Raw genomic sequence first — 72,089 nt, 5'->3', positions numbered from 1 at the left:
CATGTGTTGTAGTTATTGTGGTTTGTTTATATATTACGTGTTTTGTTTACCCCCTTTTGTGTCAGAATGGCCTGATCAGCCACTATACAGTATAAGTTTTCCCCATGTCTCAGTTTAGTAGGTCCTTCCCTAACTAGCATCCAGACTGGGAAATCTGCATGCAGACAGGATCTTTTAGATGAAGTTCATCAGATGATTTTCAGGATAACTCAACAGAAGCTAATATTACAGTTCACTTGGGTTCCAGCACACACAGGTATTGAGGGCAATGAGAAGGCAGACGAGTTGGCAAAAGAAGCACTTAAAGTGCATACAGGACTGAACAGCGGCTTACACACAATAGGGAAACAGGAATGACAGGGAGACAGGAATGCTTATTGTACGGAGTGCCCATATTGTACGGAAACAGAAACCGTGAAGCATGTACTTCTGACACGTAGGCAGTACTCTGAAGAGAGAGAAATACTTAAGAGGGTAACAAAGAACTCTGTTACTTTGAGCAACCTGTTGAGTCTACCTGGAACACATGCAGTCTACAACCAAAGCAGTGATAGAGTTTCTAAAAGAAACACAACTAGCAAGAAGACTTTAGCCCAATAAAATTTTTTTTTTTTTTGTCTCTGGAGGTTGAGCTGAGGTTGAAGCTGGAGGAGCTGAACACGCAGCGCCAGCTGAAGCTTGGGCTCTGATCTCCTTTTTTACATTTTTTTATTTATTAATAAATTAATTAATTTATTTTTTATGATGTCCCAATGTGATTACACCTCAATCCAGTAGATGGCGGTAATGCACAAAGATTGCAAGCTGCCAATAAAATTCACTGAAGAAGAAGTTTAGTCAGGGGGCCAATGTTTCGTAAAAATTTGAAGCTTCCCCGGGCGCCGCCATTGATTAGCGGACCCCCACCTACTGTTAGCATTCCATTGACTCCCATTCATTTTGGCGTCACTTTGACAGCGAATAACTTTACATCTGAGGCGTTTAAAGACTCCATTTGTCCATTATTTATTTCTAAAGAAACATGAACATTTATAAAAGGCTCCATTACCTTGTATCTTACGTTATGGACCCGTAGAAGCCGTTTTTGTAAAAATAGGCTAATGATTGCGTCATAACCACGCGACTCTCTGTCGCACAGTAGAGAGATTATCGTATGGACAGGAGGAGAAGCTCGCGGGCAATCGGGGGGACGTGGAGGCAAAATGACAAAATAATTAATCAGAATTTTTAGCAAAAGTTTCTCCTGCTCCAGCTCATGGACACCTCCTACTCGCACTCTCCGTCTCTGCAAGTTTCGGAAGGGAATGATTCAGATTTCTCTTGGCACAGCTACTAGAAGACAGACGGGTTGCTCACGTCACATCTACGTCGTCAAGCTCAGTTTGAGTCTGCGCAGTACGCTCAGCCATCAGGAAGTGAGAGCTTCTAATTTGCTTCACTTTTCTCCGTTGAAACCTATGGGGTCGCTGTGTCCAGTTTATATACTGTCTATGAGTTTAGTAGGTCTGTTTTGTTTGTCCAGGTTTGGGTTGTTCAGCCTATGTTAAGGTTATGTTACCTGAGTTAAGTTCTGTTTAGTTGACCTCTTTTATGGGCCCAGAACTTTCTGTTATTCTATAAATTAGTGTTTTTTGTTTTTGTAAATAAAAACCTATATTTTCTTGAAAACCTATTTTATGACTCATGCCTGCCAGCTTGGTCTCTCACATGGTTTTAGACACTTCAGAATTTGAATTCACCTGATTATTTTTGATTAGCACATTTGAACATTGTTTTTTATAACTTGCATAACAGAATCCTGTCCTTGGGGCTAAAGAACAAAGTGTACTCACCATATGAAACCTATTCAGTCAGAATAATAGTTTTGGTTGTTTGCCATATTTAAATGTAGGCCTAATCGATCACCACCTGAAGTCGTGGTTGGCAAGGGAAAGTGGTGACTTCCAGGTACTTGTCAGAACTTATTCCGTAATAATTCCTCGGATGCATCATGATGTTGGCTAACAGGTTCACCGTGTAACTGCTCACAGCTATAAAACTTGAAAAACAAATAGGCTAGATTGCATCCAGATTAGCCTATTTTAAAATGCAAACATTTGAACACACACAGTTGTATTTGGGAAAGTGACGAGGATAAAACGGGAATAAGAAAAAATCTTCTTACATTAAAAATTTAACAAAATCCTTTTAAAAATAGAATATAAAAGAAAATTAGTAAAACAGAAATGGCCTTAGAAGTGTTTATCTTTTGTGAGATTGTGAAAACAATCCTTACAAAGTAATACATAAGCCACCTGAGTAAGCCATCTTGCCTTCCCAGAATCATTTGTTTTCATTCCATTGGGTGAATCTAATGTTTGTGTTAAAACGGTAACGTTCAGTCCATAAAAGTCTGAAAGCTCATTTAAATCAAGCGAAACATGTCAAAATGAAACTGCCAATAAATGTCTAGAGCATGTCTGGATTTGTCTGTATGCGAAACTCATAGCTTCATATTCTTTTAGTGGTTGCTTGCTACAAAAGCTCTTAAGACTATAACAATAAAGAACAAAAAAACCTAAAGCAATGGACATTATTTTAACCTTAAAGGGACACTCCACCCATTTGCATTAAGCTTTGCATTGTTAGAAACCCAGTCATACTATTGAATGGTCGTGCAACACTCTCTCATTTTCCCCTGAGATGGGAGAAATCTGTTATTTACCTTACACTTCCTCCTACAATGACGCAAAAATCGTCATTTTGCGTCATTGTAGGAGGAAGTGTAAGAGGGGGGGATTTCTGTTGAGACTACAGACACTCGTTCCTCATCTTTCCCAGGGGGCGGGACCCGCTCACGCTACAGACCTATCACAGATCAGTGGGTGGGACTTTACTCTCTGAAACTGAAAGCAATATCCTCCATCTTGTTTGAAGCAAAGCTAACAGGCGCTGTGGAGACAGATGTAAAGTTATGACAATAGCGGAGGAGAGTGCTCAATATGATATAGAAGAAGAGGATTTCGGAAGCTTGAATCAAGCTTGATGCTTGAATCAGGTGTTTGTGGCTACCTTTACAAGCCGCATTATAGCGAAGAGCAGCCGAGGCAGAAGACCTGCCTGCCGCGGACGAGGAGCCCGGACTGGCTCGAGTTAGGGCGGACTGGTGGCGCCGGTGATCTCACTATGCAACTACGAACCGCTACGAACACAGAGATAGAGTCCGTCTGCGGCAAAGAATTTCAACGATGACCATTTCTCCTGGACGAAATCTCTGAATCAGACGAGGACACGGACGTTTGTGTTGTGAACTATCCTAGTTTCGCACCGCATATGTTCTGACTGAACATCCAGGTACCATGCAATAATTCACCTTTTCGAAAGAAATACAAACGAGGAGTAATGCACTAATGAGTTCGCCAACTAACTAGACATTTTGTGTGAAATGAATTTCAAGCTCTGGTGGTAGCTTGCCTTGTAGACGGAAGAGTGATTTCTCTTATAGGCAGATATGCGCTTTCTGGATTAGTGGGAGTGGCTTGCGGAGCTGTGCAATGTGGTGCATTGTGGGAGTTGTTGTCTTTCATACAAATGCGTCCTGAAGTTATTTTTTGTCTTTCCTCGGTCACGAAGGCACCAAATTCAAAATTAATTTTACATTTCGACTACATATATGACCCACTTTAAATAAAAAACAATGTTCAAATGGGTGGAATGCCCCTTTAACTCATCTATAAAGAATTTTAAAATAGGGCCTATGCTCTTCATACTTGAAGGGAAAATAGCAAAGAAAATAAATGAACACTTTTGGCCTGAAATGTTATGCAACTGAAAGCGAATGACCCTTGTAGCAGCAACACTGTGCTGTTACTCAGGAGTTCTCCTGTAACTGTTTTAAGCCCTTCCCAGTCTTGTCTCCCACTCTATTTCACTTCAGCACACGCTCATATATATAGATAGTAAGAGACAAAGCACTCAGTTCTCCTGTCTCCTCCAGCATGTTCACACGGCTGCTCTTTCTGACTGGGGCTTTGCTGCTGCCCCTGAACTGGGGTAAGTAAAAAACGGACCCCCCTTAACCTGTCACAGACATTCATGCGTATTATAAGATGCCATTGTGTCTATACATTTCTTCTGCAAAGTAAAATGTGTCTTTCCAGCTCTTCAACTTTATTTGTTTTTATTTGCCTTAAGCCAACTTGGGTTTATTTAGCAGAAAAGTAAGCCACCGAAGAAATGTCAGAATGCTTTTATGTTGTTTTACTCTTTCTCTTGGCAATTTGAGGAACAAAATGTGACAGGGTGATCTGAAAACATGTGGTTAGCCAAGAACACATTATTTATGTCAGTCATGACTGAGAAATGTTCTGTTTTCACATTGCAGGAACTAAAACTTACACTAGTCTATCCTTTGAAAGTTTGATCAAAAGTAACAGTAAATACTTTTACATTATAAAAAATGTATATAATAAATGCTGTTGCTATTTAAAGGAATAGTTCACATCAAAATGAAAATTCTGTCATCATTTACTCACCCTCAAGTTGTTTCAAACCTGTATGAATTTATTTCTTCTGCTGAACACAAAAGAAGATATTTTGAAGAATGTCAGCAACCAAACAGTTGATGGACCCCATTGACTTCCATAGTAGGAAAAAAAAAGTCAATGGGGTCCATCAACTGTTTGGTTATTCTTCAAAATATCATCACATTTCCCACAAACAAATTAAGCAGCACTGTTTACAATGATTACAAAAAGAAGAAATGTTTCTTGAGCACCAAATGATTTCTGAAGGATCATGTGATACTGAAGACTGGAGTAATGATGCTGAAAATTCAGCTTTTCCATCACAGGAATAAATTACATTTAAAATATATCAAGATAGAAATCAGTCATTTTAAATGTTAATAATATTTCACAATATTACAGTTTTTACTGTATTTTTGATCAAATAAATGCAGCCTTGGTGAGCAGAAGAGGCTTTTTAAAAAACCTTACTGAAATCTTACTTACCCAAAACTTTTGAACATTGCTGCTTAAACAATAAATTAAATATTTTTATTTATAAGAGCAATTATATGCTACAGTTGCCACTGATGTGATAAAAAAATGTACCGTGGATTTAGTTTGCGTTGATGCCCATCAGAGGGCATCACAAAAAAGCCAGCATTGGGCCTTATCTGTAGTGGGGGGGGCATGACTGGCATGGTTCACATAGATGGCATTTGCTGGGAATTTCCACCGCAATATTGCGGACATTATCTTCATCCGAAAGAATTTGAGAAGGCTTAAACCCTGTTTAACATCCAGAATAGCACTGAAGCCAATATGCCAACAGCATTCAAGAGAGCCTAAATAAACACACACACACACACACACACACACACACACACACACACACACACACACACACACACACACACACACGTCTATATTACTAACAGGGGACTATCGCTCTACACTGGCCAAGAGGGGACTAGTGTTTCTGGTCATTTTGAAGAAACAAAAATTACATACAACATTTTCTTTTAAGGACTTTTTTCATAATATAACTTTAAAAATGCATTTTTTTATTTTTAAAAAACATGCCAAGTGGGGATATATATATGAAGAGTTCAGATGCAAAAGCCTCTAAGTGCCATCTGAAAATGGTCATTTTTATCAAGCTCGTATATTTAAGTTCAGTAATTTCACTTAAATGACAATTAATAGGTAATTTTCATTGCCATTTAAGTGAAATTATTGAACTTAAATACACACACACACACAGTTCCATTGCAGGCTATGGGAGTCAAGGTTTTTTTCGTAAACGAAAAATGAAACTAAGACTAAAACTATTGGTCAAAAAACATTTGCGTAAACTGAAATAAAATAGAAATTTCAACAAAAATTAAAAACTAAAACTAAACGAAACTAACGACACTTACTGAAAAACTAACTGAAATAAAATAATAATTAGAAAAATTAAATAATCGTATTCGTAATTAAGAAGCTCTCATCCTAGCCTACCGGACAATCACTTTTTTCCATTACACTGCGTTACTTTATTTTTCAATGTATGACCGTTGCGCTCGAGTCTCGCGTCTTTTGCATCGTTTCGCGCATGACACAACGTTCTAAAAACACGGCACAATCAAGTTAAAATAAGTTAAACTTTTAAAAGGCATGTCTCGAGACCTTGCACTTTTTCCCCATTCCACTGCCCACGTCTTTTTCAGTTTTTCCAAGCAAAACCGCTTTCTGTGTGAACCCTATGGTGTGAACCAGCCCTAAGAAGTAGAAATAGCCAATTAAATATTTCTATCATGACTAGACTTTATGCAAATACAGCTGTACATTAATTCCAGGTAAGATAACCATCTCCTGTGAAACTAAACCACACATATTAGATTAGATACCACACTGAGCAGAAAACGGAAAAAACAAATAGCATGTCTAGCCCAGAATTAGACGTAGGCTACATTGATGGGAGTCCCCTGTTGGATAGGTAGACATCGGTCAGAGAGTCCCCTTTTGGCCAGTGTAGAGCGATAGTGCTCTGTTAGTAATATAGACATGTATGTGTGTGTGTGCAATGGCACATAACAATGGCAAGTAAATTGTTAGAGACTGCATAACCAAGCATAGAAAGTATATGAAGAGAGAGCGTTAAATAAGAAAAATAATATTATAAATGATTTTCATTAATGATATGCTTTTGAACTGTTGCATATATACGTATATGTTTGGGCATGTTTGAAAATACTTGAAAGTTCAGTAACACTTTATAATAACTGCACGCTATTAATGATTAGTTAAGCATTAATAAACAGTTAATTAAAGCATAGACATTAATAAGCAGTTTATAGATAAAGCTATAAATGCTTTATTCTTGTATAAATACTTTATTTAGAAGCATATCTTTAATGTTTAATAATTGTGTAAACAAGAATAAAGCATTTATAGCTGTATTTATAAACTGCTTATTAATGTCTATTAATGCTTTATAAATGAATGAACTGTTTACTAATGCTTAACTAATGCTTAATAGTGTGGAGTTATTATAAAGTGTTACTGAAAGTTCCTCAACTAAGCAGCCAGTTAAACAGCAGCTCTACAGTCTCAGAGCCTCTCTAGGACAGCAAGCCATTCAAACAATAGAGAAGTGTGAACGACGTGTGTTAATGGGCCATTGCAGTTCCTGCTCCAGCCTACAGGAGCGCTGCTGAGTAAGGACTTAAACACACACACGCAGGTCCCCACTTGGTCAAAAATGTATAAAATTCACAAGAGCGTATATCACAACTATATCATTGTTTATCCATTATTCTAAACCTGAAAGACTTTCTGAAAGAAGTTTTGTAAATAAATGTGAATGGTGAATTTGGAGCGACATGAGGGTGAGTAAATGATGACAGAATTCTTTCTAACTATTCCTTTAAATGATGTTATAAAGGCAGACAGTTCTTTTAAGTAAATTGCATAACCATGATTTAACCAAGAAAACATGAAGAAACATATCCACACTGGGTTCATCTTACACTCAACAAACTATAGCCCAAGGTAGTGTGTCTCATTAACAAAAGAAAGCGAGGGAGGGAGGCAAGGACAGGGTTTTAGGGGGGAAAAAATCGTTGTTTAATCTTCTTTAAGGTTAGAGCACATCTATATCGTGTTTCTGCCTGTTGTAAAATGTAGGCAAAAATGAGCCTGCCAAATCAATAGATAGTTTGCCAAGGCCAGTCTCATTTGTTTTTGACAGATGTTATGAAGAGGTCTATTCTGTAAAGGCCAGTTCCATTAATGTTGCAATAACAAAACCCATTCAAGTTTGGTGGCATTTGTCCTTCCAGGAATAATGTGGTCTTTTTAAAAATGAAATTACATACAGATTGTTCGATAGCAAAGAATGGCTATAACTTGAAATTAGGGCTGTCGTTTTAATGCTTTTATTAGTAACGTTTTATTATAATTTAACGCACCTGCCCCAGGCCTACGTAGTTCAGCTTCTGAAAAAAATCATGACTGTTTATGTGTAATATATTTTAAGTTGAATAAAATAAAATATTTATTTCTAAAGCTACTTTTTGTAATGTATATTTGATGCTTTTCTCATTTAACACAATAATGACTTTAACATAATATAATTTCTCAGCCAAATTGGATATTCGATTAATTCGATTAATTACTCAGCACCTCATGCAATTAAAACTTTTAATCGCTTGACAGCCCTACTTAAAATGCATAAAGAAATAAAAATGTTCTTTTTGATTGAATCATTGTGCATGGTTGAGAGTGATGGAATCCGACAAAAATGGACTTGCAATGGCATGCTTAAGAGATAAATAAAATGGAAAATCATCAATAAATGAAAGAAAGAATGTTGAAATTAGAAGGACACAAGTGTTCATTAGAAAAGTCCATACAAATAGAAAGGTTCATTTGAACTTCATCTAAGGCCAAAACAGGACTAAAACATCTTTCTTCTGGCTGTTTTGTCATCTGACTCTCATTTTCTCAGTGAACACATCATACTTAGGAATGAATAATTGCACCACTGGAACACAAGCCCAGACAAATCATACATTTCCCATTCTTGGCTGCTGAAGTGAAAGATGATATGAAGTTAAAGATGATATTATCAACACAATGAATAATAGTTACTCAACACTCAACTAGTTTTAATTAAGAAAGTTACAATGGCAATAACATCATTCAAATTCAAATATGTTTTTATTATTTTAATTACATGGTTCTCTATGAAAATCTTCACTTAAAGCTGAATTAAGATTTGTAAGAGAGTATAAAATAATATAATATATAAATATAATATTTTGTCAAATCCTCTCAGGTACTGCATTTAGCAGTGAAGACGATGAAGACGTGACACCAACACCAGACTACGACTATAATAACTCTACCTTCGACTACTATATGTACAGTAAGTTACCATTATATTCCTGACTACTGGTCAGTGCATTCAGCCAACAGCAGTCCTGAGGTCATTTTCAGTACGATCTGAGAATGAGAGTCCACGGTGTGATTCGAGATACAAAGTAACGTTACGGGATGAAAAACAACGTTGCCATGGAAGACGGCAAATATTATGAAATAGGCTATCTGACCACTCAATGCCACAATTTTGACCAATCAGAATCGAGCATTCCAGAGGTATGTGTAATAAAAATGATGGATAATGCTGTTAACCAATATTTAGACGCTGTTTTAGCGAACTCACATTTGGTCTGGCTCGATTCTGGCATGCAACACTTCGTTTTCATGGTCCAGTTGTACAACTCGTACAATTCCCAATGGATAAAATTTCTTTTTTTCCTAGAAAATGTGTAATGTTATCAAAGGTTGCAAAAAATCTCAAAATATGTGTATTGCTGTAAATGTAATGTAATGTTTTTTATGGCTTGTTTCCATTTCAGATGTCACCGAACTTATTAATTATGATTTATATGAAATTCTATCCGATACTCGAAATCAAGGGAATACGGTAAAGTGGCATACACTCTCTTTTTTTATAAACATGTATTTATTGAATTTTAACAGTTTACAAGAATACATGTTGATACATTTAACAAAGCATATAACAGTCAAACTATAAAAGAATCCACTCCCCCCACCCCAAACGAATGGCATACACTCTCTATTAATGTTCTCCAGGCATCACATTTCTAAAAGCCTAATTAACCACCACCTTCTTTTTTGGTACTTGTGACAATTGAAATGAATAGGACTAATTTGGCTATTGCTGTCACTGCATAAAGTGAAGGAATGAATAATTAAACAGACACATAAAAGGAAGGATGACAGAAAAGATGAGGTAGAAACTTTAGAAATCTCTTGAACAAGCAACTGCTTGATGGCTTTGTTTTACCAAGAATGCTGCAGGCCAAATAGGAAATCAAAGAGCAAACTGTCTTGACTGGGAGAAAATATTCTCACTGACTCCTTAATGAACTCTTGCTCTTTTTTAGGATTCAGTGTCAGTGTATAGACACTACGGAATATTAGTAGGATTGATGGTGCTGCAGATCTGCTAGCAAACATGAAAATGACAGTTGACAACGGACCAAAAAAAAAAAAGTGAGTTGAAAAAGCCAATCACAAGGTCACTGTAAAAGTAATTCACTTCATTGGCCATTATTCATCTCTCCTTTATGACGTTTTACAAAACATTCAAAGCCTTGAGTAAGAAATGCATTGTTCATGCACAAAGTCTATATTTAGTCAAAGCTGGGATTTAGGAAATCTCTATTGATTTCACTGTTCTTCACTGTTAGTATCAATAACATGTTTTGTTTTATATTTCAAAGATATTATGCAGCTGATGTTATCTAAGAGGAAGGACCGGAACATCCTTTCATTGTCTGCACACTGCGGCATCAGTACTGACTTTTTTAAAAGTCTGGAGCTTTGAAAAGAAAAAAAAGAAAAAAATCCTTATACTAAACATATCTGTGTGGTTCAAACTTTTATATCTAACTTGAGATTGATCACATTGCATTGCATACTGTTTTGTTTTACATGATTTATTGGGTCTGTTCATTATCTGAGGAGCTTTTCTAACAAATGTAACCTTTATTCTCACACTTTTGCAAAAAATGTTGAAATAAATCATTTGTAATATGTGCTGGTTTGATTTACATGTCTGCAACTTCCAGCTCTAAGTGTGAACTTTATTTATATATTTGACAAATTCTTCATGAGGTACTAAAATAACAATTTAAGAACACAAATATGCAGGCTAAAATCACTGAGAACTGGATAAGAGACAGATGTTGTTATTATTTACATTTAATCATTTAGCAGACCATTTTATTCAAAGCGACTTACAAATGAGAACAATAGAATTAATCAAACCAACAATAGGGCAATAATATGGAAGTGCTGTGACAGCCAGCTAGTCTAGCTCAGTACACGTCAAGGTTATTTTCGTAAATGAAAACTGAAACTAAGACTAAAATTATTGGTCAAAAACATTTTTGTAAACTGAAATAAAATAGAAATTTCAACATAAATGAAAAACTAAAACTAAACGAAACTAACAACAGTTACAGAAAAACTTAAAGCAGAGTGTCTGACTACCGTCTCATCTGTATAAAAGGTCAGAGGTAAGACATTTAGCTTTGTTTAATCATTTAAAAAAAATCACAAATATACACATCTCACATTATTATTATTGTTGTTGTTGATGTTAAATACATTACTTTAATTACATTAAATACAGTACTCTTCTTGCTGGATCTGCTGCTTTTGACGCAGTTAACCACCAGATCCTCCTGTCAACCCTTATGACAATGGGCGTCTACAACGGTTCAAGTCTTGCCTCTCAGGTAGGTCCGTCTCAACCTTTCAAAGAATGAAACTGATTGTGGTCTCGTGCCAACCCAACACTTCATCACAGTTCCTCCACTCAGCTAGGTCCGTCAACCATAACTCCTTCCACGAGAGCCAGGAACCTTGAGGTTTGTGATTGATGATCAGTTAAACTTCAGACATTTCTAGACTTGCCTGGTCCTGCAGATTTGCCTTATACAACATTAGGAAGATCTGGCCCTTCCTATCAGAGCATGCTACACAACTCCTTGTCTAAGCTCTTGTTCTGGACTTTTGTAATGCCCTCTTGGCAGGCCTTCCAGCATGTACGGTCAAACCTCTGCAACTGACCCAGAATGCAGCGAGAGTGGTCTTTAACAAGTCGAAGAGAGTGCACGTCACACCAATCTTCATCAATTTGCACTGGTTGCCAATAGCTGCTCACATCAAATTCAAAGCAGTGATGTTATACCAAGGTTATTATAGGTTTGCATTTTTTAATTTTTATTTTAATATCATTTTCAAATTTCCTATAAATTTCAGTTTAGTTTTAATTAGTTTCAGTTTTGTTAGTTTTAGTTTAGTTTTTATTTTGTGAACACATTTCTATTTAGTTTTTATAAATTTAGTTTCAGTTTTAGTAATTATAGTTTGGCAGAGTTAACAGAACACTTCCAGTTAAGGACATTTAATTTCAGCAAAGTTTAATGTATGCAGTTTACAGTTAACTCTTGTGAAAACCTATTTTTTTTGAGGATGAACAAAGAACCAAACAAATGCAACTAAAACGTAAAAATTATTAATTCACACTCATTCATATTAGTGTATAAGAAAAAAAAAAGATATGATTATTATTATGATTATTCTTTAAGGTTATTTCTATGATTAATACTTTCAAACATTATTCTTGTATTGATCCATTTATGCTTTTTGTCTATTTCATCTTTTAAAATCACATACTCAAATTCATATTCAAATGTTCTATTCAGACCAGACATTTAGTATACTTCTACGTCTATTTCTGGGCTAGACATGACTTTTTTTTTTTTTTTTCCTGCTCCGTGGGATCTTGTCTGATATAAGGCTGTAGGCCTACGGCTGTAGGCTGTACTTGTTTAGTTTCACATGAGATGGTTATCTTACTTGGAATTAAGGTAGGCCTACAGCTGTTGTTGCTTAAAGTTTAGACATGATGGAAATACTTATTTGGCCATTTCTGCTTCTTAGGGCTGGTTCACACAGAAAGCGGTTTTGCTTTGAAAAAACTTATTTTAACTTGTGTGTGCCGCGTTTTTAGAACGTCGTGTCATGCACGAAACGATGCAGAAGACGCGAGACTCGAGCACAACGGTCATACAGCAGCTACATTGAAAAATAAAGTAGCGCAGTGGAATGGAAAAAAGTGATTTTCTCTTACTGATATTTCATACCCGTTGAGTTTATATTTTTAAATGAATTTGACTAATAAAAATGATTGCTTGTGTGTTGGTGCTTTATTCCAGTCTTTAAAATAGTTTAATGAATGAATGGTAGCGATGCCTTTAACGATGTTAAATATATGTAGCATGCACACAGGTAGAGAATGACAGTGAATTTCTTTGATTCATATAGGCTATTAGTTAAGCATTTTGGGCATAAACATGTAAATAGTAAAAAGATTGACATTGAAAAATGACACAAAATTATTAAAATATTTAATAAAAAAAATAAAAAATAATAAAAAATAAAAATCGTGGTTCGTAGTGATGCTATTCACAGAGCCCGTCTACGGAGAGCCTGCCCACTCCCTATTAAGTCCTATTGTACCGAATTTTGGTTGTAGTTCCACCAGAGTTCCACTGGGGGCGATCGCCCATGAGTGCAAAATGAATGGGAGTCTATGGGGCTAGACGGCTAAATTTGTCTCTTTCATCCGATTGCCGTTGAGAAATCTCAGGTTTGATTCTAGGTTTTGCCAGTTCAACATGGGTTATAGGTCGAAAGTTGAATGAACGAGTAAGTTACTTATGTCCTTTCGATTTCTTACAAGTTGAGTTGTTGTTGCTGCCCATAACACGCTAGCATTCTGCTAATGAATGCTGATTGGTCAGTGAAGGACTGATTACGACCAGAGATACCGCTTGATGGCATCGTGGCATCCGAAGCGGGACCAGAAACAAACAAAACAAAAACTCTTCTAGCACGTGTATTTACCTGTGTCAGCTGTGTTGTCGATACCTCGAGTGAAAAGAAAGTGCAGAGGGCGAAAGCACCAGAGTGAGTGAAGGATTGCCGTTAAGCAGTATCTCTGGTCGTACGATGTGTATGACGTCATTGACACTTTAAAATACTTTTTAAAGCAAATAAGTGACTCTAAAAAACCTAACACCCCGCAATGTGTAATTCCTTTGCATCTCCTTTTGAATACAACATTCAAATTACTAGACAAAAAATTATATCCTGAGAAAAGTGGATTTTGATGTGTGCGCCATAGACCTCCATTCATTCTGCACTCGTCCTGTGAGCGCCCTCATATGGAGCCAGAGTGGAACTGCAACCAGTTCAGAAGCCGGAAGTTTACTGAGAGTGAAACTTCTCCCCTTATTACGCCCTGTCCCAAATGGAACCCTAAGCACTCGCGGTCTTCCTCTGAGTCCGCACTTTCGTGACGTAATGCCGCTTTGACTGTCGGGAAGAAGTATGCTGCGGAGTCCGCATCAGCGCGGGCTCGGCAAAAGTGCGCATCAAGGGCGCAAATCGACCACACGGGGGCGCTCGCGAGCACCCTTCTTAAATCTAAAAATGAGAAATGGGACACACTGCGGTCTCACGGACTTAACGGACACGCGCACGCGGCAGCCATTGTAAGTCCACAAGACCGAAAGTGCACATGAAGTGTGCCATTTGGGACAGGGCCAAAAATTCTCTGCTATTCATCTGTTCTCACACACTTCAGCGTCGCGGTCACTAGTTTAGACGAACACTGACACCCTGTGGTGAAATAATGGCGTATTTTTAACAGCAGCAGCATTCTCAGATCGGCTTGGGTTGGGTTAAAACCAGGGTTCGAATTATGATTTCATCTTTGTTGGGGTCTCTTTTTAAAAAAAAGAAAAAAAGTAGCCTATGAGCAGGCGGTAGCTTAATAATGTAATATAAAAATATAAAAATTTGTAAATATAATACAAATTTAATAAAAAAGCGTTGGTAACACAATTCAATTTAAATAGTACATTTGGTTTAATTTGTCGTTTAATGAGGTCTAATATATAATATAATAATAATAATATATAATATATAATAATATATAGGCTATGGTCCAGTGGTAGAACATTTGCTAAACGCGTCAGCGGTTCTGGGTTCGAATCCGCACTCATATAAGTTTTTTTTTTTTTTCATCAAATCCGATTATGTTTATAAGTGGTTCTATATCAGGCAGAGACACGTTTGTGTGCATTTTGTTTTGTAATTTTACTGGAACGAATAGAGAGTCTCCATGGTTAAAACTTCATGTTCCGATGAGTTTAGAAAATTCTACACACAGTAAACATAAGAATATCCCTTCTCCTGTCAATAAAAAATCTAATTTTTTGAAAATCTTATTGTGGACACTCATTTTAAGGTGGCGTTTGTTCAACTCATTGACCACAGTAGGCCTACATTGAAAGTAGCCTAAACATAACCGGAAATAAGTGAGATGTACTATTTCCAAACGGAAGTGCGTCACGAAGCTCAGTGCAAGTGGTCCACTGAAAGGTGTTTTGTGTATGCAAAAAAAAATGAGAAAGAAAGAAAAAATGTTGCCCAAAACATTCGATAAATCAAAATCAAACCAGATCTTTTGCTTTTTCCTGTAGCATGATTTGTTTCATATTTCTTTAAAAATTGAAATGTTGCCGAAGCACCCAAAATAGCTTGTAATTGTGACAGCTTACCCCATATAATGTAACACAATGGGACATGTTGTAGCCTACCAAATGATCAACGTGTATTTAATGAACTGTTTTTCTTTCTTCTGGACAAAATGGTAGAAATGTAAATAGATTTTTATTGTTAAAAAATACCTTATATGTTTGTGCCTATATATATAAAGAGTATAAATAAAATATTAATTGGAGTAGGCTACAGTGTCACAAAAATTATATTATAATGTAACAAATACATATTGTACAAGAAAGAAAGAAAGAAAAAGATCGCTCTCGGATGCCCCCTGAGGCGCGTGAAACCTCTCCATTCACAACGCACGCGAGCTCGTAGATGAGAGATGCGTGATTGATCTCATATGTTCATTGGACTACATTCTCTCGAGACCACATGAGACCTCACGAGTAGCGATGATACTTACAGAACGCCCACCTATACCCCAATTTTGTCTTGGAGCACGCAGACGTGAGGTGTTCGCGGGATAAGGATGAAATCACCGTCAGCATCGGTGTTAAAGAGCTGGTTTTGTTCTCTGGATGCAGTTGATGTTTGAGGCGCTCGTGGACCGCACACTGACTGCTATAAGGAACGGGGATGCTTCTTTCCCGTAAGAGCTGTTATTATCAGTTTTTATCTGTGATTTAAGATGCCGAGGTTCCAGTTTTTAAACAGTACTAGTATGCCAAATCACAATTATGAATGGAGCTACGAATACTACGACGACGAAGAGCCCGTGTCTTTTGAAGGACTCAAAGCACATCGATGTAAGATTCTCTGCAGCATTAAGTCCATTATAGCTTGATGTGTTAGATCCTGTTTTTGTCATCTTTTTGTTAACTATGAAACAAGGATCAAATGTATTCTTTGATATAAAAATGCCATTTTAAATGCGTATTGAATAAAATAAAAGTTTACCCAGCATACAGTAAGACATGAAAATAATGCAAATCTTATATAATCAACCATACCTTTTTATATATACAATTATATGCAGTATATATATGAGTAGCATTGTCATCTCTAAGTGCACCATTTAGCATCCTTGTTTGTTTAAAAAGATGAAAACAGGAATATATCTATCTATCTATCTATCTATCTATACATATATATATATACATACATACATATATATATATATAATTACATAATTTTGTTTATTATTATAGTTATAATTTATTATTCAATTATTTGTAGTAACATTTTTATTAATGTCCATTTAAAAACATAATTAAGGGTAATATAAGTAGGCTAGATACATTTGAATGAAACATTTTAGCATTTCAGTTGCATTTTCACATCACTCAGCTTTGTTTCTTCCTCCAGATTCCATTGTGATCGGCTTCTGGGTGGGTCTTGCAGTTTTTGTCATTTTTATGTTTTTTGTTCTGACTCTTCTGACCAAAACAGGAGCCCCACACCCCGAGTAAGTATTTTTAGACAGTAAACTGTGAAATACTAGCTTTGTGAATCAGCTGTGGCAAGGACAGAACAGAACAAAACAAAAAGGCAGTGTAAATTCCCAATGGAATCCTCTCTCTCACATCTGCACCACAAGCACGACGTCCTAGGGCGAGTCAGCGTTTCAGCACAGTTTTTCTGTTTCCCACTGCCTGCGCTCCGGCCACCTAGCTGCCTCATTATCCTTTGCTTCAGAGAGCTGCGTGTGTGTGAATGTGTGTGTTTGCGGCAGCCTCACTCTCATTAGCTCTCTGCTAGGTCAGTGTCTCTGATGTTGCACTCATTTAGACCAACAAACACTCTTTTCAGAAAACTTGAATTAAACCAAAAACGGTCTGCAACCTCGGCCAATTAGCATGAAGTCTTTATCCTATACTCAAACATTCATCCATTTTATTTCATGCCGTTTTAATCCAATCTATTCTTCTAGTGGTGCATTCTAATGTTTATTAATGTGAACAAATGCACTCATATTATGCATGCACATACACAAACAATAATTATCTATGTCAGTGTTCTGGTAGCTACCCAGAATTCATTTAAAAGCAAATTAATGTCCACTAAAGCCCTCTTTTTACACTCAAATATATTGGCCAAATAATTTTAAGGGCATTTATTGCTTATTGCATGTAATTACACTCAGTTATAATAGTAAAGCACTATTAGTCCCCATCCTCTGGTCTAATGGAGCAGTGAGGAAGCTCAGGGGTCAGGCTGAGAATCCGTTTAGAGTTTTAATTAAACTGCTCTATAGATGTGAGTCATCCATTGACACAGCCCGGCAGAAACCTCTTACACTGCATATCATTGAAAAGAAGAAAATGCGCACACACACACATGGAGGATAGAATATAAGATGAAGGTACTACCACTCTTCAGAAGTACCGGTGCTCATTTCACCTCTATATTAGAAGAGGGAAATAAAGCTCTTTAAACTTTGCTGATGAAGCTTCGAGTTCAATATCCCTCTCTGAATCCCACAGGGCTGCGGAGCCGTACGAGAAAAGGATGCGTCTCACCAGCTGCGCAGAGGGTCTGGGACGCCAACGTGAGGCGGACACCCGAACGGGTCTCTCCCGCCCATTGCTGGAGGAGTCCCGGTCTCTGTTTCACTGTTATATTAATGAAGAAGAGCGAGATGGAGGAAGAGCCACGAGTGACGCTGGACGTACGGGCAGCGGCCACTCCAGAGGGCAGGTGGAAGCGGTCGGCCTTGTCGTCCAAAGCATGGGAATGGAGACCAGGGCGGAACGAGAGGCAGCGCTCCTGGCACATTTCAACATTCCCAACTTTGTGAACTCAGAACTGAGCTCCGCTCTTGGAGACGAAGATTTACTACTGGGCGATCCACCGATCATAATGGAGGAGGCCCGTCCGCGCTGTACCCATCACATCATTGACTAAACCGCCGGTTTAAAGATGGTCAGATGCCTTTATGTACTCATCATGGCTCCATCACTGTCCTCAACTCAGTCTATTATCTCTAAAAGTGGAGAGTGATGTGTTTCGCTTCAAAAGTGGAGCTATTTTCTGACATCTGGGGTCTACAGTGAGAAACGGCAGCAGTGTGAAAGATGAAAAAGATTGGATGGCACGAATGGGATTTTGAGAATATGCTCTTGACAGCGGCGACAGCATGTTAAAAGAATGTTGGGAAGCCTGTGGTTAGAAAGTGATATTTAAAGAAAATACGTAGGAAGACATTCCAGCAGGTTGCAATGCCTAATTGGTTCATACTTCATTCCTATTATCAGCATTATTCAAAAAATCTCTTGATGTGCAGTAGGAAGACGTCGATGCAGCATTGTACTTGTGTAGCCTAATGGCAAAATTGCAGCAATTTGGTATCGCACTGCCTGGTTCTCTGGGCTTGTCGTGTGAGCAAATGCCTGAGTAGAAAATAGTTTTAGCTGAATCAGTGGCTTTCTGCAGAATATCTGCAGTATACTTGCATTTGTAATTGTTTAAATACAGCTGCCTGAGCAGTTCAATACTTGCGTTCTGTATCTCGTTTTATTGAACACCTATATGCCAATAAAATTCAGTGCGCAGTTTCCTGTGGTGATATTGGCTGACGCAAACAAATCCCTAACCTTAAGGCCGCACATGAATGAAACCTCAAAGAATATCATAAAAACTTTTTTGCCAAGTTGCTACCTAGCAACCACTCAGAAAACCACAGCAACCATTCAGCAATGTCCTGGCAACCACTGAAAACACTCTGGAAATACTGTTGTAGTTTACAGTGCAGAATTATGGGATAACATACAATGTTTTAACCTTTAAAAAAATATGGTTATTATTATTATTACAGTATCTATCATTAGCTAAGAAACAAGCACTGATGAAAACTTTGCCTGAAGAAAAATTATAAATGAAATGACTCACACAATCTACTTAGCAAAATTTACACATTCAAACTTGCAGACAAATAATTAATAATTTAGACAGCCAAGGACAGCTTTGAACAGAGATCAAATGTGACACTAGCTGAACCTTAGCAGGTTATCAGTACTTATTTTGACTCAATCACTAGACTTATACAAAACGCCAATGAGTTTGCTTTCATTAAGTAAATTTCCCATTCAAATTTCTTAATACTTCATGACCTCTCTCCACAAATGTATCCTATGTACCCAATTAAATTATATTTTGTCAGGACCCTTGGTGTTTATAAACAGTTCTGCATGCTGATCAGCTCTTCATAATCATCACAATGCAGCAGCTCCATCTCCAGTCACTTTATGCAATTTATGTTCTTTTAGTAGTTCATTAGCATTCAGACTGTGTCCTCTGAGGCCAGCTCTAACGCGAGTAATAAATCATGACGTCTACAGTATTTTATATTGTCTAAACATACTTTTAGGTTAAGCTTTTGAGATGAGCCTTTTTATAACTCTTATGTGGGTGGTGCATCAACAAACATTTTACTGCTGTTTGTTCAGGGGTTTGGGATTCTGCTCAATGTTGTAAAAACAACGGAGCAGCAAAACAGGACAAATATTTGTGCACATAATAATTAACTTTAATACAAAATAACATTTGGATTTGTGCTACAATCACTAACACCAAATATCTTGTATTTGACGTTACATACCCAGCATGTTCCTTGACAATAATTAAATAATCTTTACAAAAAAAACAAAAACATTTTTGAGTGGTGCAAAGGCAGCTCAGGATCGGAGAGGCAGGTATGTGTGGGTAGTGGTGGAGGTGTGTTCGGGGATGGGGATGACTACACCCTGTCTCTGGAGTTCTCGGAGCACATCCAGTATGGAGTCCAGCTCCAGTCTGAAGGCATCCAGCTCTTTAGCCCTGCCGTGAGCGAGTCTCCTCCAGCGCTCCAACTCATCCTGCTGCTCCTGTTCCACCACCCGCCGTGTGTCTGCAATCACCTGCAACAGACCTAACATCAGTGTCCTCAATCACAATATAGGGGCTAACGGTTAGAGAGTCAGACTGGTTACCCGAAAGTTGCTTTGAGCAAGGCACCTAACCCCCAATCACTCCCTGGGCGCCACAGCAAAATGGCTGCCTACTGTGTGTGTGTGTCCATGGTTTGTAATGTGTGTTCACTACTCACTACTCCTAATGTGTGTGCTCTAACTTGGATGAGTTAAATTCAGAGGACAAATTCATGTCACTATGTCACTATTCTATTAAACTAAGTTTAGTGCAGAGGTTGTCCTACAGCAGACTGTTGCAGAGATCCATTATGAACAAATACAGTATATACTGTACAGCAACAGAAAACAAGACGTGCGCTGATCGTTTACTCTTATGTGTCAAACTGTGCAATTAAGTTGTGCTATTTGTTTATGTGATGGCAAAGCTGAATTTTCAGCATCATTACTCCAGTCTTCAGTGTCACATGATCCTTCAGAAATCATTCTAATATGCTGATTTAAATCTGCAAAGTTGTGCTGCTTTTTGTGGAAACCATGTTACATTTTGTTCAGGTTTCTTTGATGAATATACAGTTCAAAATGACAGCATTTATTTGAAACAGAAATCTTTTGTAACATTTAACTTTAACGTTACATTTGATCAATTCATTTCAAGTATTCATTTCTTTAAAGCTCAAAACATTTGAATGGTAGATGATGTATTGTGTGTGGGTGTGTTACCTGCTGAAGCTGTTTCTCACGCTGATGGTAGCGGAGCTCCATGGACTGAATCTTCTGCTCCAGGCTAGTGAAGTGTCTTAGTTGAGGACTGTGGGCTTCTTTGGCCTGTTTCAGCTCTTCCAGAAGCTTAGACAGCTTTTTACATACACATAACAGGAAATATGGAGAGAAAATTCTAAATCCAGTTTAAAGAAGAATGGAAATTAAATGACTGAGTAACTACCTGATTCTGCAGGGTTTCCTCTCTGATTTTAGACACAGCCAGAGCATCTTTGGTTCCCTTGAGCTCCTTTACTTGCCCCTGTAAATGCTGCACTATGATCTGAATAGAAAAGTTACATGAATTCAGAATACATACATTTCTATCCAAAGCGACTTACAATGCAAGCAAAGCATTTCATTTTCTTTACCCATGACCTCATTGTTTCTAGTGCCAAGGAAACATTTAGTGGGCAAAACATAAATAGTCAAATTCATTCATTCAAGAACCAACCTCCTGTGTGTTCACTTGATTGCTGAGTTCAGCCACTTTGGAGGAGGAATGATCAAGGGCATGGCATGCTAGAAGGCGTTCAATCTCTCTTTGATGCTCAGCCTTGACCGAGGCAAGTTGCTCAGAATTCTGCTCCTGAATCCTGAAAAAGTGATATTTTAATATTGTTACACGATACTCGATAACACTGAATCATCATGTTAACTCTTTCCCCGCCATTGACAATTGTCCAGCAAATCCATGTTTTCACTGTTTTACGGTAGGGGGCACTATTACGCATTTTCTGAAAGAGTACAGAATCTCTAGATCAAAACACAGGCAGAGAAGCAGCAGAAACAAGCGATAGAAGCACCAAGGGTGCTTCTCATTTCTTATTTGAGCATCCTCGTTTCCTTCCCTTGTATCTTAAGGGGGTGGAGCTAAGACGCGAGGGAAGGAAACAAGTATGCTCAAATAAGAAATGAGAAGCACCCTTGGTGTCCTCGCTCATGACTCCTCAAGAAGCTTCCTCGCTCCTCATTCCTCGCGGTGCAGTTAGATAATTGAGATGTCTTTCAAGATGGCCAAGTTCGATCGGTTTCCGGGTCACAGGCTGGAGGATGGAGGAGTGAGGAAACAAGGAAGCCCCAAATGTGACGCACAAGTCCTGAAAAGGTAAGTCAAAGCATTTTGATCGCCCCCTGGTGGCTGGCTGCAGTATAGGTCTTAAACCCCACCCTCTCCATGTAATCAAATGAGACATGAGCCAAACTAAAAAATGTAAACGTAACAAAAATGTCCCGAAGCATTTAAGGTAGTTCATCACACAGGCCTATGTTCAAGTGTTCGTTTTCCCAACAAGTTTGGTTTTAGTTAGTTTTCTGATGCTATAAAAATGGGGTGTAACGTCATGATTGACAGCTGTGTTTGTGATTGAGTCTGCGGTAGCGGGAGTGTGGGCAGGACCTTGATGCCATGGCTCCACCGCAAGATCATTACTGCGCATACTCGGGCTCTGAAAGAAGTAATCGGCAATGACCGTTACAGGGATATTTTGGCTTCATTTTTCTAGTGGAAGGAAGCGGAGTTGCACTGTCATGTTATGCACATGTAAAATAACGTGAACATCAAACGGCATATAAATCAAAACTGGCTAACGTTACCAAATGAAAGGTCGAATAAAGGCATATGACTGTGAAGCTTTGAAGGTGTTGACTGATTCGATCTATTCCATGTTTTGATCATTCGGAATCCGATCCGGATGTATTTGACAAAAACGCGATTTTCTCAGCTTTTTGTTCAAAATGTTTTTTTGTTTGTTTTTTTTTAATGAAACTTGCCCACGTTCAAGTGTTGATAAAAAAAGAATGCATTTAACTAGAATAAAAGGGTTTAAAATATAATTTCTCATTTCTTTTTTTTGATTGTGGGTTTGACCAAGTACACCTGGCTGCAGCCTGCAGAACAGGACGGGGTTGCACGTGTCGCGCCGCCCCATACCTACTCTTGATTGGCTCGATCGTCTTTCATAGATATGCATGATAGGAAATGTGTTCGTAGTCGGTGTAGGATGAAGAATTTGTTGTTCAAATCGATATGACCTGGAAAAGCTGTGCAGTTTCACAAAGCCTTCATTATAATGCACAGAAATGTCCCTGAAATTGTTTTGCTAAATTAAGGCACTTTGTTAGACTAACGCACGAACAACCCCACAACATTTAAACAAAAATGTATTCGTTGATTCTCCACAGCAGGAGGGTCAGGTCTTCAGGTACAGGAATGAAATGACTCATGAAATGTGATTACTTAATTTACCTATAGTATGAGAAAGAAAATGAAAAATATGTATTTACAGAATGTGTTGGTTTACTGATGTTGGTTTTTATAAGCCATGTTGGGTGCAGCTGTATGTAAACTAAAAGACACTGTAATAGGCTAATGTGTCTGCCTTGTTAATTTAGATTTTATGAAACTTTCTTTTTCTTCACAGCACTGCAAAGCATTATATCAGACTTTTTCCTCCACTTCATTTCAGGAAAACATGCTGTTCCTCATTATTTTAAAGTGAAGAAATCAAGATCTTCTCCTGCGGGATGTAGGCTAATGTTTTATTGTCTGTGCATTATAGTGAAGACAACTCTGAACACATTTCCTATTATGTATGCCTGTGAAAGACGACCAAGCCAATCAGAATAAGTATGGGGCAGAGCGACACGTGTAGCCCCGCCCCTTTCTGCAGGCTGCAGCCAGGTCCTTCTTCAGTTTAACAGGCTCAAATCCTGTGTAGAGAATTATGGGACTGTTTCAAGGTTTCACTTCATGTAGTATGACAGCTGTTTTTCATCTGTTGTTCAGAACATTTCAAGGGTGCTTCAAATGGTTTATAAAAACATGAACCACTCCAAAAGACTTTACCTGAGGAGCTGATTCTGTGCATGTGTGACTGCAGCCTGCAAAGAAACCTTCTCCTGGTCTCTATGTATCTCTAGTTGTTCCAATCTCATCCTCAAACTATCATTCTCCAGTTGCACCTCTGAGATGTGTGATCCCGAGAACGCTCCAGGATGGTAGTCTTTCTCATCTTGGGTAGGGGGGAAAGTCTCGGCTGCATTTTTTTTGGGCTCTTTGGCTGAACCCAAATGTCGCTTGGGCTCATCACGATCGAAGCCAGGACCCGTCAGCATGGTTTTCCTCTCCCTTTGCAGACGCTCTACAGTGCGACTCAGCTCCTGAATGGTGCGGCTCTTGGAGCTCAGCTCCTGGGTTAGTCTCTCGATGCGGGTTGCTTGTGCAGCCTCTGCATTGAGTTGGTGGCGTGAGGGGCTGCGGGCAGGCTTGTCTGTTTGCGTCAAAGCTTGGGCCTGGTGGAGCTGTTCTTGCAGAGAGGCCACCTCTGCCTGGAGGGTGCTCTCTTGCTTCTGATGGGCCATCTTCACTTCCTCCAGCTCTGCCCTTAACCTCTGAGTTTGTGATTCAGACAATTCTGATGAGATGGCCTGATTGTTTTGGTTCTTCTCAGCCAAACGCTGCTCCAGATCTGTGATCTGCTGTTCATATTGGAGCTGAAAAAGAAGAGAAGAATATACATAAAAGTGCAAACATTTTTGAGCTGGCATAAAATAGCATTTAAATATATCAGTCCTTGAAGTCTAATTGCATCAGGGCTGGGTTATATCGCTTAAAAAATAAATAAATAAATAAATAAATAAAAAATTATATATATATATATATATATATATATATATATATATATATATATATATATTTAATGAATAAATTACATTTATTATTTTTATATTTATTTGTTATATTTGATAAATTATATTATTATAATAATAATATAGAGTCTTAATGACAGTCTTTAGCAAACTAAATGGACTAATAAAATATGCATTAAAACAATTGCGATTTTCACATTTCACAATATTGCTTATTTTACATTACTGTTCGAAAGTTTAGGGTCAACGTTTTTTCAAGAAATTTATAATTTTATTCAGCAAGGATGCAATGAAGTTATGAAAAGCGACAGTAAAGACTTTTACATTGTTACAAAATATTTCTATTTCAAATAAACGTTGTTTTTTAATTATATTCATCAAGGAATCCTAAAAAAATGGAATCCTGAAAAAATTTATCAGTTTCCACAAAAAAATATTAAGCAGCATAACTGTTTTCAGCATTGATAATAATATGAAATGTTTCTTGAGCAGCAAATCAGCATATAAGAGTCTGACACTCAAGACAGGAGTACTGTAGTTTTTATCAAATAAATGCAGTCTTGGTGAGAATAAGAGGATCCTTTCAAAATATATATATATATAAAAAAAATCTTACTGACCCTGAACTTTTGAACGGTTATGTATATAAGCATGTATATATATTGAATTTTCAATACATCACCAAGCCTTACTTTGCTTCGGTATCTATTTCTATTTCCAAACTTCTAGTCATGAGGGCACACAGCAGGGTTTAGAAATGAGAGAAATAATGCCACTCTAAAAGCATATTAAAGGCCCTGTGCACTTAAGACTTAAAATAGAAACCTAATTTTCTTGGCAAACTTGTTTTTCTGGAAATCGATCAATCCAGCTGTGGGCTCTGGTAAATAACATACTTGGAAAAAAGAATCTCATATTAATTTAAGGACACAGCACTTCAGTCAGTGAGTTCAGGGCCACCTAGTTCCAATAGTTTAAACTTGTTTCGCACATGGTCTCAATTTTAGATTCTACAGATAAAACGTTTAATGATTTGACACAAAATTCCGTGTGACCTTCAGTACTGAATCTAAATCTGATATGAGTACCTTGATTCTGTGATACTGTTGTTCCACTGCTCTGAGACTGCGTTTGGCTGCTTCATCGCGGCCCTCTAGCTCCGCCTCCAGTCGATGTACACGTCTCTCCAAAAGCGCCGTTGTCTGGGAGGACTGAGGGGCAGTTGGGGGATGGATGTCCAATCCGTCAACTTCTGCACCGGCAGACGCAGCGGCCAAGATCAGGGCTGGCAGGGAGTTTGGATGCCTCCGTTTCAAGAGCTCTTCCATCTGTTTGAGCTGAGAGAGGAAATGGCAACATGAGTGAAAGATGGAACAGAATCAGAAGTTCTATTACTGATGCAGCCATTGATAAATATTACAAGACAGTCAGGAGGTGGAAATCGAAATTCATTCATGACTTTTTTTGGCATTATTCATTCTTTATTTTTAGATAGATACAGACACAGTGACATGAAACTATTAAGGGGTTTGTGAAATGTTGCCAAACTCAAACCTACATAAGCAACACGGCTCAAACTGAATAGAAAAAGTGCGCTAACCACTGAGCCAATTCAATACAAAGTTGTTAATTTAGATGCACATCAGTCAAAGAAAGTAGTTTAACATAAAGAGGAGGTCTTAAGGAGAAGGTGGTTGGAAAACCGACTACCCAGATGGTCTGCTACTCACAGACACGGTTGAATAATTCCAGCTCTTAGGAAATAGAGTACAAAGAAGAACGTGCCCTGAATGAAATGTACCTGCATAACAAGGCAACAAGAATATCTGGAGAGGGAGAAAGCTGTTTCTGACCTGTCGTTCCAGGTCCTGGATTCTTTTAGCTTCACCCGCCCTTTCCTTTGTCTTTCTCTGTTGCTCATTGGCCCTCTTGCTGACCTCCATCTTTAGCTTTTCCACCTGCTCAGTGAGCCTTTGAGTCTCAGCCGTGGCGGCTCGGAGTCTGGATGCATCTTTGTCCAGTAGCTCCTGGTTCTCAGCATACCACTGCAGTCTTTTCTTCATCTCTGCAACCTCCTGCCGATGCTTTTCCTGGAGCATCTTTAGCTCGAAACCTTTATCACCTGCCAGAAGCTTACTTCTGTCAATATGACAATTACATCGCCAAAAATAGACTGCTGCCATAACACTTCCATATCTGAGGCTCTTACCTGAAGTACAGACTGCCTGAACTCTGGCCAGGTCTCGTTCTTTCCTCATCATCTCCAGATCTACATGCAGGGCTTGTTTCTCCTGTTTTAACCTGTGGATCTCATCTTGCAGTCGTTCCTCCTTTTTCTAAACAGAAAGACTTTGCATCAGAAGCGCACGTAAAATGCAGTCTAGGTAGGCAGCTGGTTTTGGAACAGATCTGTTGATATTATGTAGTTCTCTTACCTGTGCAGCTTGTACCTGACTTGTCAACTCTGCAATACTAAAGCTTTGGTCAGCAATGCTTCTTCCTCCGACGGTTCTTTGAAAGCTGTTCATGTTCAACCGGTCCCTGGGGAATGAAAATTCTTTGCTTTTATATCAGCTACTGCAAAGAACAGCATGAATAGTAAAAACCTGCTGTGATATGTATTATAACACTGCTAACGCACTTTTAGAGCACTGACCTGGTGAGGGCAAGCTCAGTGAGAAGTCTCTGGTTTTCCATGAACAAAGCCTCCTCGTTTTGTTTGCTTTGAGCTTGGAGTGCTTTCATTTGCAGATATAGCTTTTCATTCTCCTGTTAAAACCATCGGAAAGAAGTTTCACATATTCTGAACCTATTTGTAGCATATGAATACTAATGACCAAAATGCAAATATATTCAGCGCATGTATTACATTGAATATAGTTCCAGATAAGAATTAATTGGATTTGGTTTCTGGAAAGGCCACAAGTTCTTCTGTAATTACAGGAAATGTGAGAAGTAATTACCAACGTTTTTCTAAATTCTGAGTAGTATTAGTGTCATTTTAAATAACTGTGTTTAATTATGCACCCCATTATGCTGAAATGGTGTATAATGATCTAAAAAATGAGAGGCTACAGAGTCTTGTGTTGTATCATTCATTGACATTTGTAAGATCTCACCATAAAAAGAGATCTAGGACGAGGGATAATGAATTATAAATAAATTATAATAAATGCACGTTCATGTGAGCCATGTTTCAGAATGGCTTATTCTAATATATGCCTAAAAATGAGCAAAGTTGGAGAGACAGAGAGACTCACCTGATGGTAACCCTGAATCAGAGTCTCCTGTTCCTTCATCTCTTTCTCTATGAGCTTGAGTTTCTCTTCAGTCACAGGGTCTGAAGCTTCGCCAAAACTCCACTTTCGTCTGTTACTTGCCTCCTCGGCATGGTGTAGCTATGGAATAATAAATGTAACAGCTTAGAACCTAAGCTTGAGAACTGACAGGTAATTGTTTGCTCAGACTTTAGGCCGAGGCTGTTCAGTTTATTCAAGTAAGAAAATATTGATGCTACTAACTTAAATGCATTTTCAGGAGTATGTAAATAGTTATGTTTTTTTTTATAATAGTGTAGCTTTTACATTTAAAGCTTTTCGTTTTGTGGCTTTGTTACATTGGTTTTTTTTTTATGTAACAATTGCAATAAGCCTTTCAACAGAGTGGGCAGAGATGTACTGTCTTCCTCTCAGTCAATCTAAAACAGCTTTGGTAAGTCCAAATCAATAAGCCGGTTCATTTAGACAGGTTCACATGAATGGTTACAATACAAAACAAAACAAATTCACTTGAATCATAATGTATTTGTGTAGCAAATAAAATCTTTAGTTGCAGGTTAATATGGCTGTTTATCACAATGATTTCACTATGGCAGGTAATTGTGATTATTGATTTAATTGTATTTTTTCTTCATGTCAGTTAGAATGTAAGGTTCCCCTTATTCCAAATGTGGAAAAACAATTTCAAGTTGGTAACCTGGCAAAAACATTTAGTGCTGAACACAGAGCTTGTTGTGCTCTCGGACCGTATTTGAAAAACCCAAGACAGTCAATTATGGGGCATTCACATAACACACTACTGCACTGGATAGGGCACTTAACTCAAACAGCAGAGTGATGCACTAGCAGAGCCAGGTTGTGTGAAAATGTATCTGATCATAGGAAATGTATGAAATAAGAAAATGTATCTACTGAAAATGTAAGATGCTTTCCATAAAAGCATTTGCCAAATACATTAATATAAATGGAAAGCCATACAAATGGTCTTTGTACATGTGCAGTACAAAGTTAGTTTATTTTGAATTATAATGATGTAATTGGAAATTAAAGTGCATAATGATCATGAGGCCAGACTAGATCAAATAATTAAGATTAGTTGGTTATTTAACAATTTTGAAAGGTCTAATGGTGTGGTTTAATGGCTCAGGGCAACCTGTAAGGAGTGAGCTGTGAGTCATCTCCATTGCACCCTTAACTCCAGGTTGCTCCAGGTCAATTGTCCCTGGAATACATTTATGTTGCCATTGTGTATAAATCATGAAAACAAATTCAGCCTTGGTCATTTTCTATGGTAATTTGTTCAAATGTAATTAATTCTTCTTCCTGTAATCTGCTGTCAATTATCAATATTTATACCTCACCAGAAGGGTCAGGGTGGATAAAATGCTGCGTGCCCCCATGTGCCCTGTTTTATGTTCATTTACTGTTGAAAAGTTAAGTTTTAAAAATGAGACTCATTATTTGCCAGAACAACAAAAAGCACTTCCAAACTGAATCACAGCATGGTAATGCATGATCAAATATATTTTTTTTCTATAAATCTTTGAGGGTATTGAAACAAATAACTAGAATAGACCTTACATAATGTACTTGTGCTAAAAGCACAAATTCATCATCACTAAGAGAGTACTGAACAGCTACTTAAACAGCATACAAGTGAAATCTACAGTACTGTGCAAAAGTCTTAGGCATGTTAATACCCCCCCCACCCCCCCACCCCAAAAATGGTTTTAAGTCAGTTATTTATATCTTTTGCTGTAGTGTGTCAGTAGGAAATATCAGTTTAAATTTCCAAACATTCTTTTTGCCATTAATTGTAATAATGTGTTACAATTAATAAAAATAATAAAGTGAGATTTCTGTACGCACAAGGAATCTGACAACAGCCAGGATGATCTAATCTCACCATCATCGAGTCCGTCTGTGATTACATGAAGAAACATAAAAAACTGAGACAGACTAAATCCAGAAGAACTGCGGGAACGTCTCCAAGATGCTTGAAGAAACCTTCCTGCAAAGCTACAGTACTGTGAAAAGTACTGGCACTTGTGTTAAAATGCTGTAAAGTGAGAATGCTTTCAAAAATAAAATCACAAATTGAATTTATTTATGATTTAACTTCTATTAACTAATTCAAATCAATATATGGTGTAACGACCCTTTGCATTTAAAACGGCTTTTGTCCAGGTACACTTGCGCATAGTTTTTCAGGTAGCTTTGCAGGAAGGTTTCTTCAAGCATCTCGTTCCCGCAGTTCTTCTGGATTTAGTCTGTCTCAGTTTTTTCTGTTTCTTCATGTCACAGACGGACTCGATGATGGTGAGATCAGATCATACCGGCTGTTGTTAGACTCCTTGTGCGTACAGAAATCTCACTGGATTATTATATATTAACATGCCTAAGACTTTTGCACAGTACTGTATGTTCATACTGTTGGCAGAGCAGCCATTGAAATATGCTGCCATAGACGTTATGATTGCATTACCAAAACATTCACCTGCAAGTACAGACTGCCCTTTTTACCAAATGCACTTATACAGCATGTTACAAAACATACAATTTAAACTTCATTCATTCTTAAGGAGAGCTGCCAGACAGCAGAAGGTTTTCTAATGATCTTTAACAAGAAGCTCCTATGTGCTTCAAAGCTGGCCATGAAAATATATGAACTTGAGTACATTTTAAATGGATTGTTCACCCAGAAATGAAAATCCTGTCATCAATTACTCTTATGTTGTTCCAAACCCATTAGACTTTCGTTCACCTTCAAAACACAAATGAAGATATTTTTAGTGTAAAGTCTATTCACCCAAAGCTCTGACAGTTCAAAAGGATTTTAAAGAGTAAATATATAAATCCATCATATGAATTCACATACAGTGGTGGTCAGAATTAATGGCACCCCTGGTAAATATGATAAAAAATTGCTGTAAAAAATAAATCTTCATTGTTTATCCTTTTGATCTTTCATTCAAAAAATTCACAAAAATCAAACCTTTCATTGAAGTAAAAGAATTGAAAGTGGGGGGTAAATCACATTATAAAATAAATGTTTTTCTCCAAAACACGTCGGCCACAATTATTGGCACCCTGTTATTAAATACTTTTTGCAATCTCCTTTTGCCAAGATAACAGATCTGAGTCTTCTCCTATAATGCCTGATGAGTTTGGAGAATAACTGACAAGAGATCAGAGACCATTCCTCCAAACAGAATCTCTCCAGATCCTTCAGATTCACAATTTCATGTTGGTGCTTCTTCTCTTCAGTTCACCTCACTCATTTTCTATAGGGTTCAGTTTAGGGGACTGGGACGGTCATGGCAGAAGCTTCATTTTGTGCTCAGTTACCCATTTTGTGTTGATTTTGATGTTTGTTTTGGACCGTTGTCCTGATGGAAGATCCAACCACAGCCCATTATAAGATTTCTAGCAGAGACAGACAGGTTTTGATTTTTTATCTGTTGGTATTTGCTAGACTCCATAATACCATGTATCTGAACAAGAAGTCCAGGACCTCCAGCAAAAAAATAGGCCCACAACATATAAGATCCAGCAGTATATTTAACCGTAGGCATGGGGTACTTTTTATCCCTGTTTGCACCAAACACATCTGGTGGGTTTGCTGCCAAAAAGCCATTTTTTTTTGTTTCATCTGACCACAGAATCCGGACCCTTTTGAAGATCCAGTCGTGTCTGACAACTGAATATGCTGGAGTTTATTTCTGGAGGAGCGAGGAGGATTTTTCTTGAAACCCTCCCAAACAACATGTGGGGATGTAGGGGTTGTTTGATAATTTTTTTTTAGGCTTTCTGACCCCCAAGACTCAAGTAATCTCTGCAATTCTCCATCTGTGATCCTTGTAGAGTCTTTGGCCACTCAAACTTTCCTCCTCACCGTGCATTAAGACAATATAGACACACGTCCTCTTCCTGGCAGATTCGTAACATCTTTAGTTGATTGGAACTTCTTAATTATTATCCTGATGGTCAAAATGGGGATTTTCAATTCTTTAGCTATTCTCTTACAGCCACTTTCTATTTTGTGATGCTCAACAATCTTTTGCTGCACAGCAGAACTATATTCTTTGGTTTTACTCATTGTGATGGATGAGCAAGGGAATTTGGCCTTTGTGTATTCGTCATATTTAAACTCCTGTGAAACAAGAAGTTATAGCTGGACAATTTCATGTTCCTAGTCACCCTGGTGTGCTAAATAAAGGTAAATATTAATGAGAATATACTTCAGAGATATTTTACTCATAAAAAATTCTAGGGGTGCCAATAATTGTGGCCGACGTGTTTTGGAGAAAAACATTTATTTCATAATGTGATTTACCCCCCAATTTCAATTATTTTACTTCAATGAAAGGTTTGATTTTTGCGAATGTTTTGAATGAAAGATCAAAAGGATAAACTATGCAGCTTTATTTTTTTACAACCATTTTTGATCATATTTACCAGGGGTGCCATTAATTCTGACCACCACTGTATAAACAATGATTAGCTAACATACATAGAGCACTCAAATATGGTTAACGCAAACTTGTGCACAAAGCGAGCATGCTTGAGCTTCTGTATACCAAATTTGAGTGCTCAATGTACATTCGCTTAGCAATGTTTATATGTGAATAAAAACATAAATGAAATCTGTTCATTATATAAAGCGATCCGTGTTTCTTGGATTAAACCGCTCAATTCATATAGATTTATTTTACGATCTCTTTATGAACGTTTTGAAGTTTTACAGCCTTTCAATGGAGGGACAGAATTCTCTCAGATTTTACTACAAATACCTTCATTTGTGTTCCGAAGATGAACGAAAGTCTTATAGGTTTGAAACAACACGAGGGTGAGTAATTGATGACAGAATTATAATTTTTGGGTGGACTATCCCTTTAAGTCCTCAGTCATAATTATGAAGAGGTAGAACAGACAGAACACACAAAATTACCCACTGGTAATGTAGAGCCATGGTAAAACTATCCACCAAACAACGAAATTTGCTTATATTCTAAAAACATAATCTAAGCTTTACAACTACACAAGAGCTTACCTTGCTCTGTAACATATAGTTCTCCTGTCTGAGTGCTGCAAGCTCTTGCTTGTGCTCCTCTTGTAACTGGGTTTCCCTCAGATGGAGCTCTCTCTCTTTTTGGGCGAGCTGAAGACGGAAACGCTCCAGTGATGAGCGCTCCTGCTGAAAGGGCGTACCATCATCCATATTCTCTTGCATCACCTCACGCTGACAGACACACAGAAAAGGTGGTTAATGAGCTAGAGGATTTGATCCAATGCTCTGATTCAGTCCCAGTTAACTCACTCCTGTCACTGCTTCTGGTGTGATCCTGCTGGCTTCAACCTGATGCTGTAGAAATGTAGCAAAGGACTGCACGGATGTCACCAATTCACTGCTTAGCCTTAAACTCGTGTCTAAACCTGTAAGGGATGCAAAAAATTAAAAAAGACAGATGACCATTTATCATCAAGCAAGCAAATATGGCTGTGAATTTACAAAGAATAGTCAGATTTAAAAAAAAGAAAAGATTTTGCATATTTTTAGGACCACTATTATTAGACATTTTTTTTGCATTGTGACATTATTTGCATAACAATTAAGAATATTTAAGATAATTAAGTTCCCCATAATTTCTCAGTACATCACAAAACTCCAATAACTCAATAACTATCTTCTTCATTTTGGTAAATATTGATATTTGTGATTAATTGTAATCAAATTGGCTAATATATCTACATTTAATGCAATTAAAATGGCCTACTTCTATATTTATTGCATTAATGTAATGATCATGAGTTTTTTGCATTACAGAAGACCATATTTAACTCATGTCAACTGTCATGAAAATGTTAAAATTTCATGAAAATAATGAAAATGTATCAATAAATGATAAAAAATGAATGAAAATCAGCTAAATTTTCTTCATGCAAAATATAATTTTGTTTATTTTTTCACACAGTTTTGGTGAGGTTAACCCAGGTACAGGTACCTTTGAATGTTTGTGTTTGACTGAGGTTGGGAGGTTTTTTTGGGGTCTGGTTCTGAGCTTTTCTCTGTGTTAATGGAGACGGAGGTTTGGCAGCTTGGCCGGTTCTGCTGGTTGCAGGTCCTCTGGGTAACAGCCTGCTCTCAGGTTTTTTGGCCCTTGTTGATGGAACAGGAGTTTTTCTAGAGGACGCAGATGCAAATGCATTGGTTCTGGCAGGAACCTGAGAGAGAAGTTAATATTCCATCATTATCTTCAAAAATAATCACCATGTGAATGAAGGCGGGCACATAGTTATTCACAAAAATTATTATACCTCATTTACCTCACAGAGTACGTGTCTCTATCTTTGAAATATCATTTCTCTAAACCCCAGAAATTACAGGATCTAATTTACGGAAGAAATTCATGAGTCAAATGACTCATAATAGCAGAGTCTCTGACCTGCCGTTTCTTGGGTTTAACAGGAGGAGGTTCCACAGAGGAGCTGTCCTGTTCCTGCATCAGCCGTTTGATCTCCTCAGCGATGCTCTTCTGAGTGTACTGAAGGGAGGCTGGATGTTCCTCTCCTTTAAAACTAGCTTTATTACCCCCTCCACAGCCCTCATTAGTGGAACTGAAAGGGCTGTCATCTGAAGATATCCTTAATGGACTATGATTTTTGCTGCCTCGAGGCACAGCCTCACTGTAAGACAAATACTTCTACTAAAGCTGCTGTACTGAGAATATATGACTCACGGTGTGTGAAGGCAAATAGTGAACTCACCTTATAGGCTGGAGAGAAAAGCCACGCGTGAAAACAGAGTCTGGTCCAATTGGCCGCATCAGTTCCTCAGCAGTGGGTAAATCTACGGTACATAAATGAGACCCTGGTGACAAAAATGTCACTAGGGTTGGAGTCACACTAGCCGATTTACAGTCTTAATTTTTTTTGGAATTATAGAGATTTGGTGTGATCAGATACAAACTTCCTAAGCAATGCAAAGCCAATTATCACAGATTTTGATTGTTATCCATGGCGAATTTGAAACCAAGTTTTGTTTGTGATTCACTTAAACTTAAATAACTAACAAAATGAGCAAGAGTCACTGTGGGGATGAACTGATTCTGTCCCATAATCAGTAACTGAATGATATTATAAATCCGTCCTACTGTGTCAAAAAAGGAAATTAAAAACACACGAAAAACTCAAATAAACAGTTTTGTATGCTGAAAAAAAAGTGATTTCAGACATCACAGCGTTATAATGTATAGTATGATAAATCAATTCAATCATATATATTTCAGTTCAAAAGTTTGTTTTTTTAAATGTCAGAGTCTGAGAAGCTCAGCAAGGCTGCATTATTTGATAAAAAATATCAGACCAACAGAAGACAGCGTGGAGGGGGAAAAAACCCAAACAAACAAACTGCAATGTAGTTAAATATTATCACAATTCAAAATAAATGTTTTCACATTTTAAAATGTAATTTATTCCTGTGATCAAAGCTGAATTTTATCAGCCATTACTCCAGTCTTCAGAGTCACATGATCCTTCAGAAATCATTCTAATATTTGGTGATTTAGTGCTCAAGAAATATTTCATATTATTACTGGTATCAATGTTGAAAATGCTTAATATTTTTGTGGAAACTGCTTGTCAGGATTCTTTGATGAATAGAAAGTTAAAAAGAGCATTTATTTTAAATAGCTTTTTTTTGTAATATTGTAAATGTCTTTATTGTCACTTTTGATCAATTGAATGCATCCTTGCAGAATAAAAGCATAAAAAAACTGTAGTAAATAGTTTATGAAGTAAGTAACATTAATAAAGGTAGTTGTACTTACAGGAAAGGATCTCATTTAATGCACAAATGCACAGAGCTCTGATATTTGCTTTTAAAGTAAAGAGGGTAGATCTGTCATAATTTATTGCTATTTACAAAAGTCATACAAATCTTAAAATAGGGGGAAACAAGAGTCAACAATTAAATATTATCTGATAAATATCAAAAAATTCGACTGATTTGCCAAAACGAGGCACTGCAATATATGTGATAAGGAATGAGAAAGAAATGTCAACTGTTTAAGTCCATCACCCCCTTCCATTCTTATTCAGTCAGGGTGACAGACCTCCAACAGAAGACAGCAAGAATTCAGGAAAAACAGTTGGTGTGACACCCTCAAGCACAATCGAGCTGTTTAGAGTCAGCTAGCAGGACTTCACCCAAACCGATGACGCAAACAAAGCGGCTGGTAAAAACCTCACGTATTTGGTTTAAAGCATAACTGGAAGCATTTGTGGGGGGAAAGCTGCAAATCAAAAGGTTTAAAGCGCAGGCATGCACACAGTGACTGGCAAAAATGAGCTAGGTGCTGAGTCTGACCTGACTCCACTGTGGAGACAGGTTGGAGTGAAGAGAGAGAGAGGGGAGTCCTGCCGGCCTCGGCTCGTCCGTCCTCACACTCCCCTGCTGAGCTGTTGATCTGCCTGTACGCCTCCTGCAGCGCCTCTATCTCACTGCCTCCACTCTGACCGTATGATTGGACTGCAAAGATATGGAGGAGAGAATGTGTCACATCACCTGTTGGAAGTTTACTTAATACAAGCTTTAAGAAAATAAACTGCTTCTCAAACCTCCAGGTTCCAGTGCTGTCCACACTGCTTGTTTGGTGTCTGGACATTTTTGTTTTCCAGTTGCCAAACTGGGAACTGCAGGAGGCAATGCTCCATCCGTAGAATTTAGAGAGTCATGTAGTGACACTGGGACATAAGAAGAGCATTTCACCCCCTGATCTGAACATTTACAACATCTACACTGTAAATTGAGATGCTATTTACCTTTGGCCAGCATCCCATGTCTTTCAGGTTTCTGAAACAGAGGATCAAGGAATGGTTAAAATGAGAGATTTTGCCATAAAATCCAATTATATTTATTTTGACACATATTGCGACTGAGGTGTAGGATGTGTTCAAAAAACAAACAAAAAACAGCAAAGACAACATTTAGAGAAATTTTGACTCTAGATACCTAGGGACCTGCAATGCAAATTAGCATGTGCTATAATCTTCGATTTTTTAGTTTTTCAGCCAATAATCTCTCCCTAATACTGTTAGGTTTTACTATTTACTATTACATAATAATAATATTATTAGTCATCATAATAATAAATACTTCTACAAATATACACAGAAGACCAACGGCCAAGGAATTTTCATGAAATAATATATTAAATTTAGTTTTTTGTTTTGTTTTACCAAACCCTATTGTATACCCCAAGAACCCATGGGATATACGACACGAGACGCAAGGGATCATTTTGTGATACTTTTGCTTATTTTTTGTTAAAATCTTGATGCTGGTCGCTTTTTACTGCCATTAAATGAACAAACGCGACCTTCATTTGTTTCTATGCATCTCTACATAACTCACTACTCAATTCCCCAGTTTATAACAGGGATCATATTATAAGCTTCGAGTGCATTAAACATTTATATTCACCTTCTCTTGAAGCCCCTCGTCACTTTTCTCACTTGCCTCTTCCTCAAAATCTTCACTATATGCAGGAGATGCTGAGAGAGAAGCAATATACAAGTGTTTTATTGCTTCAGGAAGTAATAACAACACATCCATTTCAAATTCTTATTCTCTCTGCTCTGCTCTGCTCCTACCAGCAGCATCTTTATTTTTCCTCTGTTCTTCTTCATTTGTTAAATCCATTTCTTCTCTCCTGAAAGGAACACAGTGAAACTAAATTTAAAGAAGTACAATAAGCAAATGCTCTTTCATAAACTGCATTCTTGGAATTCATTATGCTTTTGAGTCACATAAAGCTTTTTTCAGACACCTTTGTGGGCTGGTGGGAGTGGATGGCTCCTGTTCTTGATTCAGTCTGGAATAGTCAATGGAGGATGAGGACTCTTTCTTCAGATTAGATAAAAACCTGGTATTGTCATCCTCATCCAACAGGTCCAGCTGAAGAGCACCTGCAGTTGGTACTGTTCCAGAGACCATCACATAATTAGTAAAGAAGCACAAACAGATGATGCTGGTCAAACAAACAGAGCAGTGATGGATGTTATGGATTCAGAAGTAGGCTGGATTGAAGGAAAATCGGTTAGACTGACCTTCAGGCTCAAGACTGTCTCTGCTAAAGATTACTAGGTCTCTATTCCTTTCATCCCCCAATAATAGATCATTCGACTGCTCTTCATCCACCTCCTTAATGGATGGAGTCTTTCTCTTTGACTTCAGGAAGGACTTTCCGGTTGACGACATCCCTATATGCCAAGCAAATATGTTGTAAGTATTAAATAAGTAATTTTCCTACACCAGACCTTTTTTAAAAAGTACAGTATACATGTACATTAAAAGTTATTGTCTGTTTTTTACACTTAATATAAATATATATAACACAAATAAATCAAGTGTTTTTAGAACAGATTTTTCATTTCACTAGCCACTGGATAGAAGCAATTCAGCAAATATGCATGTCGGAGAACTTCAAAATAGCACATAAAAAAAAGAATATCTACACAGTTCAACAGATTTCCTTAAAATTTGTAAAATACTTATTTTCACTAAAGGCCCATTTACATCAAGGACAATAACTACAGTGTGTGCAGAATTATTAAGCACGTTGATTTTCTGATCATATTTTATTTCGAGGAACATTTTGCCAATTCCAAACCATATTAATCTTAATAACTACTATTAATTTTGTATTTAATCATGTATAAGTGATATTTAATTGTTCATGAAGGACCAGCACCACATCCTCTTCTACCACTATTTGAAGAATTCATCTTCCAGAATACGTTTTAATAAGTTTTGTGAGTTAATTTTTAGTCCATCTCTGCAAAACGGACATCAGGGTAGGAGATGGACTAAAAATAAACTCACAAAACTTATTAAAACGTATTCTGGAAGATGAATTCTTCAAATAGTGGTAGAAGAGGATGTGGTGCTGGTCCTTCAAGAGTCACTCTCAATCTGTCTGTCTATAAAGCCTATAAAAAAACAGTCTTCATGTATTTTATTACACTTCAGCTTGTGATTCTTATTAAGTGGGGGTAATTTTTTAGGATTCTTTGCCTAACCCAAGTCTCTGAGACCCTGACACCTTGCTCTTCTGGAGACTCCAGGTAGGTTGGAGTTCTGGAAAATGGTGGCGCTGGAGACTAAAGGGTTTCTGATGGTTTCACACTTAATTATTCACCTTAATTCTTAATTCTTTTGCAGTTAACGTGTCTTTTCTTCTCCACCTGTATTTGTCTGACCCTGCTGACCCAATGAGCATTTCACTGTCCAATGATCATGCCTTAACTGCAATCTCTAGTATTGCATTAGTATTGCATTCTTCTCATGGGGATTTAATAATTTTTGACTTTTCAGTCTTTGTTAAATCTCTTTTTTAATAGTAGTTATTAAGATTAATATGGTTTGGAATTGGCAAAATGTTCCTGGAAATAAAATATGATCAGAAAATCAACGTGCCTAATAATTCTGCATGCACTGTATAATGATTACTATAACTTAATCAAGTTTTAATAATCATTATAAAAATTCTTTGAGAATTGGGAAGTCCACACCACAACTATAACGTTAACGACACTGAGGAATTATATCGTTGGAATCACTCTCAGAACTATATTTTCCAGCTAACAAAGGATTAAAAACCATTGGCAGCCAATACAAATCCACCCAACTTCAAAGAGGCTGAGCATGTAATAAGCCACAACAGCAGTGTGTGCTTGTAGTAAACAAAACGTTTTCATCCATTGGTGTGGACGCTAATATAGTTAGCGTTCTTGGAGTGAAAAGGCCTTAAATCCACTGTTTGATGTATTGGCCCTCTGTGTAGCACATTAGCATTCTGAGCTGCACATAGTCAATTAACTAGACATTAGAGAAATTACTAACTGGCACAGCACGTTCTTCAAACATGCACTATTTCAGGAAATTTGTTTACAGCAAAAACTGGTGCTAAAAACACTGCAAATGCAATTACATATAGCCAAAACAACAGATCTGGTCTGTTGTGTTTAATTATGCATATAACTATATATTACGGTAAAATTAGAAGGTAAAAAAGCAAAAAAAATTGTTCCCAACTAAAATCCCGCCGAGAGTGTTCATTCTCAAAAACTAGATACAGTGAGGAAAATAAGTATTGAACACCCTGCTATTTTGCAAGTTCTCCCACTTGGAAATCATGGAGGGGTCTGAAATTGTCATCGTAGGTGCATGTCCACTGTGAGAGACATAATCTAAAAAAAAATATCCAGAAATCACAATATATGATTTTTTTTAACTATTTATTTGTATGATACAGCTGCAAATAAGTATTTGAACACCTGTCTATCAGCTAGAATCCTGACCCTCAAAGACCTGTTAGTCTGCCTTTAAAATGTCCACCTCCACTCCATTTATTATCCTAAATTAGATGCACCTGTTTGAGGTCGTTAGCTGCATAAAGACACCTGTCCACCCCATACAATCAGTAAGAATCCAACTACTAACATGGCCAAGACCAAAGAGCTGTCCAAAGACACTAGAGACAAAATTGTACACCTCCACAAGGCTGGAAAGGGCTACGGGGAAATTGCCAAGCAGCTTGGTGAAAAAAGGTCCACTGTTGGAGCAATCATTAGAAAATGGAAAAAGCTAAACATGACTGTCAATCTCCCTCGGACTGGGGCTCCATGCAAGATCTCACCTCGTGGGGTCTCAATGATCCTAAGAAAGGTGAGAAATCAGCCCAGAACTACACGGGAGGAGCTGGTCAATGACCTGAAAAGAGCTGGGACCACCGTTTCCAAGGTTACTGTTGGTAATACACTAAGACGTCATGGTTTGAAATCATGCATGGCACGGGAGGTTCCCCTGCTTAAACCAGCACATGTCAAGGCCCGTCTTAAGTTTGCCAATGACCATTTGGATGATCCAGAGGAGTCATGGGAGAAAGTCATGTGGTCAGATGAGACCAAAATAGAACTTTTTGGTCATAATTACACTAAACGTGTTTGGAGGAAGAAGAATGATGAGTACCATCCCAAGAACACCATCCCTACTGTGAAGCATGGGGGTGGTAGCATCATGCTTTGGGGGTGTTTTTCTGCACATGGGACAGGGCAACTGCACTGTATTAAGGAGAGGATGACCGGGGCCATGTATTGCGAGATTTTGGGGAACAACCTCCTTCCCTCAGTTAGAGCATTGAAGATGGGTCGAGGCTGGGTCTTCCAACATGACAATGACCCGGAGCACACAGCCAGCATAACCAAGGAGTGGCTCTGTAAGAAGCATATCAAGGTTCTGGCGTGGCCTAGCCAGTCTCCAGACCTAAACCCAATAGAGAATCTTTGGAGGGAGCTCAAACTCCGTGTTTCTCAGCGACAGCCCAGAAACCTGACTGATCTAGGGAAGATCTGTGTGGAGGAGTGGGCCAAAATCCCTCCTGCAGTGTGTGCAAACCTGGTGAAAAACTACAGGAAACGTTTGACCTCTGTAATTGCAAACAAAGGCTACTGTACCAAATATTAACATTGATTTTCTCAGGTGTTCAAATACTTATTTGCAGCTGTATCATACAAATAAATAGTTAAAAAATCATACATTGTGATTTCTGGATTTTTTTCTTTTTTGATTATGTCTCTCACAGTGGACATGCACCTACGATGACAATTTCAGACCCCTCCATGATTTCTAAGTGGGAGAACTTGCAAAATAGCAGGGTGTTCAAATACTTATTTTCCTCACTGTAGATATAAGGTCAATAACGGGGAGTAAATATACACAAAACATCATGTTAAAAATCAAATTAACACAATCTACTAATTCTTCACGTGTTGAAACTTTACCATCTTCTCTCTCGACTGAATCACTAGCATTGCTTTCCACAGAAAACTCATTAGAATCAGTGTGAATGGGACTCTTCTGTCCTGATGTACTGGAGGAGTTATCAGGTGCTGGACTTGGAACACAGCAAGAGTCTTCCTCTGAGACCCTCTGTTCCTCTAAACAGTAACTATGTTCAGGTGATGGCATCTTCTCTACTGCATCATATTCAGGACTCTTCTGATGGCTTGCGTAGTGGGATGCCCTCTGATTGGACAGCTGGCTCACCCTATCAAGAGCTACGCTACGAGGTTTAGGGGTGGGCTTAATAGGGACTACAGTGTATAAGGACGACAGACAAAGAAGAAACACGAAAAAGTTAAACAGGTAGACACACTAAAGAGGCTAAAAATTCATACAGTGCTCAGCTTTAGGAAAGATGATCCCTGAAGTTTAGACAACTAAACTAGATTATTTTTTCAATTAAGGAAACGAAAACAAAAACAAAACAAGATGGATCTAGAAACTGTCTAAGTCTAACACACATTAAAAAATATAAGGGAATAACCTAGTAATACTGTGGAATGAAGTGTGTAGTTTTGCAATGTTACAGTACTTTCAAGAAACCTGTTTGACTTTTTTTGGGGGCAATTCTCTGTTGCAGAAATTACACACTTCATTGAATACCGAGTGAGATGTACCCAGAGGGGGGCTTTCTCTCTGTCTGGATCCCACCTGAGGGTCCACAGCTTGGGACTTTTGAATTTTAACAAAACGATGTTTAGTGTTTTCATCTGCAAAATTGATGGACAAAGAGAAAAGCAGAATAAAGAGAGAGAGAGAGAGAGAGAGAGAGTACCAACAAGATGATTATGTCAAATACAAAGAAAAACAGAAACACTACAGCTTGATGGATAAAATGTGAAATTGGACAAATTACATAATAAGGGCAAATTACATAATAAGTGGTGCCTGCGGTGCAGACTTTTTCATCCATTGAAATGCTGAACAGTAATAACAGTAAACGACACATCTCTGTGAACAGCACTTCAGATGTTCAAGGTACAGCGTACAAAAAACATTCTTGGAACTATTACTATTTATCAGACACAATACTTACACACAATGTTCTGTTATCAGTAGTAAACAACACACTTGTTGAATAGAAAACTAGACATTTAGAATTTATAAATATAAAACAAAAATCTTCCATTGTTCTCACAATGAAGCTCTTTTTGATTAAAGAAAAATTCATTATAGATACACACTGCCCGGCCAAAAAAAGTCGCTGTTTGGATTTAAATCAAATCTTAAGAGTAAATGCTTAAGAGTCTATGATTGGATCATCATTGCAATACAATACAATACAATATTTATTTATAAAGCACATTTAAAAACAACCAAGGCTGACCAAAGTGCTGTACAGAACAGAAAAAAATAAACAATAAATAAATAAGTAGACTTTAAGAGCAGAGCATACTGAGAAAATGGCAACTCCTTAACCGCAGAAGAGAACGTAATTAGGCTGTCTAGATGAACAACATCAGGTGAAGACTAAATCAGGTTTAATCATATCAAATCAAACATGCATCAGTTCATATCCAGAATGATGTCTTGAACAAAAAACACCAGTCTAGCTTTGCTTGTGTTATAATGTGCAAGCCAACAATATAAGACAACAACAACTCTAATCAGCTATCCTGTTCAATTTATTCTATTCAGAAAAATAAAAACAATTTGCTGATCAATTTGCTAAAAAAAACAAATCACTCAAGTTACAAATGTGGATAATTCAAGCAATTTAGAAACAAAGCAAGTGCAATTCATAGTTGCAATTTAGGGGATTCCTCATAACACATCTGATATAAATCTTAAACTGACTTTGCATAATTTATTTTGTCTACTGCTTTGTGCTTGCTGCCCTCGAGTGGACAAACACCTAAACTGCAATATTGTTGTTTAAAAACCCCAAAGACAGTTAGACTATGTTCAAACTGCAAGCAAATCAGATTTTCTTCAGGCAGACTGTCTGCACTATTAATCGCAAGTGAACAAATAAGATTTGTATGTCCAGACATAACAAACCTATATGCATTGGCTGATTTGGTAATGATGTAAGCGTACCCACGCATGTGATGAGGCTATCAAAACAGATGCAGGAAAAATGCAGGTGCATCATCATCATCATCATCATCTCAATTTTCAAATAACTCGTCTTTATCTCTAGGTCATGTTCCAAGCTCGTTCAAGCTGGCAGTTATCAAGCCTCTCATAAAGATATCACAATTAGATCTAAATGAATTAGCAAATTAAAGTCCCATTTCAAATCTACCATTTATATCTAAAATACCAGAAAAAGTCATGTCCGCTCAATTGTGCTCTTTTTTGCAAAATAATGATATGCAAGAAAAATTTCAGTCTGGATTCAGGCCCCATCATAGCACAGAAACTGTGCTTGTTAAAATTACAAATGACTTACTTCTAGCTTCTGACCAAGGCTGTATCTCAATACTAGTTTTACTTGATCTTAGTGCTGTGTTCTTCACTATAGATCATAAAATACTCTTAGATCGACTACAAAATTACACTGGTATTCAGGGACAGGCATTAAGGTGGTTTAGATCGCACCCTATCAGACCGCTGACATTTTGTCTATTTAAATGGGGAAAAATCTAAGATAATGTCAGTAAATAATGGAGTGCTGCAATGATCTGTGTTAAGCCATCTGCTATTTTCAATATATATGCTGCCACTTGGTAATATTATAAGAAAACATGGAATTAGTTTCCACTGTTATGCCGATGATACTCAGAGTCAGTTATATATTTCATCACGACCAGATGAAATCTCTAAATTATCTCTAAAATTAAGTTGACAGAGTTTGTTAAAGATATAAAATATTGGATGACCTGTAATTTTCTGAGGTAAGACTGAGGTATTACTCATTGGACTAAGAACCTGTACACAGAATCTCTTAGAATATAATTTGCATCTAGAAGGATGTACTGTTACTTCATCCTCTACAGTTAAAGACCTGGTTGTTATATTAGATAGCAACTTGACTTTCAAAAATCACATTTCATATGTTACAAAAAGAGCCTTCTTCCACCTCAGAAACAATGCTAAGCTACAGAACATGCTATCTGTTTCTGATGCAGAAAAGTTAGTTCATGCATTCATGACCTCATGATTGGTACCTATAGTATCTAAGTCCACTAAACGAGGGAGAGCGTTTTCACATTTGGCCCCTAAAATCTGAAATAGCCTTCCTGACAATGTTTGGCTCAGACTCGCTCTCCCAGTTTAAATCTAGATTAAAGATGCATCTCTTTAGCCAAGCATTCATATAATGCATCTCATAACCTTATACTCCAGATATATAAGAACAAATGCACATGATTATCCGTGCTTCAAGTTATGAACAGCAGCTACGCTAATTATTTTCTACTTGCTTCTCTGTTTTATCTCGGGATGCCCATCCTGAGGTAACTAGAGAGTATGTCAGCTCCAGTTTGGATCCAGCCTATTATGAAGACTTCAGATGCCCCAACACCTGTGAGGAGACGGCACCAACTCCTGCCAGGACTTCAGATGATAATTTTTGGCTGGCAGTCTGAACATGGCCTAAGATATATGCACCGACACCACCTTTTCTCAAAAGTATTTACAATACACTTATTCCAAAAAGAACAGTACGCATCCCTGGAAATCTGGGATAAAGTGTCTTTCTGTGGATCTCAAAAACTTTCCAGGATGTGAACCATAAAACCTGTGGCTTTCAAACCCAGAACGAAGATTATGCTAAAGCTTTAACCCAGGCTGGAGATTTCAGCCAAGCTCTCTTTTTAATTCAGGTAACACCAGCACTCACCTGTTCCCTCTTCACTGTCATCATCGTCCTGCCACCACGGCACAGACACAGAAGCCTTCTTCACTGGCCTGACAGGTGCTTTTCCCAAGCTGTCAAGGACACTAGAGTGCTTGGTGCTGGAGCCCAAATCAACAGAGTCATCAGAGACAGACTGAAAAAAGCACAAGTACACGTACACAACAACATAGAGTTTACATGCAACACTGGACTGCATATTATAAAATAAACATGTTTAAAATAATTGTAGATGGAGTACAGCATGTCATATAGCAAGTAGCATATCAAAACATACACAAACGTAATTAAACAAACAATTGTAAGAAGTAAACAAAAGATTATCAAAAGTAACGTTAACAGTTAACGTTACGTTACCTCTTTCATGAATTGCTCGAACTGTTGGTCCAGCTCCTCTTTAGTCAGTCTATGAGCCATGATTCACTGACAAACTGTGTGACAAACATATCAAAATTCACATCAGAATTAGGCCTATACGTTTTATATAAACGTGTTATTATAATAATAACTCATTTAAAACATATAGCTGCTAACGTTATAAAGTTCAACCTGTTAAACATTAAAAACCTAGAGAAAGATTCTGGGAGAGAGAATGCATTATAAACAAACAGCTCGCTAGCTCGTTTGGCATGGTAACCGAGAGAAACGGACAACTGAAGAAAACACAGAACGCAAAAGACTCACCAATACAGAATGAGATGGAATATGAATACAGTAAATCCTTTAATGTTCACATTGTTTTTGAAATTATACAGTTTATCATAAAGTTTCCCGCTGCAATAACCGGGGGATTACTGACAGCTTATTGGCCATGTGACGTCACATCGGTCCGGAGATTTGATTGGGCGGTTCAGTTCCGTCTAGTTGGGTTGCCATGTTGGAGAAATGCGTACTTTACTGCCTTGCTTTACCTTGAGATTCTTATACTATTTTTTTGTGGGTGATACATGTATCCCCTGTGATATTTGTTCAAACAACAAAAAATTGTTCGAGAAATGCACTTTTACTTATTCAAGCCTTCTTCTTCTAATATTGTGTATACAGCACTGACTGTGAGTGACCTCGAGGGGCAGTATTGCTCCACAGATAGTCACTCTTGCCTGTTCAATTTTTGCATAGGCTACACATATTCTGTAGGTTACAACATTTGCAGATAACAAATAATAACAGTCTCTCCAACACCATACTGTTGCAACTGCTGCTACTGCCACCATCTGAATCTGAAATGTAACAGAATTAAGCATGTGCAGTATGAATATCTGAACCTTAAGTGAGTGAGATCATAAAATTCTTTTTTTTTTAATTTATTTTTTTAAAGCTCCATCCATTCCACATCATTTGCCTTGTCATTTCGGTTGCATTAGCCCCCTGATGGGTGCCTGAATGGGACAATCAGCAAATCACTACCGGGAATACAAAAACAAGAACATCTATAGTGTGGTTCACGCTCATCTTTGTCTCCGATTTCTCTAAATGAATGCTTAATGCATTCTAATCGTGACCCTGTGTCATCAGAGCTCTATCTGACTCTGTCTGAATGAGATAAGTGAATGAGTGATTAGGATGTAAATGCTTCCCTTGTCCCTCATTTCTCATGTAAATGTGCCCCTATCGTCCACCAAACCCACCCTATACCTTAATGAAGGCAGTGTCCTCTCCCGTCGACTTGACATTGGGATGCTGGTGTACTCACTGATAGGATCTGGACAGGATCACCCTGTCCACCCCACCCTCACTGTAATTCATATTCATGTAAGGCCCTGTTAATATTTTGGTGGGGTGTGCATCTTGAAAGGGAGGGGCTCCATTACAGATAATTGGACTGACCTTCAGTTGTATTTCAGCATCATAGTACACTGACATTGACCGTCCTTTAGCAAACTTATATATTTAAAAGCCACATGGAATGCATTTCATCAGGCTCAGCTTTTTTGGAGATTGCAATGGCTCTGAGTTTAATTTGTCAGGTAACTTTGAATAAATCTAACGGATTGATAACCAGTTCTTCAGATGCTATAGCGATATGTGGTGCTGTCCTTCCATCCTTCCAATGTACTTTGTCGTACTGATATATTTAAATGTTTTTTATGGAGATTATTTCAACCAAAAATGATTTTGTCCAAGTGGATTCAAAGTTAACCAAAACACTGTCTATTTTGTTGTTCAGTCATAGTGTGAATATAATAGTATTAATTAATATATTTTAATTTATAAATATTTTGAATGTAATATATAATTAATTTATATTTAAATTTTTTTTTTTTTTGGAAAAACAATCATTCATAATAAATTTCTAGTCCATTCTCCAGTCTTGAATTTAAAGAAAAGAGGGATATAAATGTAGATTCCTCTTTAAATGTGGCTCAAATAGATTGAGAAGTGGTGAAGAAAAATGAGCCTGCACATGTGAGAAGAGATGAGGCCCATTAGACACTAAGGCTGGTAGTCTCTCCAGACATAATCTCCTTCACTCGTGCTCTTCTCCTGGCCGATCAATTACTACTGCCTCCTGAAACACTTTGGCGGGGGACACTCAAGCCTGGCAGCCCGCTTCATCATCAGCTTTCTGGGCTTGTTGCCTCAGGCCCATTTCTGCCACATAGAGGAGGAGATGAAGCTGTTTATGATGGTATGAGTGGGGATTTTGGCTATTGAGACGTGTCTGTCCGCTCCTGACATGACACTGAGGCCACACACACACACACACACACACACACACACACACACACACACACACACACATAGGGCTTCTTCACTGTAATTCCTTTCTGAACAGACTCATTATCTATAATTGTGATTCATGATGACCTACGTTTTACTAAGTTTCAGGCCCTTTTGTTCAGTTTTGTAGACCTGTCATAACATCTGCTGATGAAAACCAAGTGTTTTGGGAGATATATACATCGGTATATATTACAGTATAGAATAAATGGAAGATTATGAGGGCTAGACTGGGAGAATCTTTTATTATCCAGAGATATCTGAATTCATGTTTAGAAGCACTTACTATTGGATTTATATAAAATATTAGATGTAAAATACAAAATTTAAGCATTAATATTTAATACCAGCCTAATACCATAGTCAAATGGTCAAAATTTAATAGGTAGTTCTCTAGAGCAAAGGTTTTCAAACTGCATGAGAACCCCCAGGGAAGAAGAGAAATGGAGAAAAACAGCATACAAATGTTAACAAAATATTTTATAATAAATAATAAATAAATACATTTTAAATTAAATATAAATTAGTAAATACAAGAGCAAATAAATACATAAATTATTAATATTAATACAATTAATAAAACAGTACAGCACTATGAGTAGAAAAACAATGTAATAAAGTTAATATAAACAAAATATTTTCCAAATAACTTTTTTTTTTGACATATTAAAAACCCTGCCCTAGAAAATGAAAAATTTAACACTGCATTTAAAAGTCGCAATATTAGTATGTGTACTTGCTAGGAATCGAACCCATGACCATGGTGTTGCTAGCGCGATGCTCTGCAAGATCATTCTTCTGTTTAATGAATACTGTGAATTTGGACGTAGCCTACTATTGTTTTTGCATTCTGTTTTCACCTACTATATATTCTAGAGAAGTATGCATATCGGATGCAGGTTTACTGTAGTTTAGTCTGCCAGTGAGGGAAAATTGCACATCCACCATCTTCCAGAAGGGGGCAGGATTGCTCTGTGTATGCGTTATTAGCTGTAACATCCCTGACCACTAGAAACAGTCACACTTGGCTTCTGTTCATCTTCCTGCCCATCTCAATCTGTGGGATTTAGGTGTAATCCCCTGAGCATACAAACCTGCCCTCCAAACTCCTCCTTAACCGACCAAAGCCCATTGATCACCAAGTGAATCTGTCTTAAGACCACTACAAAGGTGTCAAAATATAACCCACTATGAGAAAACAAAACTGCACTGTTTAATATAGCTCATTATCTTCACAGAATCACTTCACCTCTCAGAGGCCCTTCACTTAAAACCCTGTCTCCAGTGAGCTATCCTGCCCTCAACGTTCACGGGCATTGGATTTTCATCTTAGTTGACTGGCTCTTTGCAGTTCACCTTCTCATGATCCCTTGGTTAAGAGTGAGATGGGCAGCGAGACGCAGAGCTGGAGGGTGGCCCTGACTCTGGGGGATGGGAGGGAGGGACTCTGCACAGTAACTCTGGAGAGGCACAGACTCACTGCTCTTCAGTGGAGAGGAGGAGAGGCACATTAATCATCCCAAGACATCTGTTCTTTCTGCTGCTTTAGAATTCTGTCAAAGCACTCCTGACTTCCCCCCTATTGCCGAACAGAAAAATGGTAAAAAGAAAAAGAAAGACGAGAACTGGTGGAAAAAGCCAAAAATTCTCATCTCTTTGTCATGGTCAGACTGAGTGAAACATTAGATTTAAGTCTATGATCTTCACATCTCATTAAATTCCAATTCATTTGACTTGAGTCACTGACAGGCAGCTATAGTGGGCATTTAAAGTCGCCATGAAATCCAAGTATGCAATAGTCTTTTCTTCCCTATAGAGTGGTGCAGGGATTACATCAGATCCCGGAAGACTAATTCACCTCTGGTTTCCTTGAGATTTTCCTATGGGGTTTTTCAATTTATGAGTAAAATAAAGTCTGTGGGAAACATAACTTCACGATACTTTAACGTTTTGTTCTACAATGTAAATTACACACACCCATACCGAAAAAAGTGCATTTTGAAGCAGTTATGTTTATTCTTGGAAACAAATGTTTCTAATAAGTAAATAAAGATATAAACACATTCAATTCACATTCAATTTACAATCATATCATATTCAATTCAATTCACATTCAATTCACATTTCAATTCACTTTCAATTCACATTTGAATTCAGTTCACATTTGAATTCAATTCACATTCAATTAACATTCAATTCACATTCAATTCATATTCAATTCCATTCAATTCAATTCATATTCAATTCCATTCAATTCAATTCACATTCCTAACCCTAATTCACATTCAATTCACATTCGATTCAATTCAATTCACATTCAATTCACATTCCTAACCCTAATTCACATTCAATTCACATTCAATTCAAAATTCGATTCAATTCAATTCAATTCACATTCGATTAAATTCACATTTCAATTCACATTCAAATCACATTCATTAAATTCAATTCAAATTCAATTCGCATTCGATTCACATTTAAATTCAATTCACATTCGATTCACATTCGATTCAATTAAATTCACATTCAATTCACATTTGATTCAATTCAATTCAAATTTGATTCAATTCAATTCAATTCAGTTCAATTCACAATCAATTTACATTAATTTCCCATTTCAATTCAATTCACATTCAATTCACATTCGATTCACATTCGATTCACATTTCAATTCACATTTCAATTCACATTCAATTCACATTCAATTCACATTTCAATTCAATTCACATTTGATTCAATTCAATTCACATTCATATTCATATTCAATTCAATTCAATTCAATTCACATTCAATTCACATTCAATTCACATTCATATTCAATTCAATTCACATTCGATTCACATTCGATTCCCATTTCAATTCACATTCATATTCAATTCAATTCACATTTCAGTTCACATTCAATTCACATTCATATTCAATTCAATTCACATTTCAATTCACATTCAATTCACATTTCAATTCACATTCAATTCACATTTCAATTCACATTCATATTCAATTCAATTCACATTTCAATTCACATTCATATTCAATTCAATTCACATTTCAATTCACATTCAATTCACATTCGATTCACATTCGATTCACATTTCAATTCACATTTCAATTCACATTCAATTCACATTCAATTCACATTCAATTCAATTCACATTCAATTCACATTTCAATTCAATTCACATTTGATTCAATTCAATTCACATTGAATTCACATTCATATTCATATTCAATTCAATTCAATTCAATTCACATTCAATTCACATTCATATTCAATTCAATTCAATTCACATTTCAATTCACATTCAATTCACATTCATATTCAATTCAATTCACATTCGATTCACATTCGATTCCCATTTCAATTCACATTCATATTCAATTCAATTCACATTTCAATTCACATTCAATTCACATTTCAATTCACATTCAATTCACATTTCAATTCACATTCAATTCACATTTCAATTCACATTCAATTCACATTTCAATTCACATTCATATTCAATTCAATTCACATTTCAATTCACATTCAATTCACATTCATATTCAATTCAATTCACATTCGATTCACATTCGATTCACATTTCAATTCACATTCATATTCAATTCAATTCACATTTCAGTTCACATTCAATTCACATTCATATTCAATTCAATTCACATTTCAATTCACATTCAATTCACATTTCAATTCACATTCAATTCACATTTCAATTCACATTCATATTCAATTCAATTCACATTTCAATTCACATTCAATTCACATTCATATTCAATTCAATTCACATTTCAATTCACATTCAATTCACATTCAATTCAATTCACATTCAATTCACATTGATATTCAATTCAATTCACATTTCAATTCACATTCAATTCACATTGATATTCAATTCAATTCACATTTCAATTCACATTCAATTCACATTCGATTCAATTCACATTCAGTTCACATTTAAATTCAATTCACATTTCAATTCACATTCAATTCACATTCGATTCTATTCAATTCAATTCACATTTCAATTCAATTCACACAGTGAAATTGAAACCAGTGAAACCGCCCGCGTTTTGCTGCTTTCCGCATATCGAAAGGGCCTTAAGAAGCACACAGATAATTCAAAATTCGAGGAGTTCAGAAATTACAGCGGACAATGACAGCGTTTTCTGTGTACTGCTACAGTAAATTGAACATTAATCACGGCGGAATCATAGCCGAGCGTTATGTTCAATTGTTTTCTGGACATTTAATTGACTAGAAGTACTTCAGACATAAACCAGCACCGTTTAGACGTACATACTGAATTGCGTCTTCTCCAGTTTAAATATATTTAAATAAATAACGCCATTGATAGTGTAATGTCTAATCTTAACACAATGGAATACTAAGGCAATTATGCATGTCATTTGTTCAGAGTCTGTAAAGAGTTTGCCAAAGAAATGGGCTGTGTGTGTTTATGACAATTGTTTAAATTTATTTTATTTATTTATTTGTTTATTTGAAAAGGGACAATGTACACTAATCAACATTCAGAACAAATGTAAGCGTACCCAAATTAGCCACAGGCGAGTTTTCATCGGCAGTCCCCTTATATATAAGGGGACTGCCCCTTCACCCTCAAGAAATTAGATCTCTTGACTAATGAAAAAGAAGACTATTGTAGGTTTGTTGTCCAATGGCCATGTATTTTAAATTGCAGAAGCACATTAGACAGTAATGAGATATAATTTATACTAATGACATTTCAGAAAATAGATTCTGATTTCTGACTATTCAGTAGCTATATGTCTATAAGCACTCCTGGTTTTTGGTGGCAGTGCTGCTTTGTTCATGTTCTTACATCATTTGTTTCATCCAAATATCCAAATCTTTGATTTGCAAACTATTGTAATGTCCACTCTTACTTCTATCCCATGATTTTAACTGTCCACTCACATTTTAAAGCTTATCCAGCTCTTTAGTGAATGTGTTGCAATTCTTGAATCATGCGAGGCTTAGACAGTTTACATCCATCACATTACATCACAATAAACACATTTTTTTGTCCATTAGTAAGCATTGCAGTAATCTGTCACTGTTATTGTACATAGGCAGATGTTTACATTGTGCAAAAATGCTGTATAATGTTTTATTTTCAGAGGTCTTCCCTTTTTTTTTGATTTGTAGAAGGTAAATTGTCTTGCATTTGCATTAATAAACAGAATTAATGAATACAACCCATTAGCCCTTCTTCAGTGATTTTAATCATTTGAATTACATCAGAATTAAAGGTGAAATGTATAATTTTTCCACCACTACATCATCAACTAAAATTGCAGAAATTATAAATGTTTTAAGATATTTTAATGTTTCCTGATGGTTGGTCATACAGATAGTCCTGCCCCAAATTCAAACCATATATAATACACATATTATATAAATATAATGTAATGGAGTAGCTAATAAAGATTTGTAATTATTTTTAAGCTGTTCATGTAAATACTTTTATGTTTAAGATGCTGTCGAGAGAGAGAGAGCACATCTTACTGCTGATCCAGGAAAAGTTACATATATATTTGGAAGATTGTGTGAAATTGCATCGATTGTTTATCCTTTATTATCCATTAAGTCAAGTCAAGTCAAGTTTATTTATATAGTGCTTTTCACAATACAGATTGTATCAAAGCAGCTTCACAGTATTAAATTAAAATAATACATCAATGCTTGTTTCTAGTGGAAAATGTCCACGTTTGGTAATGCTGATCAATAGTATTGTTGATTGATTAATTAAATTAAATATCCCAAATATCCCCAACTGAGCAAGCCAAAGGCAACAGTGGCAAGGAACCGAAAAACTCCATCAGGTGACCTAATGGAGAAAAAAAAAACCTTGGGAGAACCCAGGCTCAGTCGGGGGCCAGTTCTCCTCTGGCGTTTATGAACTAGAGGTTGGATTTAACTGTAAGATTAAAAGTATTATATGAATGCCTGGCTGAAAAGATGCGTCTTTAATCTAGTTTTAAACTGGGAGAGCGAGTCTGAGCAACGAACAGTATCAGGAAGACTATTCCAGAGTTTTGGAGCTAAATGTGAAAATGCTCTCCCTCCTTTGGTGGATCTGGATATCCTAGGTATGACCAAAAGCCTCAAATTTAGTGATCTTAAAGAGCGCGATGGATTATAGGGCGATAGAAGATCCGTTAAATAGACTGGAGCTAAACCGTTTAGGGCTTTATAAGTCAGTAGCAATACCTTGTAATTAATACGGAACTTTATAGGTAACCAATGTAGTGATGATAAAATTGGTGTTATATGATCATATTTTCTTGATCTAGTAAGAACTCTAGCGGCGGCATTTTGGACTAACTGTAGCTTGTTTATTGAGGATGCAGGACAACCGGCTAATAAAGCATTACAGTAATCTAGTCTCGAGGTCATGAATGCATGAACTAATTTTTCTGCATCAGAAACTGATAGCATGTTACGTAGCTTAGCAATGTTTCTAAGGTGGAAAAAGGCTGTTCTTGTAACATATGAAATATGATTTTCAAAAGACAGGTTGCAGTCTAGTATAACACCTAGGTCTTTTACTGTAGAGGATAAAGTAACAGGACATCCTACTATGTTAAAGTTGTAGTGTGAGAGGTTTTGTGGGCGTTTTTTTAAACCGATGATTAGTACCTCTGTCTTGTCTGGATTTAATAAAAGAAAATTGTGCGTCATCCAATCTTTTATATCTTTAACACACTCTGTCAAATTGGATAATTTAGCGTTTTCATCTGGCCGTGATGAAATATAGATTTGAGTGTCATCAGCATAACAATGGAAACTAATTCCATGTTTTCTTATAATATTTCCAAGTGGCAGCATATATATTGAGAATAACAGAGGGCCTAACACAGATCCCTGCGGCACTCCATAGTTTACTGGAGTTATGATCGATTTTTCTCCATTTAAATAGACAAAATGGTAGCGGTCAGATAAGTATGATCTGAACCAACTTAATGCTTGCCCTTGAACACCAGTATAATTTTGTAGTCGATCTAAGAGTATTGTGTGATCTATAGTATCGAACGCAGCACTAAGATCAAGTAAAACTAGTATTGAGATACAGCCTTGGTCAGATGCTAAAAGTAAGTCATTTGTAATTTTAACGAGCGCAGTTTCAGTGCTATGGTGCGGTCTGAATCCAGACTGAAACTTTTCATAGATGTCATTTTCTTGCAAGAAAGAGCCTAGTTGAGCGGACACCACTTTTTCTAGTATTTTAGACATAAAAGGAAGATTTGAAATGGGTCTATAATTTGCTAGATTATACGGGTCTAATTGTGGTTGCTTAATGAGAGGTTTTATAACTGCCAGTTTAAATGTTCTTGGAACATGACCTAAAGATAAAGATGAGTTAATAATATTGAGGAGAGGCTCTTCCACTATAGGTAACACTTCTTTCAGTAGTTTAGTTGGTATAGGATCTAATAAACATGTTGTTGTTTTAGATGAAATGATGTTTATTTAACTCTTTTTGTTCTATAGTTGTAAAGCACTGTAATTGTTCTTGCGTCGTGATAATTGAGGCTGAATTATAAGGCGCGATTGAGGATTGAACGTTTACAATTGTGGTTCTGATGTTTTCTATTTTCTCAGTGAAGAACTTCATGAAATCATTACTACTAAACTGTAACGGAATATTTTATTCAGGTGACATCTGTTTATTTGTTAGTCTAGCCACGGTGCTAAATAAAAACCTAGGATTGTTTTGGTTGTTTTCTATTAGTTTGCGGAGGTGCTCAGCCCTGGCCGCTTTAAGGGCCTTTTTATAACGTGACATACTGTCTTTCCATGCGATTCTAAAGACCTCTAAATTAGTTTGTTTCCATTTACACTCTAAATTACGGGTTTCTCTCTTTAGAACATGCGTAGTATTGTTGTACCATGGTGCTTTACTTTTCTCTCTGACCTTTTTTAATCTAATGGGTGCAACAATATCCAATGTTCCAGAGAGAATGGTGCTCATAGTGCTAGTTAATTCCTCTAGTTCATCTGTTTGTTTGGGTTCACTGAGCAGCTGAGACAGATCAGATAAGCAATTTGAAAAATTATCTAAGGTGGATGGAAGGATTGTTCTGCCTGATCGATAACGCATGATATATTACAGGAGTATGTAATATGCAAGTTACCATGTAATGGTCAGTGACATCATCACTTTGTGGAATGATATCTATATCGGTTGGATCGGTTCCATGTGATATAATTAAATCGAGTGTATGATTAAAGCGACGAGTTGGTCCGGTAACGTTTTGCTTGACCCCAAAGGAGTTTAATAAATCTGTAAACGCAGACCCTAACGCATCATTTGGATTATCTACGTGTATGTTAAAATCTCCAACAATTAATGCTTTATCGACATTGACTAATAGGTCTGAGAGAAAATCTGCAAACTCTTTTAGGAAATCAGCATAAGGCCCAGGTGGTCTATATACGGTAGCCAAGGCTAGAGATAATAGGGAAGTTTTTCTAACATCTAAGAGCGTAACATTTAGTACAAGTACTTCAAACGAAATAAACTTATAACCCGTTTTCTGACTAACATTGAGAATATCTCTATAGATTGTTGCAACACCGCCGCCACGACCAATCAGACGGGGCTCATGCTTATAGGAGTATCCTGCTGGGGTAGACTCATTTAGACCGAAATAATCATTTGGTTTAAGCCATGTTTCAGTAAGGCAAAGTACATCGAAGCTATTATCTGTGACTATTTCATTTACAATAACTGCCTTAGGTGTGAGTGATCTAATGTTTAGAAGACCTAGCTTTAGAAATTGGTTTTGTTTACTAATAGCAACATTTTCTGTTTTAATAACAATTAGATTTTTCCTAGATCCTGCAGTAAATTTATTATTTGATCTCACTAAACGAGGAATAGACACAGTTTCTATGCAATGTTCTACACTAGAATTTATATCAGTTAAATTGGTGCAGCAAAGACTATGATTTGGACTTTTGGTTACTAGTCAAAAGGTATTTAACATTTTGGAGATGTTATCCGACAGAAGATCCGCTCCTAATCTGCTTGGGTGTAAGCCATCAGCACGGAAAAGCCTAGGACGCTCCCAAAACAGATTCCAATTATTTACAAAGAGCAGTTTGTGCTCATTGCACCATGACATTAACCATTCATTTAGCGCGAATAATCTACAAAACTTTTCTTGTCCTAGTCGGTACGTGGGAAGCGGTCCTGACATAATAATCGTTGTTTCAGGCGATGTGCTGCGTACCTTATCGATCAGATTTCTGAAGTCTTTCTTCAGAACCTCCGTCTGGCGCAGCCTGATGTCGTTCACTCCCGCGTGCAGAACCACAGTTCCGACGCGCTTGTCACCATTCAGAATCTCGGGAACGCGAGCAGCGATTTCAGAAACACGAGCAGCAGGAAAGCAGTGACTGTGCACCTTACTTTTAACTAACGTAGCGTGTACGTGCCGAACGATGGAATCGCCGATGATCACAGCATCGCGTTCAGTTTTGCGAAGAGGGGAGAAGCGGTTTTGGGTGGATATCTCGAAAACCGGGAGGGTCGGAGAGAGTCTTCTTGGTCTAGACCTGACTCGCGTCTTCCGCTGCGGAACCATCCAGGCTTCGTGGTGGCGTGTTGGAGCCGGAGTGAACGAGACCATGGCTGATCGCGACCTCAGCGCTCGGGACCGATGTTGAGAAACGCACGGAATAGACGAGGTCGGAGTTAGCTGGTTAGTAACGTTAATCACTGATTTGTGTGCATCGGCGCGTGATGTTTCAAGAGCTAAACGCCGGTCTATCAGCTAGGCTTGTCTCACTAAAAGGTCATAGATCTGTTTCTCAACAGCTTCCAGCTCAGACTGCAATGCGTGAAGCTCAAATGTGTCCTCACCTGCACCAAAAGGTAGACTACTTACATCTGATATATTCGCCATTTTAACAGATGGTCAGTAAGTTAGCAACGACGCTACCAGTGATGCTATCAATATTAATACTAATTTATGACTGAAGTCTTGGATATAATCCGTCTTTTTAGTGGTACGGGTGTAGAGTAGACGCACGATAGGCGAAAAAATGTTTGTTTGTAAGTGAGTGTGGAGAAGACGCGTTCAGCCGTGATCCCCAGGAGTAATCTTTAAGAGTATCCGGCGTTGGATCACTAAAAGGCTTGAGACGCGTCTGCTCAACAGTCCGCGTTGTGACTATGAGGTTTGAGCAGCAGTGCTTCTCAGTGAGGAAAAGTAGAAAATGTTCGTTGTAAGTGAGTTTAAAGAGAAAAATCAAGAATTATAAATCAAATCGATGGAGCTGCAAAGACAACAACAACGCGTTCAGACGCGACGCATGCGCATTCGTCAACCGGAAATTCTGGTTGATCGGAAGTTCTAGGAGGATTATATGGCGCTTTTCCACTGCATGGTACGGTACAGCTCGGTTAGGTACGGCACGCTTTGGCGCTTTTCCACTGCATGGTACGGTACGGCTCGGTTCGGTACGGCTCACTATGGCGCATTTCCACTGCATGGTACGGTACGGTACGGCTCGCTTTAAATGGTACCACCTCTGTTGAGGTTCCAAGCGTACCGTACCGATACTAAAATGTGACGTGAAAACACTGCAGATCACTGATTGGTCAGACAGAATCATCACTACCAGCGTCATTGTATTTACGACACACGAGACACTAAACACGCTAGATTTAAATAGCCAGTAGACAACAGCCAACACTGTAGCGCCTGTTTTAAAAGTATTTGCTTTAAAAAAAAAAAAAAGAGTATAAACTTCAAAAAAGAAATGGCTGAATCGTGGTCAGTGGACGAGGTGCAGACGTTCCTCTCGTTGGTTGCCGAGGAGTGGATGGGGAAACACGGAATGAAAAATTCGCATTTAATATGATGATGTCATGGCAGTAGAGACGGCAACTATAACGATCAGTCAAACTTGATCTTTAAATTCTGAAACATTACGTGGTAGGACTGTTACCAACAAGGAATCTAACAGACATTGGAAAATAGTTTTGATGCTTGCTTGACTACCTTTGTAAGACTGGCGAACTGGTCATATACAATACACATACACTGATAAACGCACATACCAATATTCGTTTCAAAAAGGGGTTTTATTACATTTTATTTGAACGCCGGCTACATTCTTTTGTGACTCTGTACAATATTATTTTCCTACTAAAGTTACATTGAAACTGTTACAGTGAATCCGTCCATGCATTTGTGTCTGTACCTCTTGTATGCAAACCTAGAGTTCTGTATTTACCTGTAGATGGGTTACATTTGTATTGTATTTTTCAGTGTATATATTTAAACATACAAAAATTTACTAAGAACACCAATGAACACTATGAGATCAGGCTACATATTAATCTGGGAAAGTAGACAACTTATTAACAAAGAAAGATTGCACAGAATGCAGAGTTCACTTTTAAAGCCTACTGTATATTTATAATATAATATATGACCAAAGGTAGGCAAATGTTAATCATTACAGTAAACAGTAAACCCACCCAGGTTCAAAGTCCACGCTCAACTTCATGGAGGAAGTTACTAAATTGTTTCATGGCATGTGATGGAGAGAAAGAAATTGAGAAGTGGTATAAGTATAGAAGTATAGAAGAAAAAAGAAGAAGAAGTGAAAGTTGTTTAAATAAATCTCTAGTAAACTGAAAGTGCAAAAGGCATCTGCTGTGGGGAAATAGTGGAAGCTAGTGGGGTAATACAGTGATTTTGTAATAGAACGTCTCAACTAAAAATGTTTTGAGTGATTATTTGGAAAACCTTTTGCGTTGAGTTCTGATGCCATCGTAAGTCATCGATGAGAGAGGTTCCTAATTGAAAAGTTCTAGGAGGATTATAGTGCTCTGATATGTAGATCTCTTCGATTTTGTTCTTGTTCTTGTTGAGTTTCACAATGACTCTGTCCATGTTGCTCAGTTTATTATGTGGATCATAGTACTTCCTTACTTCATAGGGAAGATCCTCAGAGTGTGGGTAGTGAAGGTTTCCTATGGTGAAGTAATATGTCTGTTTGTCCTTCAGTGGAGGGAGCAGGGACCCGCTGTTATGAAACACATGGAACCCAAACTCTCCAGCCACAGGATTGCAGAGAGCCATCATGTTATTGTCAATGCAATTTTTCACATACCACTTAATTAGAGCAAGTCCGTGTCGGGGTGGTGGAGTTCCAAATCCAGTCTCCTTTAGCTCCTCTTCAGTGTTTAATGTTTCAATGGTGATGATGACCAAGATGGCAAACAAAAGGCTGAGATGTTTTATCATTTCTGTATGAAGTTTGCAGGGAGAATGATATATTAATTTAACATCAAAACAGCTGGAAAAAATGACTAAAGCCTTAGAGTCAACATTAAATCACAATTCACCTTATTTACTTTCTTAATGCACATTCCCAGCTAACAGGGAACATTCTCAGAACTTTGGCTAACATTCTGGCAAGGTTCCCTCAAAGTTATTTTCTATATACTGACACTTAGGATACTGATCTGAGTAAGAGTATTGTCAACAATCCTTTTTCCCCTTTCTATTCTATTACATATTTTTATCATGTTGGCATGAATAGAATGTCTTGTACCTGTTTTTCCTGTTGGTATTGTTATACATCTAGACATAAACTTGTTTAAATTAACAGGAACAGACACCTTTAAATTCCGGAGTGTTTCTTGCATCTCATTTACAGTTTTTGGAACATGTGCAGAGCTTTTTTAAACAAAGAATAACAGCAAAAATCGTACACTCTATTAAGACGTCATGTTAATTTACCTGAATGATGCAGCAGAACGTGGGTTTGGAATTTCTTGAGGAGGCTGTGTATATTTTGTGAGGCTAACTGCGTTCTTATAGAATGTGGGTCCTTGGTTTGAGAGTTACGTTTTTCAGGCTTATTTTCTCGCCCTATCTAAGAGGAAGTGGTTAAATATGTGAAGTCTACATGACAGATGTGTTCTGCCCTGTTGCCCGGTCTCAGTTCCGGATTATGAATTATCAAAATGCATTCATCTTAATCCTAACAGCTCTGATTCAATTCAAAACATGACAGCTGTGAAATTAAAACACATAATGTGGTGACTGAAAAGAGAAAAAACACATTTCTTCTTCCCTAGAGAAAAGCAAATATGGCATGCGATAACTTACAGGATCTGTGCTTTGAGATTTTTTTCAAAGAATATCTGCAGGTGGAAAGTCCAGTTTCTGTTCATGTGTAAACTCCCTTTCAGGCAATTCAGTTCACTCGTGGCTGTTTTGGAACCCCCATCCCTGGCAGCTATTTTCTGTGTAGGTAATAGGCATGTAAGTGCTTTCAACTCTTGAAATCTGTTTAAAAGAGTGAGATGTCCATAACATTGTCAAGATAATATTTTAATAACATTTTTCAAATTAGCTATAAAATCGGACAACAATGGTATCATAAATTTTAGCTCAAAAACAATTTTTTTTTCAAGAAGGTCCAGCTTATGTGCTTTTTATATTTTTGAGTAAGCAAACTATTCAAAAGTTGAGTGTCTTTTATATTGCAGAATGTTATTTTCAACAATATTTTGCCGTATATATTCCATGTTTATGACATAAATAGCATATTATTCCACTCTTTCCCTTCACTTTCACCATATTTTACTAGAAATTAATTGGTTTAGCACATGCCTTGATGTGGGCAGAGAAAGTGACAGTTACTTTCCTGTACACATTTCATGTAAAACAGAAATGTGTCTTTTCTCTTCACTGTTCGCTCATTGCAACTCACAGTGTCATATCAAAGCTTCCCAACTTCATTACAAATTGATTATACTTTTAAATTATCCCAGCATGGCAAACAAGCCCAGCTTTTAGAGGAAGGTATGAATAAAAAAGAGACAGCAAAGAGAGAGTGAGAGAGCAGGCATTAGCATTTCATTTCTACAGATTTAACACCAAATAATGTTCCATTTTGCAGCATTTATTTATTTATTTTGCCATCTTCCTGCTTACATTGATGCGCGCATAAAAGCTTGCTTGGCTAATCTCCCTGGCAACGTGGCCGTTCTTGCTCTTGGGTAGTTTCTTTAATTCCTCTGGTGTATGTATACACGACTTTAGGGTCACACCGTATTAGTTCCCCCTGCCTCTGGGTGCTATAAGCCATCCAGAGCTGCACTGAGTATAAAGATCAGTTTCTTCCATTTCATGCCGGGTGTGACCTGAAGTTAACCAGCTGAGCCCTACTGAAACGACTTGCTGGAATACAAACTCTGGGGCGAATTCTCCTAAAAAAAGAACCGTTCCCACTAACAGAGTTGTTTATTTGTGTGCATTGTTTAAGTAGCCAAATTATTAATGAAATAATTGAAATAAAGTAATGATAAAAAACATTGCATGCTGTGCTTGTTGTGGATGATGCAGCAGACTACTGTGATCTAGTGTACTTTATTGCTACTGTACAGAGCGTCAGTCCATCACTGCGATCGAGACAACTGAATTAGCTCTTCAAAATGCATTTAATATAACTTATTCAGAGCAGCGCCATGACGGGTATGAAAGCGAGGCTGTGAGGGATAGACTAGCAGTGTTTTCAATGGCATCACCTATCAAACGCTGTATAAAGCTCCTAGGCCCTGTTTACACCTGGTATTAAGATGTGTTTTGGTCAATTGGATCACAAGTGGACGACGCTACAGGTGTAAATGGGGTCTAAAATGTTTTGGACTTGTCCGCTTTCGTCCACTTCCAGAGGTAGTTGAAGACGCATTGCTGAGTTGCATTATTTATTTATTTTTGCTCATGTAGTCGAATGCGTCCGAACAGTCACAAAAGACTGTCTTCTCTCCGCCTATACTGACCTAATGCGTAAACATTATGGGAAGTGCTAGCCATATGGTATTTAAACTTTGTTGGCTGGAGACCCAAGTTCAATTTGAAGATGAAAAACGTACCAAGCACAATGTCCTCTCACCATTCCTGATTTCTAAACACAACACCCATTCAATCCGCGAGCGAAGCGGCAGAGAAGGCCACAAGGTGGCTTTGGATTAAGAGGGCTGATCTGTGGACTGCTACTGGGACGCAAGTCGGGGTTTGATCAAACCCGGCTGGGTGAGGGTGTATGATGTTGCGAGACCCGAAACACCCAATGAACCCAGGATACATCACTGAGGATGCGTCCCAGTGCATCCATGAGATGTTTCTGCATAGTACACTACTTTTATTAATTTTAACTAATTAATCAAGAACTGCAACAATTTTACTTTGGATATATTATTTTAGGCTCAAACTTAAAAAAAGGTGTGGGTGTTATTGCTTCTCTATTATTTGAAACAGCTGGTTAGCACTCAGTTAGCAGGGAATATTAAAGTTAGTTTAGATCACCATGGAGTTGAAGAGTTTGATGCAACCCTAATGAAGTGATATTAGGAAGACGTATGTTGTGCACTCAGCCATCTAATGTATTTCCAACCAGCTACGCCTTCATCTGACGAACCCACTGAAGACTGAGTAGAAGCCACTTCTTGTTGCACTTTTGTGAACGTATATATATATTTATAACTCTGATGAATTGACAGCCGAGTCCCACTGAGGCACAATAGGAACACGAGCTGGTGGATTTTTTAGTGTCTGTCTGCATTGACTGCGGGGGCTAGAGAGGCAGTAAAAACTCTCTCATAAGCATGTTTGACACTTCTATCGCAGTGCTGCCAAGCGCTCCAGGGTCTGCTTTATATTTTATCCCCTCACTGCAGTGTCAGCCTGCACGAGAAGGCACTTTTTAAATTGCTCTGCACACTCGATTTACACTGTGTTTCTCCCCAATGAAACGGGTCTCCATCAAACCCACTGCAGAAGCCATATGTGTAATCACTCTTACATGTAGTCACATTTAAGGAATCTGGAGTGCATCATCATATTGCATGTCTGATGTGTGCTTGCTTTTGCAGAGGGAGAGTGGTTTTAGGTGATTCTGCTTATAATATTTATGCTACATGTCTTGTATGTATATGTAAGGGGAGAAACTTGTTGAGTTTCAGCTTGGGTTCAGGTCAAGAAGGTCTATATTTTGTGAAGATAGATATGCTAGCAATCCCATTTATTTAGCCATTGCTCGTGTCTTCAGTGTCACATTATACTTCTGAAATCATTCTGATATTCTGATTTGAGTATTTTCAGGTTTTGGTCAGGTTCTATCTAATGCCGTCTTTGCTTCTGACAAACAATAGACCTGAAGGAATTTGTTTCCATACAGTGACTGTGAAGAGCGGATGTGTGATTTTCTAATCTGTCTGTCTAGCATGCTTACATGGATCAAAATTGGAAAAAGATAAACCAACCCAATCTCATGAGAAAATATAACTATTTTGCATGAATTTGTACAATGTGATAAGTACGAAAACACATTTTTAGAAAAAAAAAAAAAAGTTAAAAAAAAAAAAGTTTCCAACCCTAAACCAAAGCTTCGGTGGGGAGGTAAGTAGATCATGTGAAAAGATACAAATGGAATTGTACAAATTTAAATGAATTAGCCACCAATTCGCCAAAGCGTAAACGAATTTGCCATGAGATTGTGTTTGATAAACCCAAGAAAATTTCTTGCGTGTATAAAGCCTAACATCCTAAATAAGCCATACATATATGTTCCAATTGACAATATTTTGCTAACAAATAGAAAGTTATTACTGCCACTACGTGCCAATTGAGACAGGAAATATCTTCTGGCAAATTAGGGGTGAGTGGTGTGGCTAATATCTTATATTATGGTATGAGTAGTTTAATCTTAAAGAAATGGTATACACAGCCATACCACACGTATTCCTAATTTTGCATCAAACAATCTAATTTATGTGAAGTGTTGTCACTTGTGAATATCAAGTGGCTCGTAATTTCTTGTACAAACTCCCACCTATTAAGCAGCAAGACAACAACTTTAGTGAAATATACTCAATCTGATCTGTTTAATTGTCCTTCTATTCTCTTCTTTAGAGAATCAAAGAATAATGATCGAAAGCATCTTTGTCATACGGCAGCGCTTTTAGGGACGAAAAATATGTTTTGCAATCATTTAATTCAAATGAGGGTTCAATTCGGCATGTTATTTCTATTCATCAAACCGTGCTTTGCAACAGGCCACGGTGCTACCACAAAAAAAAAAAACAATCATTTGAAGAACAATCTCGTTGTCTGTGTAATCAAAGGTATACTATAATCTGTGCCATTTGGCAAATTACAATTAAAGTGAATCAAGCTGGTGAACACGAGTTAGCAAAATGAAGTCACAGCAAAATAAATAAATAAAGTAAATGGATGACACATGCCAATTATATTCCTTTATATGGTGGGAGTGTATCTGTCCGTGTTTGTGTGTCCCTGTGCCAGCAGACCATTAATTGATAGGCTTTTAGTGTGTGTGTGTTAGTGAGAGAGGGATGTGGCGGAGTGGCAGGTTGCCAAGCATGTCGATGTGGGCAGATAAAAAACAATGGGAGAAAAATAGGGAGCAAGACCTCCCTGAGGCCAAGAGGGAGTAAGCTATAAAGAGCTAAATGAATACTAATGGAAAGATGATTGGCACAGAAGATGGGACACAAATGGAAGGGCACGAGGACAGGGCAGGGATGACGAGTGATCCCATAAAAAATGCTACAGCCCTGCCTTTGTAGAGGTCAGTGTAAAAACACTACACATTTTGACTCTGATTTGGCTGTGGGAGCTTGAATAACAAGTTGTTTTAGGATAAGAATAAGAAACCCTGCGGGACTTGGTTTTTAGCTCACCCACCTGGAAAGATGCTGAGCCGACCTGAGAACAATGTAATGAGGATTTGAATCTAGGATGTGTCTCCACAACTTTTTAAAATGAAATGCTTGGGTCAGGGCTTGATATCAAGAATTTGTATTTCGGCGAGTGATGACGTCATTGTTGATATCAAGAATGAATATTTTTACTAGTGGAAATATAATTCCTGATATCAAAAATTGCCATTGTTACTAGTAAAAATCCAATTCCTGATATCAAGAATTAGCATTTTAACTAGTGAAAATAGAATTGTTGATATCAAGAATTCATATCCTAGGAATGAATCAAAGTCAAAACGGCTGCCATAGATTAGGCAGTATTGGATATTGTTATATGTGAGATGGCGTATTGCTATATTTAGAATTTCATGGCAGTTACATTCAATCATTTTCCCACTAACCCATTCCAATTCATTTCCACTCAAGGGTCATCTAAACCATGGGGCCATTTTTGCCAGCAGCCATATCACCCTGTAGCCCAGGACTGGTTGCCCACTGAAGCTAAGCAGGGTTGAGCCTGGTCAGTACCTGGATGGGAGACCTCCTGGGAAAACTAGGTTGCTGCTGGAAGAGGTGTTAGTGAGACCAGCAGGGGGTGCTTACCCTGTGGCCTGTGTGAGTCCTAACACCCTAGTATAGTGATGGGGACACAATACTGTCAAAGAGCACCGTCCTTCGGATGAGACGTTAAACCGAGGTCCTGACTCTCTGTGGCCATTACAAATCAGGATGTTCCTCAGAAAAAAGAGTAGGGGTGTAAGCCCGGCATCCTGGCCAAATTTTTCCATTGGCCCCTGTCCATCATGGCTTCCTAAACATCCCCATACATACTGATTGGCTTCATCACTCCATCAATAAGCTGGTATGTGGAGGGCGTTCTAGCGCAATATGGCTGCCTTCGCATCATCCAGGTGGATGCTGCACATTGGCGGTTGAGGAGATTCCCCCCCTTCTATGTAAAGCGCTTTGAGTACCCAGAAAACCGCTAAATAAATGTAACAAATTATTATTTTTATTATTATTAATGACTGTTTGAATGCTGGGGCTTTTCCGAGCACTTTGTTTCGATGGCTTGAGTACAGCTGCATGGTATTTTAATATTTCTTAAAGAGTAAATTTATTGCAGTGGATAAAGGGGTCAACCATAAGAACTCGAGTGCCCGTTCAAGTGCCATTTTTCCATTCATTTTTTCCTCAAACTTTTTTTTGTGATATTCATGAGCTCTTAAGTATACTTATTATGAACTGACACTAAGACTCAAAATTCGTTATGGAACTGCCCAGTTGTCTGATGAAAATGAAATCTGCTGCATTAATTAATGCTGTAGTCACCTGTCAACATGAATAAAACTGGTGAGACTTGAGGTCCGTAATAGCAAATGGTTTACAATGGTGATTTTACAGCCTGGACCTTTTTATGCAAACTTGAGAAGATCAGTGATCAGTGAAAAAAATGTGTGACTTTAAGGGCAAGATTTACCAACAGCTTGCGCCAGTGCAAACCCTCTTTTGGTGTTAAAAACTACTGTCAGGAATTACTAAAGACACATAGTGAGAAATTAGAAATAAAAAAGCCGTGGACACAGTTATTTTTGTGCCTGACCTTATTGCATATTAATTTGTTCACTTTCAGGTGCAAAATTTAAGGCAGGAGAGTATTCAAATGAATCATGCCACATAATTTACTAAAGGCTGGCCCCCACTAAAAGAGTTTTAATTTTTTTTTTTCGGTTTTCAAAATGTGAGAGACCACAAACATGATGATAGAAAAATCATAGATTTAACAGTTTTTGTTCCTATAGTTTGTGGAATGCTGTGATGTGACCAAGACAGAACACCACACACAAACAGATTCCATTAACAAACAACCAGAGTCTGACTGTGAAAATAAGAAATCTCGCAACAATCTCTTATGGTCAAACGTAACTTTAGAGTAAACAAACATGGCAGACGACGGGCAAGAAGAAATGGCGATAACAGTGTTTGGACTGCTTTTTACAGAAAAAATGCGAAAAAAAGAAAGAAAAAGGTTTGAATGAAGTTGTGTTATGCTTCTGTCTTCCGTCAGCTCATTTTCTGATTGGGTATCGTTTCCATAATCTACAGAGTGTGCGCGAGTTTGTTCTCGTGGTTCCCCTCACAACAGGATTTATGATTGTAAATATTCAATATGTTGAATATTTACGATTTGAGATTGGTTCACTCTTAACCACAGGAAAATCTGATAAAATAATCTGTAGAACCATCAAGATAATCAAGATACCTATTGTCGGATTGGGCCCAAAATTGACCCGATTATCTTGTAGTGTGTGGTTGCCTTAATGTAGTCAATTTACCAGTATTTGTGCCATGATTTAATGCCCCAAAAATGTCTTAACCCATTTTGCGCTTGAAATGGCTGTGATAGTTGCTGCTAGGAGGAGGCATCGCTGAGAATAGAGAGGAGAGAATTTTCTCCACTCTTGTTAATTTACTTGGAATGCCAGAGGAAGACGTTATCCGAACATATCGATTACCAAGCCACGTTATTTTTTAATTTGCTGCGACCCTACGCTAATTTTCGTTGCTCTCGGAAGATTGCCTTGGTCATTATGGAAATGAGCTGGCTGCGTCTGTGTTCTTTAATTTGCACATTGTCAGAAGATCAGCTGCAGAACTTTCCACTCCCATCTGCGCTTTTATGGGATTGCGGTCTCAAGCTATTTTGCACTGTTTAGTAAATCTGGCCAGAAGACATTTAAAATCCAGGACTGTCATTTTAATTATATAGCGTATTGTTGGGCATATTTAGTTAATAAATTTCAATGTATGATTTTAAGGACATTTTTGCTTAATTTTGTATGATGTTGGTGTTGGGTCGCATGTTGATGTCCAATGTAAATCTGGGTCCTGAAGCAAAACTAAGTGAGAACCACTGCACTAAAATATGAGTAACTCAAAAAATGTATTTACACCGCCCCAAGTTTGACTTAAATAAAATGGCATTTCCAGAGTTTCCAGCTAAATTACTAGAGTCTATTTTAGACTCTCATGTTGGTGGTGAATATCAAAGGCAGATGAAAAGGAGATGAGTTCAGTCCGTCTCGCCCACGACGCCCAATGAAATCTAGCACAGCTTAATGATCTAAGAATCCCATCAAAACTAAACGGCCACATCCATCGCCTGCTCTTTCAACACATTCCACACACTTTTTAACATTAGATTAAGCGATAGCTTTCAGAACAAAGTCTGAATTTACTGTCCAAAATGAGAAACACATTGATTTGTTCCTGTCGCTGAGCCTGGGCTTTGAGATTAATTTATTTTTGTAGAGAAGAAAATAAATGATGGTGGGGGAAAATATGAAAGTGCATGAACAAGCGACAAGATAATAAATTGTGTCTATCAACAGGGCTGAGACCACAGATGAGGGATTCTATCTTCTGATTCAAGGTTAAATGAAGATAAGGAAAGGAAATGTGTGAATTGTGAGGGGAGGGGGTATTTTGCCGCTAGGAAAACCTATCTGGAGTATTGAACATTTGAACTTCATCTTTATCTCTTGCTTCTGGACCATTAATTACGGTTTGGACTCTGACGTCCCCTGACCTCTGGGCACAAGTGACCTTAAGTTTTAAAATGACATTTTCAGAGAGAACCAAACATGGTTATGATTGGATTAATAAAACAAAAGGAAAGTCCACTGAGGTGAGTTGCAGCTGAACCCAAGTGCAATTTATTGAAACCAAAATATGATCCAAATACAAAAGAACCAAAGACTAGTTGTTACACAAACAAAGCTAAACAAAATAAAATGGAAACATAAGGGCTGTAGCTATATATATACAGTTTTGCAAGCGTTTTTTCGTATCCGTTATTCTGTGGCTCTAAACTGTCAAAACACCATTCAAATGCTTGTTACGGATGCGAAAAACGCAGAAAATCGAACCCCATCCGATTTTTTTTTTTGACGGATGAAAGTTTCGGAGGCAGTGTGCAAGTGTGATTGACATAACGTGAGATTGTATTTATTTTTTAACGTGCAAAAATTTTGGACGCGAATTTCGCACTCAGTGTGCAAGGGCCTTAACACGGAGGGAACACAACCACTATCACACTGACGTAAAACAATGCAAAGGAACTAACAGAAAGTGATAGGGCTTAAGTAAGTAAATAAGATTAACGAAACAGCTGAACTGAGGACTCAAATCAATCTGTAACCATAGAAACAAACAGGCAGGGAACAGAGGAGAACTGAACTAATAAACAACCTAGAAGATTAATGTAGCAAATTAGCTCTAAAGAAATATTAATAATCAATCATAACTTGTTATAATTGATTATGAATATTTGGATCTGTTAACTTAATAGAATGAACTTAATGTTGTACATTAATATTACAATCAATTAACCTGTTTGTCCCGTGAACACTCAGTGTTAACTGTTTATTAATTAAGAAATGTACATTTCCAGGGTATGGAAAATGTCTTTCTTACTTTACAGTACTACTAAGAGCAAATAGTCAAAACCTGCATGATTAGGGACTCCAGTATATGTATGAGCTTGAAACACGGACAACTTTACGTGTGACATGAACAAGATTTTTACTAACTAGATTAAACACTTAAACTACTCTAACATACACATACATACATGCAGTTTGGGTCATACCAAGGGAAAGAGAGCTGAAGCAGAATACAGGAAAGCAAGAAGTTATAGCATTGTTTGAAATTCAGCAGATCAACAGCCTTGAGCAAACCATCATTTTAGTTCTAAGGCCGTGTCCACCAAAGCGTTTTTTCACGCGGCTGTCGTATTTTTTCAATTGTTTTCAATGGGAGCGCCGCGTTTTTAAAACGCCATGAGCATAACGAGACGCTGAGCGTTTTTTTCACGCTGAAGCGCTGAGCGCTCTGCGTTTTTTACAGGTCGCAGAGAGTTGAAGAATGTTCAACTTTGGGTAAAACAAACCCAGTTTGTTGGTTCATCACTGTCACTTTTTACCCAACCGTCCAATCACAGTGGAGGAGGGGTGGGACTAATACCACACTGACCAACCGTCACATTCTGCTTGTGCAACGTCAACAGATGACAACAACAAGCATAATAACGGAACAAAATAATTTAAAACAAGAGCCAAAGAAAATATGTTACATTGTATCGACATTCTTATATAGAATCAACACAGAAACAAAATATGTGTGAAATGAGATACTAGTAACACTTTCGCGGATATTCCGTATCATAACAAGCAAAGTGTCTCAAAAGAAAAAAATGCTACGCTGCCAAAACGCTCTCAAGCGCCCATAGCTAGGCGTTTTCAGCAGAGCTGGCTAAAAACGCTTTGGTGGACACACGGCCTAACACTCCCTTCTTAAAAAGGGGTAAGGATACTTAATGTATCAAATAATAAGACTAAGTTTGATACTTGCTTGTCTTGCCCATTTGAATTAAACTGTCCTGATGCAATTTGTTGAGGCTCCAGCTGATCTTTGCTGATGTTGTCTTGATGAGAGAAAGAACCAGTGGGAGTCAGAGGATCTTTGGTGAATGGAAAGACAAGGCCGCAGCCTGACACAAACTTGGGGGTCCTTAGAAGACTTCTACTTCAGCATCATCTTCACATCAGGATTTCAGAAAGAAACTAAGAGCCTAAAGCCCCTTTCACACAGCGCGTTGATCCCGGGAAATTGCCATAAAATTGCTAGAGTTGAACGCAAACACCTCCCGGGATTGATGCCGGGATCGATCCCGGGATGGGGACTATGGCGTTATTTTTTAGTCAAAAGTTATGAGCGTGTAAGACATGCTCACGAGCACATTATGTTATTTCACACGTGCAAAAATTAACCTTCAGCTGGCATGATAAAAGTACTCGCGCACAAATTCAACAACCGAGAGGTGTACAAGTAGCTGCGAGCGAGCGCCTGGCATACTCTCATAGGTTAACTCTGCTTGTACAGTGGAATCCTGCTCGCGCGCAGCGGGCTTCTGCTCGCGGAGAGCTGTTTTGCTCGCGCAGTGGATTTCTGCTCGCTCAGCTGATTTCTGCTCGCTCGAGTCTACATGACTTTTGACAATTTGGGGGCGGAAACCAAGGAGGGCACTGACCCTCTTATGATTGGTCACTTTCATCATGGAAAATCTTGGGAAATCCTA

General features: G+C 37.6%; 3 protein-coding genes across 4 annotated transcripts; 1 reads left to right on the top strand and 2 right to left on the bottom strand.

Moving 5' to 3' along the window:
* The first annotated feature begins 15,496 nt into the window (after positions 1 to 15,496).
* Positions 15,497 to 18,700, top strand: mrap2a (melanocortin 2 receptor accessory protein 2a). The gene is made up of 3 exons (XM_084088666.1): positions 15,497 to 15,952; positions 16,512 to 16,611; positions 17,630 to 18,700. Exons 1-3 carry the CDS (start codon positions 15,835 to 15,837, stop codon positions 18,048 to 18,050), a joined length of 639 nt encoding a protein of 212 aa, XP_083944792.1. The 5' UTR covers positions 15,497 to 15,834; the 3' UTR covers positions 18,051 to 18,700.
* A 949-nt stretch (positions 18,701 to 19,649) lies between these two features.
* Positions 19,650 to 46,280, bottom strand: cep162 (centrosomal protein 162). 2 transcript variants are annotated; one of them, XM_084088663.1, is made up of 26 exons: positions 46,134 to 46,280; positions 45,807 to 45,880; positions 45,435 to 45,585; positions 37,852 to 38,004; positions 37,572 to 37,722; positions 37,396 to 37,454; positions 37,226 to 37,296; positions 36,565 to 36,595; positions 36,361 to 36,486; positions 36,110 to 36,271; positions 34,510 to 34,612; positions 34,188 to 34,428; positions 33,747 to 33,966; positions 33,062 to 33,177; positions 32,795 to 32,983; positions 27,724 to 27,861; positions 27,120 to 27,232; positions 26,899 to 27,004; positions 26,673 to 26,799; positions 26,317 to 26,585; positions 25,552 to 25,800; positions 23,661 to 24,307; positions 21,267 to 21,408; positions 20,997 to 21,095; positions 20,774 to 20,908; positions 19,650 to 20,041 (listed from the first exon to the last, which is right to left on the bottom strand). In XM_084088663.1, exons 2-26 carry the CDS (start codon positions 45,864 to 45,866, stop codon positions 19,820 to 19,822), a joined length of 4,080 nt encoding a protein of 1,359 aa, XP_083944789.1. In that variant the 5' UTR covers positions 45,867 to 45,880; positions 46,134 to 46,280; the 3' UTR covers positions 19,650 to 19,819. The 2 variants fall into 2 exon arrangements, with proteins under 2 accessions (XP_083944789.1, XP_083944790.1); XM_084088664.1 differs by having other exon boundaries at positions 34,510 to 34,591.
* A 12,990-nt stretch (positions 46,281 to 59,270) lies between these two features.
* LOC311067519 (uncharacterized protein) lies at positions 59,271 to 61,089 on the bottom strand. The gene is made up of 2 exons (XM_084089428.1): positions 60,957 to 61,089; positions 59,271 to 60,460 (listed from the first exon to the last, which is right to left on the bottom strand). The coding sequence occupies exon 2, from the start codon at positions 60,456 to 60,458 to the stop codon at positions 59,922 to 59,924; it is 537 nt and encodes a 178-aa protein (XP_083945554.1). The 5' UTR covers positions 60,459 to 60,460; positions 60,957 to 61,089; the 3' UTR covers positions 59,271 to 59,921.
* Positions 61,090 to 72,089: the final 11,000 nt, after the last annotated feature.

Source organism: Abramis brama (genome assembly GCF_963993115.1).
Source record: "Abramis brama genome assembly, chromosome: 17".
Lineage (NCBI taxonomy): Eukaryota > Metazoa > Chordata > Actinopteri > Cypriniformes > Leuciscidae > Abramis > Abramis brama.
The sequence above is the reverse complement of the archived record's forward strand: the minus strand, read 5'-3'. Positions and strand labels throughout refer to the sequence as shown.

Excerpts from the sequence above, each read along its gene's own strand:
- LOC311067519 (XM_084089428.1), bottom strand. The coding sequence starts at position 60,458 with ATGATAAAACATCTCAGCCTTTTGTTTGCCATCTTGGTCATCATCACC.
- mrap2a (XM_084088666.1), top strand. The coding sequence starts at position 15,835 with ATGCCGAGGTTCCAGTTTTTAAACAGTACTAGTATGCCAAATCACAAT. Across the intron at positions 15,953-16,511 it reads AGGACTCAAAGCACATCGAT|ATTCCATTGTGATCGGCTTC; the intron begins GTAAGATTCTCT and ends TTCTTCCTCCAG. Across the intron at positions 16,612-17,629 it reads ACAGGAGCCCCACACCCCGA|GGCTGCGGAGCCGTACGAGA; the intron begins GTAAGTATTTTT and ends TGAATCCCACAG.
- cep162 (XM_084088663.1), bottom strand. The coding sequence starts at position 45,866 with ATGGCTCATAGACTGACTAAAGAGGAGCTGGACCAACAGTTCGAGCAA. Across the intron at positions 45,586-45,806 it reads TCGAGCAATTCATGAAAGAG|TCTGTCTCTGATGACTCTGT; the intron begins GTAACGTAACGT and ends TGCTTTTTTCAG. Across the intron at positions 27,862-32,794 it reads ACTATATGTTACAGAGCAAG|CTACACCATGCCGAGGAGGC; the intron begins GTAAGCTCTTGT and ends ATTATTCCATAG.